The sequence below is a fragment of the Rana temporaria genome, chromosome 6 (assembly GCF_905171775.1).
Source record: "Rana temporaria chromosome 6, aRanTem1.1, whole genome shotgun sequence".
NCBI classification, from domain to species: domain Eukaryota; kingdom Metazoa; phylum Chordata; class Amphibia; order Anura; family Ranidae; genus Rana; species Rana temporaria.
Window position 1 is genome coordinate 44,148,719 of NC_053494.1, and position 72,089 is coordinate 44,220,807.

Consider the following 72,089-nt stretch of genomic DNA (forward strand, 5'->3'; position numbering starts at 1 on the left):
GGATTCGACTTCCATTCAAATCATTGGGCTGAAAGTCGGATCAGGGGATGATTATTTAGTGACCGGGGCTTTGACAAACATTCAGAGAGCTTTAACAAAGCCTGTCCGAAGCCTTGTTTTGAAGCAATTGTAAACTAGCCATTAATGTGTGTTGAAGCCAAAAAAAGTGTAAATGAGCTTTTACATTCCTGTCAAACCATCAAATGCAGACATCTCAAGTCTCCTGCGACTTGCGGGAGTCTCCTGCATTTGACGGCGTGCTCATGAACACCCGTGATTGCGGCACAATCTCTCCGACTTCACTGCCCGGTTCCCTACGGTGCATGCGCGAGTCGTGCTGCGCCGTGCTGACTGGCTCCCGCTGTGTTCTGGCAGCCGAGTGTTTCCCAGAACACAATGGGGGGATCTGACGTCCTGCCAGCAGACTGTGTGGCCGGAAGTGGGTGCAAATAGGTATCTGCACCCCCCTCCCCCCTGAAAGGTGTCAAATGTGACACCGGAGGGGGAAGGGTTCCGATTCGCGGGAGTGGAGGTGGATGGAGGAGCTCCGCTTTAAGGTGAAAAACACCTTGCAGTGACCGCCCCCCCCCCTGTTCTAATTACCTTAACCCCCGAATTTCCCTTTGCGATGATGCAACATCCCTCTCTCTACAGGGTCCCTGCTCTTGATTGACTAGATTGATAGCAGCGCAGCTATTGGCTCCCGCTGCTGTCAAGCAAAACCTATGATGCAGGCGCCAGGGGGCAGGGCCAATTCATACATTCGGTGGCTATGGACGCCGAATGAATGACTCGGGAGTGCGCCCTCAAGTTAACCTCTCCGGGAGAGCAATTTTTCTTTAAGTGGGGGGGGTTATCTGATGTGGCGAGAGCCACCGAGGGACCCCAGAATTTGGTGTTCGGGGCCACTCTGTGCAAAACGAACTGCACAGTGGAGGTAAGTATGATATGTTTGTTATTTAAAATAAAGAAAAACGATCCTTTACAACCACTTTAAGCAGGGCTTTTTTTCTCAAACCAAAGGTGCTGGAACTCAACCACGATGGAAGATCACTCCACCATGGAAGGCAAGGAGATAAGCAGGCAGGCGGCTGGCCGTGACTTGAGCCAAGGCAGAAGAACATGCGAGTGGAGCAGAATGGGCATGCAACCGAAACTGAAGAAAGATTTCCTCCACTCCGACCAGCACACGATCATCAGAAAGGGGCACAGATAATGGAAAAAGGTATACCCCCAAGCTAGGAGGACAGGTGGTATGTAATTCAGATTTTTTTTTTATTATGCACTGACTGTCTTTGAAATTGCCCGAGCCACTGTTCAAATCCAATCCGGGGGCAACACCGGGGACAGACTTGGTCCAGGGACAGTGCCCTCAATCTGGGGACTGTCCCCGGAAACCGGGGATGTCTGGTCACCCTATGCAAAAGGGGCCAGCCTGAAGTCATCTAGTCACGGGACTTAATTTTCTGACTAAAGTTCCACTTTAAAGAGGGCACTTTATGCTAGCACTTGGCTATATATATATATATATATATATACACATATTGCAAGTGTGTAAATTAAGTCTAAATAAAAGGGGGGAATAAATGGTCATAAAAACAAATGATGCACCAATATGCGCCTAAAAGGTATCTATATGCAAGTATTCATTACGCAGGAACTTTCCTCCTAGCTGGAAAACACTTGTAATAAAATCAGTGAAATGTTTATGGTTGTGTTATTGAGGAAGCAGACACTGCTAGGTTGTAATATAAATCAGATTTATTTCTGTTCAGTTGTGAGCTTTCTGTGAAAGAACCAATCAGAGGTCCCCTCATGTCCATCTATCCTAGGCGCCTTCCTTTGTTTACTTCCGCTGGGTGCATCACTGAGCACAGTCCCCCGGATCGGAAACTTCCGGCGAGTGGCCAGGAAGACCCCCGAGCCTGTAGAAGGGGGAGGTTATTAAAACGCGCACACTTCCGAGGCTGTCAGTAGTTGCGGGGGAGTGAGGGACATGGCGGAGGAAGGCTGTGAACCGGCTCCGGGGGAGAGAGGTGGGGTGTCTAAGTGGGTCCGGCTCAATGTGGGGGGGACGTGCTTTTTGGCAACCCGACAGACCCTGTGCAGGGACTCCAAATCCTTCCTGTACCGGCTGTGCCAGGCGGACCCGGACCTGGACTCTGATAAGGTAAGCTCGGGGATACCGGTGTAGCAGTAAGATCGGCATCCCAAGAAAATTGGCATCCCTTGTAGCAACTGAGCATGTGCCGATTTCAGTCCATTGAAATCGAGCGCAGAGCTGCTGCACTACAACACAGCTGAGTCAGATTAACTCTGCACGCGCCGAGAGCTATTGCCGAGGAACACTGCATCAGGATGACCACGGGGGACACAGACTTGTATAGGCTACCTGCTACCTACGGGGGGGGGGGGGCAGTCTGTATTTCACAAGGGGGGGGTCAGTCTTACAGGCCATGAAAATCTGCATCCCCCTCTTATAATATTACAGGCCATGAAAATCTGCATCCCCTCTTATAATATTACAGGCCATGAAAATCTGCATCCCCCTCTTATAATATTACAGGCCATGAAAATCTGCATCTCCCTCTTATAATATTACAGGCCATGAAAATCTGCATCTCCCTCTTATAATATTACAGGCCATGAAAATCTGCATCTCCTCTTATAATATTACAGGCCATGAAAATCTGCATCTCCTCTTATAATATTACAGGCCATGAAAATCTGCATCCCCTCTTATAATATTACAGGCCATGAAAATCTGCATCTCCCTCTTATAATATTACAGGCCATGAAAATCTGCATCCCCCTCTTATAATATTACAGGCCATGAAAATCTGCATCCCCCTCTTATAATATTACAGGCCATGAAAATCTGCATCCCCCTCTTATAATATTACAGGCCATGAAAATCTGCATCTCCCTCTTATAATATTACAGGCCATGAAAATCTGCATCCCCCTCTTATAATATTACAGGCCATGAAAATCTGCATCCCCTCTTATAATATTACAGGCCATGAAAATCTGCATCCCCCTCTTATAATATTACAGGCCATGAAAATCTGCATCTCCCTCTTATAATATTACAGGCCATGAAAATCTGCATCCCCCTCTTATAATATTACAGGCCATGAAAATCTGCATCCCCTCTTATAATATTACAGGCCATGAAAATCTGCATCCCCCTCTTATAACATTACAGGCCATGAAAATCTGCATCTCCTCTTATAATATTACAGGCCATGAAAATCTGCATCCCCCTCTTATAATATTACAGGCCATGAAAATCTGCATCCCCCTCTTATAATATTACAGGCCATGAAAATCTGCATCCCCTCTTATAATATTACAGGCCATGAAAATCTGCATCCCCCTCTTATAACATTACAGGCCATGAAAATCTGCATCTCCTCTTATAATATTACAGGCCATGAAAATCTGCATCCCCCTCTTATAATATTACAGGCCATGAAAATCTGCATCCCCTCTTATAATATTACAGGCCATGAAAATCTGCATCCCCCTCTTATAATATTACAGGCCATGAAAATCTGCATCCCCTCTTATAATATTACAGGCCATGAAAATCTGCATCTCCTCTTTAAAATACTGAAATACCCCCATTCCCCAACAAGAGAGCGACACCTCTGATAGATTGTCACCTCTCAACTTATGACCCCTGGGCTCCAGCCACCACCCCGAGACATGCAGTCTGGTCGTGACATGCTGACTGTGGCCCCCCCTGTGAAATACAAACTGACCCCCGTGACAGACAGACTGACCCCCCCCCTCCGTGACATACAGACTGCCCCCCCCATGACATACAGACTGACCCCCCCCCCCCTCCGTGACATACAGACTGCCCCCCCCATGACATACAGACTGACCCCCCCCCTCCGTGACATACAGACTGACCCCCCCCCCTCCGTGACATACAGACTGCCCCCCCATGACATACAGACTGACCCCCCCCCTCCGTGACATACAGACTGACCCCCCCCCCCTCCGTGACATACAGACTGCCCCCCCATGACATACAGACTGACCCCCCCCCCTCCGTGACATACAGACTGATCGGCTCCAGCCACCACCCCGTGACATGCAGTCTGCCCCCCCCGGGACATGTGGTCTGGTCGTGACATGCTGACTGTGGCCCCCCCTGTGAAATACAAACTGACCCCCGTGACAGACAGACTGGCCCCCCCCCTCCGTGACATACAGACTGATCCCCCTTGCGACAGACTGACCCCCCCCTTGTGACATACAGACTGACCCCCCCTCCGTGACATACAGACTGATCCCCCTTGCGACAGACTGACCCCCCCCTTGTGAAATACAGACTGCCCCCCCCCCCCCGTAGGTAGCAGGTAGCCTATACAAGTCTGTGTCCCCCGTGGTCATCCTGATGCAGTGTTCCTCGGCAATAGCTCTCGGCGCGTGCAGAGTTAATCTGACTCAGCTGTGTTGTAGTGCAGCAGCTCTGCGCTCGATTTCAATGGACTGAAATCGGCACATGCTCAGTTGCTACAAGGGATGCCAATTTTCTTGGGATGCCGATCTTACTGCTACACCGGGCTGTGGGGACATGGGGGGCTGTGCTAATAGTGCTTTCTATAGTGACTGGGAAGGGCTGCCTGTCACAGAGCCTGGGCTACTATTGTCCTAGCAGAAACGCAGATTTGAATTCTTGATGTGAATGTACATTGTAATGTATATGTAAAGCGCTGCGTAAATTGACAGCGCTATATAAGTACCAAAAAAATAAAAAATTCTTACTCTGTGTGGGTTTTTTTGTTTTGTTTTTTGTTCATGTTTTTAATTGTTTTGTGAACATTTTCCGTATATGCACTGTATGTAAGTGTACACTATGTAAATATGTATGGATTTGTTTTGGATAATATCGTTGAGTGTCCCTATAAATGTAGAAAAGCCATTAATAGTATTATTTAATCCTATCATAGTATGATCAATTATAAAGGGCATTGAAAAGGTCTACACGTGTATGCAGCTTGTATGACTGAGACCGGATCCTTGGATAGAGGGCTGGACCTTTTTAATAATCCGCCTGTCCTCCCATTCATTGATCACGTTTTGCATATAAGTGTAATTTCTGTAACCAATGGCAGGCACTTTAAGGCACCATTCATTGAAACATTTTCCTTATGGATAGTCACCCATAAGGCAAATGTTTTAATACATGGTGCCTTAAAGTGCCTGCCATTGGTTACAGAAATTGTCAAAATTGTGCAGCCTTTAGGTGGCCATAGACTGTTCGAATCTCAGCAGGGACCAGATGAGTTGAACCATGTATGGTGGGCCAGCTGAATGTACCCAAGTTGATCAACTTGGTCCAAGCAACCTGTTTTTTTTTTTTTTTTTTTTTTTGACTATCCCTAGCTGCTATAGTTCCTAGCAATAATCATTCCGTGTTCTCCCGGCTGGGACAGCTCTCACAATGGCTCGATGGCACAATAGCTCCGCTGGCGGGATTCCCCCATCAACACGTGACTGCGACATTATGGCGGACACTTTGGACAATTTTGACACATTTTTGGGACGATTGTCCCGCCGTGTCATGCATTGTTTACTGTGAAAATGACAATTGCAGTTTGGGAGTTAACCACAAGGGGGCGATGGGGTTATGTGTGACCTCATGTGTGTTTACAACTGTAGGGGGTGTGACTTCATCGATTGTGTCTCCCTATACAAGGGATCACACGATCGATGACGCCGCCACAGTGAAGAAGGGGAAGCTGTGTTTACACACAGCTCTCCCCGTTCTTCAGCTCCGGGGACCGATTGCGGGACTCCAGTGGCGATTGGGTCCCCGGGTCCCGCAGCTTCAGACCGGGGCGCGCGCCCGCGACCCACGGCTGGGTACTAGCACAGGACGTACTTATACGTGCATGTGCCCAGCCGTGCCATTCTGCCGACGTAAATGTGCAGGGAGGCGGTCCTTAAGTGGTTAAAGGGGTTGTAAAGGTACCATTTTTTTATTTTTTTTCCAAATAGCTTCCTTTACAGTCCTCCTTCGATTTTGCTTTTAAATGTCCTTATTTCTTCTGAGAAATCCTCACTTCCTGTTCTTCTGTCTGTAACTCCACACAGTAATGTAAGGCTTTCTCCCTGGTGTGGAGTGTCGTGCTCGCTCGCTCCCTCCCTTGGACTACAGGAGAGTCAGGACGCCCACTAACACACAACTCCTTCTTCTATCTGCAACATAGAACGTCCTGACTCTCCTGTAGTCCAAGGGAGGGGGCGAGCACGACACTCCACACCAGGGAGAAAGCCTTGCATTACTGTGTGGAGTTACACACAGAACAGGAAGTGAGGATTTCTCAGAAGAAATAAGGACATTTAAAAGCAAAATGAAAGGATGAGGTAAGTGAAGGAGGACTGCACTAAGGTAAAGGAAGCTATTTAGGAGAAAAAAAAATTGTACCATTACAATCCCAACATCACTACAGGGCACAAGAGTAATGGGCCACCTGACCAATAAATGAAGCTCCTCCACAGCTGGAGACTTGTACTGTAGCATGGAATTAACTTTACTGTAGTGGAGCAGTTAAAGCCATTTTACAGATGTAATTGCAGGTGTCTGTATTGGAGAATACTTGTTTGAATGGGTAAAGGCTTCTTGATTTTGCATCTTTCCAGATGTATTAGAACTTACCTGTTGGGTTTATTTGGGTTTCCCTGCTTGATTTGCATTCACACAGAAGAGAATTTGCCTATTTACAGCCTTCTGGGAGGAAACATCCTTACAAGTGCCTTAAAGTATATGTCAACACTTGCCTTGTAAAATAGAAATGCAAGGCAGGCAACATTGTGTACAGTATATGACAAGCTGTTCAATAACCTGTCCATGGAAATACATGTAAAGTTTTTTTTTTTTTTTTTTTCAAGCACAGGTTTCTCTGCATATGTAGTTTTAGTTAAAGTGATTAGAAACATGTTGTACTTGCCTCCTTCTGTGCAAGGGTTTTGCACAGTGGCCCCAATCCTCCTCTTCTGGGGTGCTCCTGGCTCCTCCTAATAGAGTGCCCCCACGGAGAGCTGCATTCCATGAGGGCACTCACACAGACTCGGCCCTGACTCCCATGCCACTAGATTTGATTGATAGCAGGAGCCATTGGCTATTTTATTAATAACTGGTTGTAAAAAAAAAACATGTCACTGCTTTTTGAAGTAAAAGGGTAGGGGTATGCTGTACCCGATACCCATTCACATAGGGGTGGGCCGAGATCTAAATCTGATAAACCCCAGCCAGGGTTGTCGGGGAAGAGGCCCTTTTACCCATCAACATGGGGGCAAGGTGCTTTGGGGGGGGGGGGGGGACAAAGCACTCGCCTCCCAATGTTGAGGGCATGTGGCCTGGTATGGTTGGGGGGGGGGGGGGGGTGGTCTCCTGACCTGACGGGCAGCATGCTCGAATACGGGTCTGATATTGACTTTGGGGGGAACCCACGCCATTTTAGTTTTTTGTTGTTTTTTACATTTTGATGAGGATGGGGTCATTATATATATATATATATATATATATATATATATATATATATATATATATATATATACTCAGCTGTATACAGTGTGTTTTTTAAAGAGGAAAGGGGGGGGGAGGAAACACATGAACACTGCATGCAAAAAACGCGAGTTGCAAAATCCTAGACTTATCCTAGACTAGACTTAAAGCCCATAAAATTGTATCCACATTTGCAAGTGTCTAAAGTTCGACAAGGGAAATGATTTGTGTCTTGGGAATTCTAGATTTATTTAGCTGCTCTTCAGCAATGTGTTAGCAGCAAGTACGTGATAATAATTACATGAATACATCTATTCCCCAGATGTTACTTCCCTGTACATACACGAGTATTAATGAATTTGCTGCTTTACTATCTGGTTTTGAGCATTTTTTGTGTGTGTGTGTGTGTGTGTGTGTCCTTCTTTTTTTTTTTCTTTTTTTTTCTTTTTTTTTTTTTTTCCTGTAGTCGCAGGCAGCAGGGCTTAGGATTGAGTCTGCAAAAGTTCCCTCATAGGAAGCTTCTTCCTATAGGTACACTTGCAGAAGAGGTGGTGCTAGATGTGCCAACAGGGGACCCCAGAAGAAAAGGATCTGGGCTACTCCCTGCAAAACATTGCACAGAGCAGGCAAGTATAATGAAAAAAAACCCCACAAAGGTTTACAATCTCTTGCGTATTTTGTCTCTGGCAGTGGACTGTCCCTCAGTGTCATCATGTCCATTATACTCACCTGCTCTGTGCAGTGGTTTTGCACAGAGCAGTGCTGATCTGCCAATTCTTGGGTGCCCTGTCGGCACTTCTGGCTCCACCCTCGAGTGCCCCAATTGCAAGCTATATTAAATTACCCGAGGACAAAACTAAATCCTTGGTTTATTTAATGTTCTTTTCAGCATTTAAGTTTCTATGCTAATTCTTTGTTGTGGAGCTGCCTTGTGCATAAAAGAACAAGCTTAGGGTTCATGCACAGAGAACCTTTTGCCAACTCTTCCTAGAAGTGTTTCCTCCTGGCAGCAGCGTTTTGCCTGAAACGACTGGTGCTTGTAAACGTGTGTAACAAATTTAGGCACATTTCCAGGCATCAAGTGCTTGGCCATTTTTTTTTTTCATTTGGCCAAAAATGTATTCTGGTCGATTTAAAATTAATACTGAAGTGCTAAACGTGCCCAGCGTTAACACACGTTTCCACGCATTTAAACATCAAGTGCGTGTTTTTTTTGTTTTTTTTTGCCAAACCTCTGCTGCTCTTGGATGTACTGTTTTTTTCCTGCACTAAACCGCTCTTCCTCTAAAAGCTTTTGTGTGCATTTACACATAGGCTAACATGCCGGGGCGTTTAGAGGCAGGAAACCTCAGAAGCCTCTAGGAGGATCTGAAAAAACATCCAGTGTACATTATAGAAGAGTTTTTATCTAGTGCGATTTAAAATTGCAGTTATGTGTATGCAAGCATTTTACTAACGACAAGGAAAATTGGCTGCACATATCTTGGAAGTTGTTTGGAGTTTATGTAGCCTTTTGACTGTGTACAGGATGCAGTGTCAACCTAATAACTGTCTGATCCATCTACATTTCTTGTTTGCAGGATGAAACCGGTGCCTATATAATAGACCGGGACCCCACATACTTTGGGCCAGTGTTGAACTATTTGAGACACGGGAAGCTGGTGATAAACAAAAACCTAGCAGAAGAAGGTAAGCTATTAAAGTATCCCCCATCCTTTTTTAAGTGTGTGTGTGTGTGTGTGTGTGTGTGTGTGTGTGTGTGTGTGTGTGTGTGTATTAGAGCTGCACGATTAATCGCGGAGAGAATCGCAATCTCGATTCTCCCCGCCCGCGATCTCCCCGCGGGATGACCCGCGATTCTTCTGTTTCACGGCCGGTTCCACGTAACCAGCGTGGACCGCAAATGGCGCCAATATCGGAACCGACATCAGCAGCCTGCGCCGCTAGATGGATGCCTGGGAGTCTCTTGCAGATCTGTACAACTGTAGTGTGTATCCTTGCGCCACCCAATGGTTGCTGGCGGTACTGCTTCTGATGTATAAAAAAACAGACCAGTGATAGGTCTATAATGTTAAAGACCATATAACTCCTCTGAAAAAAGCAGAATCAAAGTTTGATTCTGCTTTTTTCAGAGGAGTTATATGGTCTTTAACATTATAGACATATCGCTGGTCTGTTTTTTATATATTCATATTTTCAGATAAATCACAGGTTTATTTATTTATTTGGGGGGGGGGGGGTTTCTGGCATTCAGTTTTTGAGAATCGTGATCTTTAGTCTAAGCAAAAGAATCGCGATTCTCATTTTGACCAGAATCGTGCGTGTGTGTGTGTGTGTGTGTGTGTGTATATGTGTGTGTGTGTGTGTGTATATATGTGTTCACACCACTTTCTACGTTACCATTGGCCAGCTGAACTTTCAGTTTAAAGCGGGGGTTCACCCTATAAAAAAAAATATATATATATTTTTTTTCTTCTAGCATAAAATTAAGCATAGTAGCGCGAGCTACAGTATGCATGTATTTATTTTTTTTGCCCCGTACTCACTGTGCAATCCTGTATTGAAGATTCCGACTCCCCGCGGGGAATGGGCGTTCCTATCCAGAGGGAAGGTGATTGACGGCCGGCTATGGCACGTCACGCTTCTCCGGAAATAGCCGAAATAGGACTTGGCGCCTGCGCATAGTCTGTGCGCAGGCGCCGTGAAGAGCCGAGACCTACTCCGGCTATCTTCGGGGAGCGTGACGTGCCATAGCCGGCCGTCAATCATCCTCCCTCTGGATAGGAACGCCCATTCCCCGCGGGGAGTCGGAATCTTATCTATACGATTGCACAGTGAGTACAGGGCTAACAAAATAAACACAGGCATATTGTAGCTTGCACTACTATGCCTAATTTAATGCTAAAATGTTAATAATGAGGGTGAACCATCCGCTTTAAGTGTGCTAAATACTTTTTCCGGTACATCAAAACAAAATGTTCTGGGTGAACCCTCTGCACACTGCTATATACACACCATATCCTTCTAGCAAACCTTGCACAAAAACAGGGATTTTTAGTTTGCATACATTGCAATACATGTTTATGGTGGCCAGGTGCATCAAAGCAATTCCTCTCTGGCCAGTTCATACTCTATGCTTTGAAAACTGCAAATGCTCTAGTGAATATAGTGCCAATATGGGGCAAATGGACTTGACACAAGCTGTAGGAGTGGTACAGGTCTGGTAACGGACCTGGACTATGCAATAGTCATGTATTGCAATGTTACATAGGTTAAAAAGTCCATCTTTAGTTCCTCCAAAAAAAACTACAATCCCTTATACACAATCCTTCCCCTACAGTTGATCCAGAGGAAGGCGAAAAATCCAAGCAAAGCAAGATTTAATTTGCTACTGAGCTTGACAGCGGGAGTCTACTCCACATTTTCACAGCTCTTACTGTGAATAAACTTTTCCGTATTTGGAGATAAAAATATTTTTTACTCCTAGACATAACGAGTGCTCCCTTGTCCTCTGTGATGACTTTAAAGTGAATAACTCTACCCCAAGTACACGATATGGACCGCATATGTTGGTAATGTTGATCATATCCCCCTTAATCTCCTTCTTTTTTCAAGAGCGAATAAATTCAGTTCCTCTAATCTTTCATCATAGCTGAGCTCCTCCATGCCTCATATCAGTTTGGTTGCTCTTCTCTGCACTCCAGTTCCCCGATATCCTCTTTGAGAACTGGTGCCCAAAACCTAAACTGCATATTCCAGATGAGGTCTTACTAATGATTTGTACAGGGGCAAAATGATATCTCTCTCTGGAGTCCATACCTCTCTTAATACAAGATAGGACTTTGCTTGCCTTGTAAACCGCAGCTTGGCATTGCTTGTGATCTACCAAAACCCCCAGATCCTTCTTCACCATTGATTCCCCTAGTTGTTCCCTAGTGTGTATGATACATGCATATTCGCAGCCCCCAAGTGCATAACTTTACATTTATCAACACTGAACCTCATTTACAACTTGGTTGCCAAATTAGACAGAGCATTGAGGTCGTCTTCTAAATTGGAGACATCCTAGCCACTATTCTGAATTCTGTCTTTTAGCCAGTTTTCTATCCATTTACAAATTGTTCTTTCCAGGTCTGTAGACTTTACCTTACACATGAGCCGTGTGGGGAACTGTGTCAAACGCTTTTGCAGAATCCAAGTATACCACGTCCACAGCCACCCCTCTGTCCAAGGTTTTACTTGCCTCATAAAAAGAAATCGGGTTTGTTTGACATTTGCTGTCTTTCATAAATCCATGCTGGTTTTAATTTTTTCTCTCCTCACCTTCCAGGATGGCGTGAGAGATGAGACCCCTCCCTGCAGGAAACGCAATCCGTTCACAGCTGTTTAAAAGGCCCCAGCTTACCCCCTGTCACAACTTTTTTCCTCTGACCAGAAGAAGTTGGATGGTACCCCTGTGAGCCAGTTGTAGGAATGCCAGTGAGGGCTGCACTTATCTTCTGCTTCGGAGCTTCGCACAGGTTGAATGAATGACTTGTATAGCGCAACTCATGCGAACTGAATCGCCTCTGGGCGCTTTTTCCAGCCAGAGTCTGCTTGGCTGGTGCGGTCATTTTACCATGTAGGATCATGACACGCTTGGGACACACAGTCATACACACAGATAAACATATATATACTGGGCCAATTTGGACAAGATCCAATTTACCTACCAGCATGTCTTTGGAGTGTGGGAGGAAACCCACGCATGCACAGGGAGAACATGCAAACTCCAGGCAGATGGTGTCATGGTCGGGATACGAACCAGCGACCCTTTTGCTGCTAGGCGAAAGTGCTACTCACTGCACCACTGTGCTGCCCACAGTGGTTGTCCCCAAAAATGGTATTTGTGTGGGCATATTCAAACCCCCGCTGTTGCATGCAGCTCGGGTCTCCTCCCTGGTCTTCCCTTGGTGCAGCGGGTGCCTTTTTGCCGGAGTCCAAATGATCAAAGCACCAAGGGAGGACTTGGCACGCTCCAAGCCTCAATCTCAGACTGAAACTACCTGTCGCAGCACGAAGAGTGTGGAGAGCAACCCAGCAGTGGGCTTAAAGCGTGGAGGAGACTCGGACCCGTGTGGCTGTGGAGACTGAACCTGTTTCACCAGGGCTCGGCTAGCTGCGAGAAGCTGAAAGTCTGTCTATGCCCACCTCATGAAGGAGGATGGAAAGATGGCACAGGTGGCTGCAGGCAAGCCGGAGCTGGGTAAGTGCCGTTTACCTACTATGGGGGGTGACACCATAGTAAGTAATGCCTGGTAAACCCCCATGCTCTCACCTCTGGGGATGAGGACCTGCAGCCATGATACAGGGGGCCACCCCCCCCCCCCCGCCCTCATTTTGAAAGAAGTTTGGATCCCAGAAGAGGTGTGTGTGGACATGCTTCTAGTACAGTGCACACAGCCTAACTTGGCAGCTCCCTATTTGGGACAGCAACTTGGAAGGGGGTGATTTTTGGCCGCTATCCTCTTCTCATGTGACCGTAAGGAGAGAAAAGCAAGCACTGTGGCTGTGGCAAAAGGAAAGACAACAGGGTGAGTACTTCCTATTGGCAACAAAATCCCTACTAGAAGACATGTGGTTTCTTGGCATTGGGATAGGACTCCCTCCCCCAATTCAGGATGCTGCTATCCTTGCTCTTGGATCTGGCAACAAATAGCCCAGAAGCTTTAGCTAGACCAATGTCCACAGCTCCCTTTTTCCTCAGGGAATGCTGTGGTTATTACAACATTTTGGTTGCTAGCCTCTCATTAGAAATCCATCAGTAAGAATAAATATGGTGAAGAGTTGTTAGACACAAAGGGTCTCTTAAAAGGCTATTTCTGCCACTAAACAACTTGCACATCCCTAAAGGGTTATTTGGAAGGGATGTGAAGTGGTCCGCAGGTACCTGGTGATTCCAGGAGTAATGGTACAGATTCAATGCACACCAGGTAATCTGAATATATTAGGCCAGCTGCTATGAATCTGGCATGTAGCTTCAAGAGGGTTCATTTAGAGGTTGTTGGCTTTTAAAAGTGAGCCTCCTAGTTTTCCTCAAATGGGGAAGGCAAGGGGTACCCTTGTGAACATTTTCTCTTTTGGAGGTAGCTTGCTATTTGTAACATCTTAACACGCTCCAACCTATTTTTTTTCATCCTCACACTGTTATACCTGTGGTGTGTAAGAGTTAATTGGGACCTCTTGTGGTTTGGGTTACAGCTCACCCTTTGGATGAATTGGAAGCATAAAATGTTATCCTGCAACCCTTAACAAAGCTGAAGAAGGTATTTAATACATTTGCCCTCTTTGTCCCCATTTACCCACTCTAGATTATTTTGTAAAGGGCCTACATGCTGCTGCTCCTGGGAGCAAATTTGTAGTGCAGCCACCTGGTCCAGCCAAGACACCTTCCTGAAGCACTACTGCGTGGAAGGCTTTTTGCAGCAAGACCTAGCCTTTGGTCAAAGTGCTACAGGCAGTGGTCTTACCCTAAGGTAGACCTGCGGATTACTGACTATCCTCATGAGTTGCTGTCCTGGAAGGTGAGATGAGAAAAACAAAGGTTGGGCTTGCTGGTAACGGTGTTTCTACGAAACCTTCCAGGACGGCTGGCCTACTTCCAGCCCTGTTAAGGGTGGAGAAAAATGTATACAATAGGTAGTAAGTGCCAAAGTGTTTGAAGAACTCTTGTGAATTGGTTGGGAGAATTTCTTTACAACAACTGAGGGACAAGGGGTAAGGGGCGGCTTTTTAAACAGCTGTGAACTGATTGTGTTTCCTGTAGGGAGGAGTCTATCATCTCTCATGTGTTGCTGTCCTGGAAGGTTCATAGAAACAGTTACCGGTATGTATAAGCATCGGTTTTCTACAAATGTTGTAAATGGAGTTGCAGTTCAGTGAGTAAAATAAGTATTTCATCCCCCTACCAACTAACATTAATTCTGGCTCCCACAGACTGGCTACAGTATGTGTTCATGTGGTACAATGATTAGTCCTGTAAAGGTTCTCCTAAGGACAACCCACTCTGTGTTTATAAAAGACACCTGTCCACAGAATCTTTCTTCATTCAAATCTCAACATCATGGGCAAGACCAAAGAGCTGTCAAAGGCCGTCTGGGCAAGATTGTAGACTTGCACAAGGCTGGAATGGGCTACAAGACCATCAGCAAAAGCTTGGTGAGAAGGACACAACTGTTGGAGCGATTATTCACAAAAAACGAAATCCCAAAAAATCAATCAACCTCGGTCTGAAGCTCCATGCAAGATTTTCCTTAATGGGGTAAAATTATGAGAAAAGTGAGGGATCAGCCAAGAACTATATTGGAGGAGCTTGTAAATCTCAAGGAAGTTGGGTCCACAGTCACCAAACAAAACCATTGATAACACAATATGCCCCTGTGGCTCGAAATCCTTTAGTCCCCGCAAGGTCCCTCTCTTCAAGAAGGCACATGCATAGGCCAGTCTCAAGTTTGCCAATGAACATCTAAATGATTCAGAGGAGGATTGTGACAACGTGCTGTGGTCAGATAAGACCCCAATTTAGCTCTTTGGCATTAACTCAACTCACTGTGTTTGGAGGAAGAAAATGCAAACTGACTCTAAGCACCATCCCTACAGTCAAGCACAGAGGTGGGAACCTTATGCTTTGGGGCTGTTTCTCTGCTAAAGGTAAAGGCCAACTTTGCCGCATTGAGGGGTCAATGGACTGAGCCATGTATTGTAAAATCTTGAACGAGTACCTTCTTCCTCAGCCAAAAAACTGAAGGATGGGTCTTCCAGCATGACAATGACCCAAAACATACTGCCAAGGAAATGTGTGCAAAACTGTTATTTACCAACTACAAGAAATGTCTTGCATCTCCGCTTGCCAACAAGGGTTTCTCCACAGTCATGTTTCGCTTGGGGGTCAAATATTTATTTTGCTTGCTGAATTGCAACTCAATTTATAACCTTTGTATCGTGTTTTTTTTTGGTGTCCCTATCATTTTAAAATACACCTATGATTGTTAACCCTTAATTTCTTTGAAAGTGGGCAAACTTACAAAATCTGCGGGGGATCAAATTTTCCCACTGTGAATTTGACAGCCCAGTAAAAGCTTACTTGAATATTCTTCTTTTATGTTGAGTGCTCCCTGTCTGCTGGTCACCTTTCCACATTTTCCTGGATTACCTTCATGCAGTTTCTCCACTGCAGTTTATGTTAAATTTCTAAGGACTATATAGCCCATGGTACCTTACAGCCAGCAAGCAGCGATCCCTGTACTGACTCTGCCTCCTAAAGCTCTTCCACTCAGCATGTCTGCAGTTAAGAAGGCAGGCTCTGTGTATTCTGTGACATAGCAGTGCCTATCATTGTGAATGTGGAGATCTTCAGAGAGTAAGTTTACAACTTCTAGATCATTCAGATTATTAGGAGTAGACTAAAGCGTGAAATACAATGTGGAAATTTAATGCGTTTACATTTTTGACCATAGATGTACTTTTACTACTAGTGGCTACTGTAATCACACTATCATTGTGTTTTCTGCTTTAATAATCCCAGAGATGTTGCATTTCCCTAAGGATGCCTTGGTATTCTGGGCTAGCTTCATATACAATGTATTCTACTTATGGCTGCCTAAGAATGTTGGTCCAGTATATTGTGTGTGTGTGTGTGTGTGTATGTATGTATGTATGTATGTATGTATGTATATGTGTGTATGTGTGTGTATGTATATATATGTATATATATATATATATATATATATATATTAAGCTTCTGGATGGTCATGAAACCCAAAAGCCAGTTTCCAGTGACTTCTGAGTCAAGATAGGTGAGGTTTACTTTAAATTCCACTGACCTTTACTACTCTCATCTTTTAAACAGGTGTTTTGGAAGAAGCCGAGTTCTACAATATCACATCATTAATTAAGCTTATAAAGGACAGAATAAGAGAGAGGGACAGTAAAACATCACAGGTGAGGCTTTGTGACATATTGGTTAATGGGGGATGGTCCAGGAAGACTCAAAAGGGATTGATATGCTAAAACAAACTAGAGTGCAAAATCTGGTGCAGCTGTGCATGGAAGCCAATTTTTAATTTCAGCTTGTTCAATTAAGCTTTGACAAAAAAAAAAAAACCTACAAGCTGATTGGTTTCTATGCAGAGCTACACCAGAATTTACACTCTTCACCTTTTAGTAAGTCAACCCCATAGAGTCCCATTTGTGTTTACACTTTCTACGATTATATCCATGTTGTATAGAGAGCCTGACAACTGTACCAGATACCTGTGGTGATGTAGACTATTATAGTTGCTGTTTCGCTTTAAACTATATTGTACGCTGTACCCATGTCTGTTACTTTGGGCTTAGGTTTAGCCTCTCCACATTCAAGGTAAAAAAAGCCCCATTACCTGTCCTAACCAACCCTCATCCCTAAACTTACCTGACTCCTGTCACCACTTCAGCGCCGTCTTGGCTGCAGCAAAACTTCCCTCGATTACTGCTTTCACAGGAGACACGAAGACCAGCGAGAGCCATAGGTTCCTGCTGCTGTCTGTCAAATTTCTGCTAGGAGGGAGCGGGGCAAAAATTGCCAGTTTTATGTGCAGATATGGATGCCACTTAGCCTAGCTTGGGCGTGCACAGGTGTCTCCTTGGCACCTGGAGGAGTGAGGAGCAGACAACGCTGGAAGGAAACTTCGGGAAGAGTAAGGGAAATTTTTGTGCAATATTGTTGAACAGAACAGGTAAATATAACGGCCTTTAAGTGTAAGGTCAAACAAGGATATGGGTCAGGCTGAACTACTCATGCTTCTATTTTCAGCTAGGTAAAAAGGGTTGAAATTGAAACGCAACACCATTGCTAAGAGGTCTAGTTATTCCATTGAAGGTCAGGGGTACAATTCAAAGGTAGCCAACATGTTTGGGGAGTCAAAGTGCTCCCTTCATCAGGGCTTGACTGGCAACAAAGTAAACAAAGCAGAAGCAGCCTGGCGGCTGAATAGGTCTGTGCTTTGAATGTACACCAGGAAAGAATAACATTGTAGGTCCAGGCTGCTTCTAGTTCACTTTGTTGCAAGTCAAGCCGTCATGAAGGGGGCCCTTGGACACCCCCCCCCCCCCCCCAAACACACATTTGCTACCTTTTTTGAATTGGACCCCTGATCTTTAATGGAATAAAGTTGTATCTGGACCAAGAGAGACTTTGGAGATCCTCTGGGGTGTAGAAGCTACCTGTCCAGGAACCAGATTGTTTACACCAACAGTATTGCCTTAAAGGGGAGTTCCAGCCATTTGTATGTTTATTAAAAGTCAGCAGCAACCAAAAGTGTTGCTGCTGGCTTTTAATAAACAGGCACTTACCTGCTCCAGCGCTCCAGCGACGCGCCGGCCGGGGCTCCGCTCCTCTCCCCCCCTCCCCGGCCGGCGTCTTCATCTTCAGTGTGGGCACCCGGCCGTGACAGCTTTCGGCTTCACGGCCGGGCACCCACTGCGCATGCGCGAGCAGCGCGGCACTGCGCATGCGCGAGCGGCGCGGCCCGGCGCCGCGCCCTGTAATTGGCCAGGAGATCGCCTAGGACCTGTGACGTGTCCTAGGCGATCGCCTACAGCAGCCACTTCCTGAAGGCGACTAAGCTTAGTCGCCTACAGGAAGGAGGAAGTGGGACAGGAAGTCCCACTCGTGCTGAAGCCCCCACTCCCCCCCCCAAAAAAATTACATGCCAAATGTGGCATGTAAGGGGGAGAGGAGTGGGATAAGAGGAAGTTCCAAATTTGGGTGGAACTCCTCTTTAAGATGACAATACAATAAAACCTTGGATTGCGCGCCTAATTCTTTTCCGAAAACATGCTTGTAATCCAAAGCACTTTGTATATCAAAGCAAATTTTCCCATAAGAAATTATGGAAACTCAGATGATTCGTTCCACAACCATTTATTCGTTGGTCTTTCAGTTTATAGTCCATATAAAAAGATTATAGCAATATGATTGTTGTGCATAAAATATCCATCTACAAATGGAAGCCTCCACAAGGGGATTAGAAGCAAAATCTAGCAAGAGCTACAGTGTAGAGAAGAGAATCACCTATGAGGCTGCATTCACACCTGAGCGTAGCGTTTTGACACGATATTTGCGGCGTTTTTTACCACAATTTCGGACAGGTCTAGGGTCACCAATGTTAAAAACAGAAAAACGCCCAAATACGCTCAATTCGAGTGACAAAAAAGGGTCCAGAACTTGTTTGAGCTTCAGGCGTTCGGCGTCAGGTGTTTTGGAGTGTAGATGTGAACCATCTCCATTGAGAATAATGTATTTTTTCCCCTCTAGCGTTTTGGAGCTTCAGGCGACAAAACGCTCAGGTGTGAATGCAGCCTGAGTGTAGCAATATAGTTACATTTTATGAAGGTACAATATTTAGCAACTCACATGGTTGATGATTAAAACGGGCACGTCTAAGTATGCATCTGGGGTAAAGCTGTCCACATAGACCATCCCCCGCACCGCCGGCTCTCACTGCTGTCAGTCTGCAATCGTGACCGGGAAGACTACCCTGCAGTAGAGCGATCAAAAAGCGAGGCTTGAAGTGCTCGTGGAGGGCAGTGTAGATCAGAAGACATCGATGGCAGTGCAGAGGCTGGTCTATGTGGACAGCTTTACCTCTGATGCCTGCATACGTAGATGTGCCTGTTTTAATCAACTATGTGAGTTGCTAAATGTTGTACCTTCATTAAATGTAATCATATTGCTACACTTAGTGGCGCCACTCTACTTTTTTATACTAAGTTGTGACATGACGCTACTTGTATATTAAGACATCGCTTGTAAATGATGTCAAAATTTCTTAAACTTTTTTTACTTGGCTTGCAAAATGCTCTCAAACCAAGTTACTCTTAAACCAAGGTTTTACCTGACCCATAAAATAAGCCTACGGGTGCCATCTTTCCACTTTTCCCCTCTATTTTCAGCCATGACATTTTCTGACCAACATGTCAAAAGGCAGTTTTTTCAGTTAAGTGTTGTACACTAGTTTTTAACTAGGTATCAGTGTAGTTATATTCCCTGTGCAAAACCTATAAAAAGTCTGCGCTCAGATTGTGTATTCTATGAATAAACTAGCTGCTGGCACAAAGGTGTTTTTTATGCATTAAAAAAATTGAATACACAAAATTATAAAATCAAATGGTGTAGTGCTAAATACTAATAAAACCTAATAAACATGATTTGGCATTGCTGGCAGATTGGTCAAAGCAGTTCAGTTCAATATTTCTAAATGTAAAATAATGCACCTAGGGAAAAATATTCCCGAGTACAACATTGGGGGTCTGGTAACGGAGCCGGCTTCTTCCTTCTCCATGGGTGTCCTGTGATCAGGAGACCCCCTCCCCTGGCGCCCACTGGATATCTGGCCACGATCCTGGGCATTTACACCTGGATAGATGTCCATAGGCACCTCCGGATCCCTGGGGTGCCCGCAGAATCAAATTTCTGACTGCATTGGAGATGGGACAGCCATCCATCCCTTTTGGCTTCCTGAGTGAGTGTCACAGCCACAGGGCAGATTTATTTAATGTTTGGTTGACTACTATTTTTGCCTTTTTTCAGCTCTATCTTCTGTTTTAGACTTTTATTTTTTATTTGCCCATAAACTATATTTCTCTTATCGTCCATGGACGGACACAGCTCCTTAAATCTTGACAAGTGGGTTATGTTCCCTGTTTACAGGAGAGGACTAGGCAGAAACATGTTAAATAGTTAAATACATGTTACATTAACAGAGTTGAACAGCCCCGCCCAGGGGGCGGTCCCTCCAGACATAACCCTCCTCACTGCAGCATGCAGCCTCAGTTTCGTTCTGCCTAGCAAAGGAGAAGGACGTATGGCTCCCTTTGGGCCCAGCGCCCTGAGGAGAAATTTTATTTTACTTTACTTTACTTTTTCTTGAAGAATCTTCTTTCAACTGTCGGCTGAGAGACAGGCTGGATAATATAGATCCTTGTAGTCTACTCAGTCCGACCAGCAAGCGTGGGCACACCTTTGCAAAGAGGCTTGGTCTGCCACGCTATACCCCATGACTCCTGGGGTGGCCGGTGAGCTTTGCTCCGAGGTCCACATATGACTGGGCTGTGGTGTTGTCTCACTCACAGTGGACCGGGCCGACAGCTACCTCCATTGCGGTTGTAGTTCTGTCAGGAATGCGTCAGCGAGTCCTCGCTTGGACGGGTAAGTACAGTCCCTCCTGCTTCGGTGGGTTGGTACGGCTGGGCATTCCTGGGGTTCGGGGGTCCCTTCCCCTTACTTCCCTGCTCCTTTCCCTTGCTGCATTGCTAACATTGCCGCTGTCAGGGGGGAGGGGGCCTTCCTGAGGGGACTGTGTTATCTGGTCTGTGTTTTTTCTTTTTTGTATTGGGCTTTCCTGTGAGGTAAAAAGCCCTGTGATGAGCACAGATGTTTATGATTATACTTCAGCAGACGCTGACTGATTGGTGACACCTGTAACGGTTTTGCTTTTTATGCTGTATCTGTGTCTTATCCTTAAATAAAACAGCCCTAGGAGGCTTTTCCTGTTTAAACACAGGTCCCTGCAAAAGTTACCTCACGGTTCTTTTCCTCACAGGCAGCGCTGGGCAGTCTCCTCCTGAGGGAGTCCCCTGGTTACCCCTGGTCAGCGCAGCAAGTGGGTGAGAGGCCCTGAATAGGGCTCTAGGAGCTTTTGTCTATTTGTATGGACAGGTGTGCATATTATAATACACACTATGTAAATATTGGAGTCAGTATCTGGGTCCTTCCCCACATGCTGGTGGTGGCAGCAGGTGTTAGCACCTGGGATTCCCACAGAGTTTTTATTGTTAGTCCTGGACACAGTTTGTGCCAGGGTGGGGGTGGACTGCGGGCGGGCGGTAAAAGAGTGCCCCCTTCCCCCGTTATCCCCTGGGGAATGCTCTGTTTGGAGCCATGGACCAGGTACCTAGTTAAAAAAAAAAAAAAGGCAGAATAAGGCATTTATGGGTGCGCTTTTTACTGCTGCAAGGGACTCTCCTAAGCTGCATAGTGCAGCTGGGTTTCCGCCGAGGGCTCGGTCTTTTTTGGATCGCACAAATCAGACCGCTGTGTAGGTTTTTTCCTTCTGTGCCCTTCTTTGATAATTTCTGAGATGCGGAATGAGAAAAGCCGCTGAGGGCTTTTGTAGTCCCTCACCGCCGGGCGGGAACCCCTACTTGTATGGATCTGACTGATAGAAGATCCGAAGTACTGACCCGTTCCATGTTTACCATGCTGGGGTCTGGCTTGCGGGCCTATTGTGGCCACTACACTGGGGTCTCAGTCGACGCTGGCGCCATTTTTTGGGAGGTTTTTCAATTACATTGAAGACTCCCATTGGCGCCCATTTTGTCGTAGCCGCGCTATGGCGTAGCTTACATTGTGCCAGCCATTTTCCTGTGGCCGCGTTCTGAACGCTCGGCGGCCATCCTGGAGTAGTCCTGACCCCTAGTGCTGTATACAACTCACAGAGTGAGCATTTTGCACCAGACAGTGGAGGAGCACCGACTCTCTCCTGAGGTTATTAGCCTAGCGGACCAGCTGGTCCAGGGCCTCATATAGGTCTGTGATGCTTCATTGAATGCTGCGCCCTTGTTATCCAGGGTGTCTGTTTCAGCCCTGGTTCACACTGGGTACGATTTGGGACGATTTGAGATGCGATTTGACATGTCAAATCGCATCTCAAATCGGTGGCAATTGTCGGCAATGGCACTGTCCTAATCAGTGCGACGCCGCATCTGCGATTTCAAGGAGTAGTTCCTGTACTACTTTTTGCGATTTCGGGCCGCGATTTACATTAAATTGCGTTTTACCGCGATTTTGAATTCGCAGCAGTGTGAATCTAGGCTCAGAATGGTTTTATGCACACGGTGGTGTAGTGCTTAACTCCATTACTTGGCAGCAAAAGAGTCATTGGTTCGAATCCGCACACTGACTCCAATCTGCCTGGAGCTTGCATTGTCGCTCCCTGTGTCTGCGTGGGTTTCCTCCGGGTACTCCGGTTTCCTCCAAAGACATGTGTGTGTATACACCTACATAATATACATACACACTATGTGTGTGTATTATTTAGGGGCAACCCTCCCAGGCCGTCAAAGGCCCAGCTGGGGGACTAATCTGTCCCTGGGTGCATAAGCCGATCACGCCGGCACCCAAATCCTGCCAATGTATATAGCCTTCCCTCCCTGTCTCTAGGTGGGAGGGGCGGCTTGCAGGTTCACAATTCAGTGAAACCTCCCTGCTCTCCGACTAGTGGGTCTGCGAGGTGGTCTCTTCGGAGTACTAGATAGGGTTTCCTCCTATCCACAGAACAAAGTTCTGTCCTTGTGTCTTCCTCTCCCGGCCCGTCGGTCTGCCTTGGGCAGCGTGGGATTTGCTAAGCTGCGAGGTAATTTTACCTTTCCTGCAGTACGAGAGTTTTGGGGTTTTCTATGGGCCTCAGGCCCTAAATACCTTTGTGAACGTTGGGTAGTTCCGCATGGAATCCATTTGTTCGGTGGTAGCTGCGCTTCATCTGGGGGATGTCCTGACGTCCTCGGACATCAGGGACGCATACATGCATGTCCCATTTTGCACATGTCACAGTGTTTTTTTCTGTGCTTCGTGATGAGAGAAGGGTCTCTGTCAGCCTGTGGCCCTCCCTTTTGATCTGGCGTCAGCACCATGGGTTTTCAGCTAGGAGCTTGCACTTATTTGAATTTTGTTGGGACAGCGAGGCTTTGCCTCATTGGCTACTTGGACGACTTTCTTCTGAGAGCAGCTTCTGTCTCCGACCTAGTGGATGGGTTATTCCCATTCAGACCCTCCGAAGATTCGGGTGGATGTTAAACGTTTAGGCCAGAAAGTGTAGCTCAGTGGCAGCAAGCATGCCCTCCATGTGTGCAACCCAGGGTTCAAATCATGGGCATGCTAGGTTCCGACTCAGCGTTGGAGTATCTAGTGTTGATCCAGACTCCTCAGTGGCAAAGGTCCTTCTTCCCCTGGAGAAATTGCAGACTCTTCAGTCTGCGGTGAAGGTATTGGCATCACGCAATCGGTCTTCTCTCCGGGCGCCTGCTGGTTCGGGGTCTGTGGGTAGCCTCCTTCAAGGTGGTACTGTATGCCCAGTTCCACACCCTGGTTTTCCAGGGGAACTACTGTCCAGGTTGTGTCTGAAATCATTAGATTCCTGTGCGCCACCTAGTCAGAGTCTCTCTGAGTTGGTGACAGAGATTCCCGACTCTTCGGTCCGGGAAGTTGTTCCTTCCTTCCAGTGGTCGGTGTTTACGACGGATGCCAGCTCACGGGTTGTGAACCTGGAGGTTCACAAAACTGGGGGGTCCAGTCGGCCCTGAGTCGCTGGACTTGTGTGGACCTATGACCACACCTCCTTGAATGTGTCTGGTCTCGGTAGCTACCCAGGGTCGGGCCTGGCTAGTGCCTGGTGGGAGACCACCTGGGAATACCAGGTGCTGTCTACTGTTCATTGTCCTACTATTTTAGGCGATCAGGCTATGCTTCTCCTTGTGGTCGACCGATCTGGTTTCAGCCGGACAACGCCACGGCCGTGGCTTCAGTCTACCATCAGGTATGCCGGCAGGCGGACTACTGGAGTCGCCAGATGCTGGACCAGGGCGACTGGTCTTTGTGCTTGGGGTGTTTCGGCTCCCTTGCAGGAGGTGAGCCTCACATGGCATGGATCTCCTGGCAGCTTGTCTCCGCCGCAAGGGTGTCAAAGTTAGTGGCCAGGTCTAGTGATCTTGTACAGACGCGTCAGTCGCACTGGTGGCCCTGTGTTGTCTGTATCGGTAATTTTTTGCCATTCCTCCATGGTAGTTGCTTCCTCGGCCACTCCACAGAGTGGATGCTGAGGAGATCCCGATGATTCTAATCGCTCCAGATTGACCTCGGCGTCCTTGGTACGCTGATATCGGGCGCCTGGTAGCGGAGGCACCCTGGCGATTGCCAGGGCAGGAGGTTCCTGTCTCAAGGTCCCATACTTCCTCCTGTTGTACAGTCACTGACTTGCTCAACATGGTTATTGGAAGCCAGACTTTAGGTGACCAGGGTCTGTCTGACTCGGTCATCTCAACAGGGCACCGTAGTCTTCTTCCGGAGGATCTACCGTCGTACCTCTCTTGGTGCGAAGGGATGGAGTGACGTCCACGGGCGTACTCTCGGTGTCCAGGGTCCTGCTGTTTTTAAAGCTTGGATTGGATCTAAAAAATGCTTAAAGCACCGTTTGGGGGCAGATTTCAGCCTTGGCTGTGTTCTTTTAGTGGCCTTTTTGCAGCCCGTTCCCTGGTGGGTCCCCTTTTTTTGTGTGCAAGGGGTTTGTCATATACTTTCCCCTCTTGGCCCATCTCTTCCCCCATGAGTTTTGACTCTGGTGCTCTCGGTTCTTCAGGAACCTTCCTTTTGGAAACATCAGAGAGATTTTCTCTTGACACTATCTCAGAAGGTGGCCCCATTAGTGGCCTTTACCTCTGTTAGAGGGGTTTCTGAGTTGGCGGTCTTGTCTTGCAAGCCGCCATGCTTGATCCCCCATAAGGATTAGGTGATGGTGCGCCCGCGACCTTCCCTTCTTCCGAGGGAGGTTTCGGCCTTTCATACTTTAGGCGTGGTACGCGCTTTGCAGGTATACCAGCCTACTACAGCTCCATTTCGGAGCTTCCGACTCTCTTTTGTGTCGGTGTCTGGTCCACAAAAGGGCCTGGCGGTCTCGTCGACCACCATTTCTCGGTGGATCAGGCAGGCCGTCATACAGGCCTATGCTCCTAAGGGTCGGGCCCCCCTTTCCGGTCACGGCACTTTCAACCAGGGCAATTGGTGCTTCCTGGGTTTTTTTGGGTTTTTTTTCGACATCATGCGTCGGTCTCACAGGTGTGCGAGGCGGCGATTTGCTCGTCCGTTCACGCTTTTTCCAGAATTTACATGGTTGCTGTGAGGGCATCTTATGATGTTTTTTTCAGCCGCTAGTTTTTGCCGGCGGCTGTTTAAAGTTGCACCTCCTCCGTTGAGGAGCTCTGCTTGTTTTGGGGTGAAGTTAAAAATGGTTTTTACTGATATATTTCCCACCCCTCGTTTTTTGACACTGCTTGGGGACGTCCCACTTGTCAAGATTTAAGGAGCTGTGTCCGTCCATGGACGATAAGAGAAAATAGGATTTTTTGTACTCACCGTAAAATCCTTTTCTCTGAAGTCCATGGACGGACACAGCTCCCACCCCTCCTTTTTAGGTTTGTACTGCTTGTTACGAACTGAGGCTGCATGCTGCAGTGAGGAGGGTTATGTCTGGAGGGACCGCCCCCTGGGCGGGGCTGTTCAACTCTGTTAATGTAACATGTATTTAACTATTTAACATGTTTCTGCCTAGTCCTCTCCTGTAAACAGGGAACATAACCCACTTGTCAAGATTTAAGGAGCTGTGTCCGTCCATGGACTTCAGAGAAAAGGATTTTACGGTGAGTACAAAAAATCCTATTATGGTGAACACAGTGGTTGTTTTTTTGACATTTTACCACTCTTTGAATCGGCGCTCCCGAGTTGTTTTTATTTGGTCTTTTGAGTCTGGGCGTTTGCTATTTTTCAAGGCTTCTTGGGTTTCCATTTTTGCACCTGGCTCTGTGGAATTGTTTAGGAGGTTGTGCTTGGCTGAGAACCCCCTCACACCCCCTCCCGAAGCCTACTGGGATGTATGACTAGGAAGTAAATGAAGAAATGTAAACGGTTTAAAACCAGTAAATATGATCGACCCTCCTATCCATTTACTAATGCAAGCAGCATAAGGATTCAAAATGGTCAATGTTGATTGAGAGAAATTCTGGGTTTTCAATGGTGGGGAGTAATCTTGCAAAAGTCAGAGGAAATTCCCATGTCGATAGAATAGGAAGTGATGTGCAAAAGAAGCGTTTTAAAATTTGCTCTGATGTAAAACTACTTTTGATCAAGGTTTTCTTAAGCAACTTGTAAAGTCTTGTTTAATTATATATATATATATATATATATATATATATATATATACACACGCTGCACAATTGTTAAAAAAATGTTGATTTCGATTTAACCCCCCTGATGATCTCCAAGTGGAGAGACTTATCTGCTCACTCCAAATCTGTATGGCAAAACGTATCCATTGACTTTCATTTATTAATTTAGGTCCCCAAGTGCATCCGATTTGATCCGCATACAATTTGATACGATTTAAAATCGCATCAAAAAACGTGTTTGACCACGTTTTTTGGTCCTGATTTGAAATTGTATTAAAATCGTGTCCGATTTTGTATTAAAATCGTGTCCGATTTTTTTATTTTTTTTTTTATTTTATATTGTGGTCAATCTAAATCGTATGTAATCGGATGACTGATCCGATTACATACGATTTTGTCAGATACGATTCCATCCGATTTAACGGTCCGTTTATCGGATGTTAAAATCGTGATGTGAACCTAGCCTTAGCTGTCAAAAGAAAATATCCGATCAGTCTGCCAAGTTTTTAACAGGAAACATTGTAACTAACGCTTCCTTCTTGGATCAAAGGGATAAACTTCTGTGTGTGTGTGTGTGTGTAAAGAAAAAAATCTGGATGGTCTGTCAAGTTTGTAACAACATGAAACACTGTAACTTCTTCCTTAGAGCAACTTCTGTGTGTAAATGCAGGAAGTTTAACCACTTAAAGTCCATGGGCCAGATTCAGAAAGAATCGCAGCGGCGTAACGTATCGTCTTTACGTTACACCGCCGCAAGTTTTCAGCGCAACTGCCTGATTCACCAAACACTTGCGTGTAAACTTACGGCGGTGTAATGTAAAGCCGTCCGGCGCAAGCCCGCCTAATTCAAATGGGGCGTGTACCATTTAAATTAGGCGCGCTCCCACGCTGAACGTTCTGCGCATGCTCCGTTAGTAAATTTTCCGACGTAAATTTTCCGACGTGCTTTGCGCCAAACTATGGCGCCCCGACGTGTTTGTGAATGGCGACGTGCGTAACGTACTTACGCCGAATGTTTTTTTTTTTTTTTTTAATTCGACGCGGGAACGACGGCTATACTTTAACATGGCTGGTGTAAAGTTAAGCCATGAAAAAGCAGGCTTAACTTTGCGACAGGAAAAAACGTCTTGCGACGATGTAACGCACACGAGTAGCTTCGTGGATTGCCGTAAAAGCTAATTTGCATACCCGACGCTGGAAAACTATGCAAACTCCACCCAGCGGCGGCCGAAGTATTGCAGCCTAAGATCCGATGGTGTAAGTCAATTACACCTGTCGGATCTTAGGGCTATCTATGCGTAACTGATTCTGATTCTATGAATCAGCCGCATAGATACTCTCAGAGATACGACGGCGTATCTCTTTTGTGAATCTGGCCCCAAATCTTTTTCTGACACTTGTTTAAGTTAAAATATTTTTTTGCTAGAAAATTACTTGGAACCCCCAAACATTATACAGTTGAACCTCAGATTACGAGCATAGTCTGTTCCAGGAATATGCTCGTAATCCAAAGTACTCGCATATCAAAGCAAGTTTTCCCATTTGAAGTCAATGAAAACTAAAATAATTCGTTCCACATTGACTTCAATGGGATGCAATGCCGAAGAGGTGGCGGGGCGCCAGAGCGCTGAAAAGGTCCAAAAAAGACCAGAGGACAGCTCTGTTTCTGCACCCCCGTACCTCAGCACAAATGAGGTACTGCAAGCCAATGTTCGGCTCCTGCGCCCCCGTACCACAGGTCAAATGAGGTACTGCAGGCCTATTTTTGGCTCTGCTCGGGTCCTGTGCCCCTGTACCTCAGGCAAATGAGGTACTGCAGGCCTATCTAGTGTAAATTCTGCTCGTCGTGAGAGCAAACCGAGTCAGAATAAAAAAAAAAAAAAAGTTGCTTGCAAATCAAAACGCTCTCAAACCAAGTTACTCTTAAACCGAGGTTCCACTGTATATATATTTTAGCAGAGACCCTAGTGAATAAAATGGCAATTGCTGCAATATTTTATGTTGCACTGTATTTGGCCAGCAGTCTTTCAAATGCAATTTTTTGGGAAAAAATACAATTCGATGAATAAAAAAACGAAACGGTAAAGTTGGCCCAATTTTGTTTATTTGTTTTAATGTGAAAGATGTTGCGCTGCGAGAATCGTGATCTATCTTCTAGGCAAAAAAGTGATTTTTCGATTTTTTTTTTTTTTTTTTGCCAGAATCGTGTGTGTGTGTGTGTGTGTATATATATATATATATATATATATATATATATATATATATATATATATATATATATATATATATATATACACATACACATACACATACACATACACATACACATACACATACACATACACATACACATACACACATATATATATATATATATATATATATATATATATATATATATATATATATAATGTGTGTGTGTATGTATATATATATATATTCTCCCTCTCATTTTTTTTTTTTTTTCCCTCTCAAGCCATGTCATACCACCTCTGTGAAGTTTGTTTTGCACAGAGCAGCCCAGATCCTCCTTGTCGGGTCCCTGCCTTTACAACCACTTTAGGGCTACATTCACTCAGGTGATACAAGACCAGTGCAAATTGTAGCTTGCAGTGAGAATTGCAGCATCCGGCAGGAATCACCATAGGTAATCACTAGCTGTGCAGATAGCCATGAATACCTGCAGCCACAGGCTACCTGTAATTTTTTGTGACCAGGACTTGGCCTCTGAGGGCCACAACAGAAATCCAATTCCTGCTGCTACAATTTACACCGGCCTTGATAGCTGGTCCTGTAGCCTTAAAGGATCAGAATCAGTGACAAGTTGTATTGCTTGCAAACACCTTCATACTCTAGAAACAATTAATGTTCTGCTGGATTTCACTGAATTTTCATAATGAAAGCTTCTACTTTACACTGTGCCATGTACAGGAACAGTCTTTTTTTACTTTAAGTCCGTTTTAAACCACTGGCTATACTGGCAATGTCGGCATGAATATGCAAAGTGAAAAATGTAACGTCTGCCTACACTTTAGAAGCATTTCAAATTTTTTGGGGATTCTGTTACCCAGTAATGTGTTTTTTTTTTGTTGTTTTTGTTTTGCTCTGATTTTATTTTTGAGCATCTTGAAAAGCACGCTATATTCTGCTTTGACTCTTGGCATAAACAGTTTGTTCTGTGCTTGCTGGCATTTTGGTAAACTGAGAGAATGAAAATACACAAAATGTTCCATAAAAGGAAGTCCTCTGCAGCAGATCCAGGACAACATTAACAAAGTGCCCTCAGTATATATTTTATCTGTACCAGAACAGACAAAACATTAATTGAGCTGAGATTATTTACGTCACCCAGATAATGAATCTCGTATAGCTGTGGCAGTTAAACGAAGCATAGTCTTCCCTGATGCAGAGGTCTGTAGCACACAACCCAAGAAGGAGAGTCATTTACTTTATGGGATCAGTGAAAGGGTTTGTTTTAATGGATTGTGTTATGCAAGGGCTGTTGTCGGAAACGGTGAGTGTAAAGTAAGCTAAGGGAATTTCTGGCTGGAACCTCTCCTAAGCTAATGGCACTATTTGAGGCCAAAAATCTAAGAAAAATATGATGGCTGCGTTTTTATTATACAAGGTACACTTGCTGTTTCATTCCAAATGAGCGCCATATAGCATCTGGAAATGTTGTGGACAGTTTGTAAACTTTCCATCTACTGTCGATGGTAAAACAAAAGCACTGTATGAAAGGAACCCTCCAATAATCTGCCATCCACAGTTCAACCACTTGATCTCTAGAACATTTACCCCCTTTCATGACAGGCCAATTTTTGCAATCCGGCACTGTTATTTTAACTGAAAATTGCGTGGTCATGCAACGCTGTACCCAAATAAAATGTATGTCCCTTTTCCCCACAAATAGGTTTCTTTTGGTGGTATTTGATCACCTTTTGCGCGTTTTATTTTTTTGGGGGGTTCGTTTTTTGCACTGTAAACAAATCCAACGGTATTGAAGAAAAAGCTTATTTTTTTATTTCTGCTTTAAAACGTACACAGGAAAAAATATAATTTCTTCATCAATTTAGGCCAATATGTATTCTGCTACATAATTTTGTAAAAATAAACCTACCCAATAAGCGTATATTGATTGGTTTGCACAAAGGTTATAGCGTCTACAAAATATGGGACTTTTTTTTTTCTTTTACTAGTAATGGCGGTGATCAGCAACTTATAGCGGGACTGTGATATTGTGGTGGACTGTCTGACACTTTTTGGGGGCCAGTGACACTAATCCTGATGTCTGGTTTCTGCTCTTGCACTCCCCAGCTTTACTTTTTTTTTTTTTTTTGCTGATGGCATAAGTCACAGGGTCTTGCCCGCTTTCTGTAGCTTGTGTGCTTTTTGTGCTATTGTCTCTGGCTGCGCCCCCAAGAGGGTTAGTACCCTGTGCTCCAGCTGCAACACTAAGGGCTCTTTCACATGTCCGTTCCATTCGTCCGTTTTTTGGACGTCCGTTAACGGACCGCAATGCTTCCCTATGGGTTAACGTCCGTTAGCGGATGAGCATCCGCTAACGTCCGTTAGCATCCGTCTGCGTTAAGTTCCGTTTTTTTGGACGGAAGAAAACCCTATTTTTCTTCCGTCAAAAAAACGGAACGGACGAAAAACGGACGTTAGCGGATGATCCGTTTACCATCCGATCCGCTAACATCAGTTTTTCATCAAAATATGTAAAAAGCCCAAAAAAAAAAAAAAACGGATGGAAAAACGGAACCTCTCCGATTTACCTGCAGCTGTCTGTGTGCTTGAGGAAGAGGAGTGCACACTATCCATTTTGGACAAGTTTGTGCCTGAGGACCCCCAGTCTGCTGACATTATGCCTAGGCTTAAGGATACACATCACAGTACAGTACAGTACACACGTTTCACTTTCAATACATTTTTATTTAAGTATTTCAAAGTACAAGGGAAAATGCATGTAGATACAAGCAATGCACTATTAGTTGCCATACCTGTAACCCCCAACAATAGAAGTCCATGTTAGAGCCTAAATAAAGTCTGTAAATACTGTATGTAGAATAGGAAGTTAGTAATACAGAGGTGATCAATGGCTATCTTGACAGGATTAAGGCAGTTGGCAAAACACTTACCAGAATGTGTACAGTATACACCTTTCTAGAGCTTGGGGAAGCCAAGCTTGGTGGTTTTGCATGCTTGGAAGCCTTTCAGAATCGGGTGCATTGTATTCATACTGACACGTGACCGATCATGTGGCACTTTGATTGCATAAGGTGCACCTGTGTGCAATCAAATTACAGTACAGTATGCGATTTCTGAGGTTAATTGTCTTGACCACTTCTTATTTAGGATTTTCATAGAAAATAGAGTGATTACTTATGCACACAACATTATTTATTTATTTTTTTACTTAATTTGTTGAAGGTGCAAGTTTTTTAAGCGAGTTGTGTACATTGATGTACCTCAAAGTCCATTTTTAATTCAAAGTTGTAATGCAACAAAACTAGATAAACACATTGGGGTGAATGTTTTCACAAGGCACTAGAGGTGCACAATTCGATCTCGCTTTAACCCCCCCTCACGATCTTAATCCGGCATTTCCACGATTTGTCTCTCTTGTAGAAGCAACGTTTTTTTTAAGCCTGTGTGCATGGAGCCAAGTGTTGAAGTTGGCAAACAATTGTTCTTATCAATATATTGTGTATTTGCGCTGAATTTCTCTTTCGGTTAAACAGTAAATTTTTTTTTTTTTGTATAATGTGAAAGATTATACGCTGAGAATCGCGATCTTTATTCGAAGCGACAAAATAATTTATCCAGAATTGTGCAGCTCTACAAGGCACTGTAAATTACTTAATGCAAGCCACACATGTGCAAAAAAATACTGTGCATTAAGATCATTTCTATTCCAAAAAATGTTGGACGTTCAGAATGTGAAAGTAGAATCTATGTATATCAATTTAACCTTGATCCACTGCCAAATCAATGCAGAAATGTACGTCACCCAATGCCACTGATGTTTTGGTGCCAAAAGTAGTTTACAATATATTTTCGAACCCTAAAACTAGGAAGGTCAAATTTGCTTGGCTATATTCAAAAGAAGATCCCACTTCACTTGTATTGACAGTTTCACACCCTTGGGTCATAACCGTGTGTTCTAAGGTTGAAGTAGTTATACCGGATCATGGCTGCAGCTGCGTTCCAGTATCAAAATTTGAAGCCACCGATCTACTTTCCTGTAGAAGTTATCCGAGTGGCTCTACAGCCAGCTGATTTCTTCTACAGGGCGTGAAAAGGACTGCTATTCCTGGGCTCTCTGGTGCGATTGCGAAGCCTGGAACCGCGGCAAACTGTCAGCTGCCCTTCCTGCCTCTATGACAAATGAAACCTGAAGCTGCAAGGATTCAAGCTGCGAAGTCATTTTCAGTTTGTTTACAAGCCGATATTGGCTTGTAAAGCATCTGATCATAGATTTTTGGTTTGATCAGATACTTTTGAGGACAGAGGTAAGATCTGGGCTCTAATAGACCCTGGATCTCTTGGTAGAGAATACCTGCAACTGCCCATGCTATCATGTATATGTATTGTATGTTCTCTATCCCTTGTGAACTGTATAGATACAACCTTTTTGTGGAATTTTTCTTTTTTTTAGGGCATGAAGTACAAGATTAAAAGTTCCTACAATAAACTTTATTAATACATAGAAAAGAAGCGTTCATGCACAGATGAAATGCCAATGCATTTACAGAAGGTAGTAATGGTGGATATACAGAAGTAATCAAATTTGTCTGTCAAAGGATTCATAGAGACAAAGAACTCAAATATACAAATCTTTTCTACAATAAAAAAGAAGGTACAGTTGGACATCTTATGCCGCGTACACACGATCAGTCAAACCGATGAGAACGGTCTGATGGACCGTTTTCAACAGACCAAACCGATCATGTGTAGGCCCCATCGGTTATTTATCCATCGGTTAAAAAAAATTCAATCTTGTTTTAAATTTAACCGATGGATACCTAACCGATAGAAAAAAAACGATCGTTTGTAGGCAAGTTCATCGGTTAAAAATCCACGCATGCTCAGAATCAAGTCGACGCATGCTTGGAAGCATTGAACACCTCCAAACACCACCACTGCCTTGCTAAAGCAAGGTCTGTAACATCCACCAGCTTCGTGATGTTTTCCTGGAGGAGTGGATGAGGACTCCAGTGGCAACCTGTGAAGCTCTGGTGAACTCCATGCCCAAGAGGGTTAAGGCATTGCTGGAAAATAAAGGTAGCCACACAATATTGACACTTTGTGTGTTATTTTAAGGTGACAGCAAATTTACACTGTTATACAAGCTGTACACTCACTACTTTGTAGCAAAGTGTAATTTCTTCAGTGTTGTCACATTAAAAGATATAATAAAATCTTTACAAAAATGTCAGGGGTGTACTCACTTTTATGAGATACTGTGACGTCTCGTACACACGCTCGGTTTTCTCGGCAAGAACCAGCAAGAAAACTGCTGGTAGAGCTTTCTTGCCGAGTAAACCGAGCGTGTGTACACGTCTTTGAGGTTTCTCGACGGGAAATCTGCCCAGAATCTCAACAAGAAAAATGGAGATACTGCTCTCTATTTTCTCGCCGTGAAAACCTGCGCATGGTCGAAATGACTGACGCATGCACGGTTGCTTCCTGAGCATAGGTAGGGTGCAGCAAGATGGCGGCGACAGCATCGAATGTGATGAGTGCATGCTCGTCGTACGCGATGACGTCACCGCGTTCTTGCCTTCCAAAAGAACCACAGTTCTTTTGAAAGGAGCGTCTGTACACTCGGGCGGCAAGAGATACAATACATTTTTTATACTTTATTTATATTTAAAAAATAAATTAAATAATATAAATATATATTCTCCCTCGTCTGCATCTTAAATAAGGGAGGTGTTATGAGCGTTTCAATAACTATTCCATTTTTTTTTCTCTGTCCACTGCAAGGTGCCAGTTAAACATGTTTACAGAGTGCTGCAGTGTCAGGAGGAAGAGCTCACTCAGATGGTCTCCACAATGTCTGATGGCTGGAAGTTTGAGCAGGTAAGCAATGAGAGTAGCGTTTTTTAATTATGTTTAATTTTGTTTTTATAATTTACTCTTTTTGAAAGTAAATGCAGTGACCTATGATATACCCCAAAGTTTCCTTACAAAGTCGCGCTGTAAGTCGGGTTGCCCCTGTGTATACCGGCACTAATTGTCTGTTAATAGTTGAATCTTATATTTTAAGATGACTGCTCAGAAAAATGTTCAGAGTACAGGTGCCCACATCCTAAGTATTATAAAGAAGCACAATTGGTGGACAGTAGGATTTTTTTGGTACAGTCAGACATTACTATTTATTTATATATATATATATATATATATATATATATATATATATATATATATATATATATATATATATATATATATATATATATATATATATATATATATATATATATTCAAAATACAGTGGGTCCCTCTTGATGGTAACTACACCTGCTAGGTCACTTCTACCTAAGGATACCACCCAAAGAAAGTGAGGGTGCAGACCATCCAGGCTCTCAACAGTTTCGCGGTCACCTGCTTCTTCAGGGGAAAAACAAGTGGGAGTAGACATTCGGACTGATTTAAGTTAGTTGGCAATCAAGAGGCACCAAGGCACATACTTCTGGGTGAGCATGGGAGTAGGTTTACAAGGGCCTCTGTAAGCACACCATGGATGGCATTGCCCTCAGTCCAAAAAGGTCAAAAGCGTTATAGGCAATGTGGTAGATGAAACCCGACTGGATCGCCAAATCGAAGGTAGTGTCATACCCGAGCTGAATAAACTTCAAAGTTGTTTCTATCAATATTGATGACACAGTAGTATATTGTGTCCAACGGGAGATTAGTGGTATAGTTACAAAGAAAAGTTGTGATCCCACCCTGGGGCAAGTCCTGGGAGGGGGAAGATCTGTTGTCGTGCATCCACCGCCATGTGTCAATATCTGCCCTCATTCCACAAATAAATTCCATGTGTTGGAAGCCCACAATAGAACTTGGGAGCTGTGTGCGTGTTTCTGACACATCAACTGGTATTTTTCTGTACTTCAAACATTGAGGAATGTGTATATTGCAATAATATACAGTTTTTTGGGGCGGGGGTTGCGTGCTGTGATGCACTTTAAGCCACATCTTCTGGCTAGACTGTTGCTACTTTTTATGAAGCGCAACATGTGTATCAAAATTCAGTTTATGGCAAAAAGGAAATTCTGATTACTTATCAGCTTTTTTTTTGTACAACAGTCGAGTGATGATCAGGAAAAAGTGGAATTGTGACCATTAATAAAAATTCGGTCATTGAAATACTGGCATTCCTTCTCCATGATGTGTTGTATAGTCACCCCATTAATGCGGAAAAATACTACAGGAAATTGTAAGTGGACAACTATGCTTGCCTGTGTAGAGTGCTCAGTTTTAACCGATCTGCCTCCAGAATGGTGACCTAAAAACCTGATTGGGGAAATGTTGAGTATCATTCTCAAACGTAGTTTCCTGATGTTGGTAATGGAGGCTAGAGGTAATGGTAATGGTAATGGAGGCTAGCCATCTCAAATTGGTTCCTGAATGAAATAATGGCTTTTTTCAATCAAGGCAGAAACTAGGTGGAGGCTGAAGCAAACTTCAGATGAACAAAGTACGGTATAATATTGAACAGGTGGTATAGCTCCGACTGCCTTTTTGTATTCAGTCACCAGAAAGGTTCTGGGTGTGTCCTTCTTTTTTTTTTTCTTTTTTTGTTCCTCCCTTTTCCCTCTTACCTCCCAACCACTTGGCTAGATTATGGTGGATTAGTCATTCATAGCAGTGTGTTTGCATTTGGTACCGATTTTATTCCCCTGGAAAGTAGGTTTTGAACCCTCAGAGATGGTGTGTGTGTGTGTGTGTGTGTGTGTGTGTGTGTGTGTGTGTAAAATGAATATAAATTGTCATCTTGTGGAAATGCATTCTCCTTGTTATGCCTTTTTTACTAGGGTAAAATTTGGAGATGGAATTGATGCCTTTTTATACAGGTGTTTGAAGACCGCGGTAACATTTCAGCAGAACAAGTGCAAGGAATACAGTCAATGTAAATGCTCCGTTTGTTAAATGTTGCTTTTTCTTATGCTATTTTACGTCATACTGTATGTGTATATTTGATAATACTGCATTTCTAGCAAGTATAATTCAGGATCATTTCATTAATGATTTCAGCTGGTCAACATTGGTTCTTCCTATAATTATGGAAACGAAGACCAGGCAGAATTTTTGTGTGTGGTCTCCAAAGAGTTGCACAATACCCCATACGGCACATCTAGTGAACCTAGTGAAAAGGCAAAGGTATGTATGTTCTGTTTTTTTATCTACCCTAAAATTTTGTTTTTTTGTTTTGCTTTGTTTTGTTTTTATTGGAATGAATGTAACAAGGGGACCAGGGCTTGTTTTAAGTGAACTAATGCGTTTGCGTAAAGTCATGGTGGGTGCTTTATGCTTTGCTGAAACAAAGTACAACTATCTTTTTTCCTAGCCTTTTTATTTTCTTTAAGGACATCATTCTAAACTTCTGTTGTACCACTGATTTAAAATGGTTTTTCTCATACATTTTTTTTTCAAGTATGCTTGGGCTGATCTTGACATGGCAGCCATCTACATGGGAATATACTCGGCAACAGCTTTGTAGCCTGTACTCAAACTGGAAGATTGTAAAGCTAAACTGGAATGTGACCTTTGGCTCTGCATTGTGGCGCTTTCTAGACCTCTGTTTACTGTTGGCAGCAGAGCTCTTTTTATGGTCTAAAGCCCTTGCACAGCCTCTGTTGTGACCCTGTCTTTGAAGACTCTCATAGTAAGGCCAGTTGGGCTAAAGCACTGGAAAGCTACCTCGCATTTGATACGATTGAGCACCTTTTGTCAAGTTTGCAAACATAACTTCCCACGGTAAGGATTGCACCTGAGTGCTGAATACTCTGTGCAGTGTTGCATGCACTCATGCCCTGCACACTTTCTCCTGCCATTTCAGCCTAGAAGAAACGCCATCCTTTTGCTCCTGCTCCCAAAGCACCACAGGGGTCTTCCAGTCTCCAGGTCTCATTCCACTGCCTGCCTACAATGGCTTGGTCACCTCTGGCCAACTGCAACTCCCATCAGCACTTTGGTTTAAGTATATGATGCCTTGGCTTGTTTTGAGTTTTATTGTTTTCCACTACTTGGTGCAACATTTCTTATCAAAGACACGGACAAGGCGGTCCCTCTGAACTGGGTGATCTTAAATCATACTTTCCTACTGGTTCTGGGGTTGTTTATCCAGTATCCCTAGAATGAACACACCTGTAATCTTGAAGCTGTGATCCGTATTATTGGTTCATTCTCATGGGAAGCATCTTCAGCTCTGTTGGGCATGGCTGAGGCCTCCCTTCATCTCCAATTTAGACTTTTTTTTTTTTTTCTGTGTGTGCCTAACAGCTAGAGAAACCTGCTCAGAAGCTTTAAGCATGCTCTGGTGCCAATCTGAGTCTAGCTCTGACCCTCTTTGGCCTTTAATTTGGGGTGTACCTAGGGTCCCATTAACCATCTCTGACTCCGTATACTCCAGAAAAAGCCTTGTTTGTTTTACTGATGGATTTAAATAGTTCAACACGCCAGCATTGGGGCTCATGTCACCCTCCCTTGAAGCTTCAGATTCACAAAGCAGGCCTTCTGCTGCTTGTTCTGCTCTGTTCTTTTTGCACAGTATTGTGCATTTTCTTGGGTTTGTTTAGCCACTTCATATCCTGTGTGTTTTTTTTTATTTATTTTTTTATTCCTTCCTTGGTAGGAATCCATCCTTATGATTGGTACTCCAACTGGACTGCTCCTTTTCTGGGTAAGGACCTTGCACCCCAGTCCTGCTCAAATCTTCTTGGAGAGTCCACTCCCTGTGGACCCTCTACTTCCCTACATGTTGTAGACCATTTCCTGAAGCTCAGCTACAGATTTCTGACTAATTTCACCTTTTTTCATTTTTCTATTAACCAATCTGGTGCAAGTTCCCAGGAGTAACGCTGGGATTTCTGCTCCTCTCTCCTCGGAGGATGTTGCTACCCTCAAAAATAGCTTACTCAATCCTTTAAAAATGATTGGTTACTGGTAAGGCAGGTTATAGTTTGATCTTTTTAAGGGTAAAAGTTTGTCACCATTCCATGAGCGGGCGCAACTTTGAAGCATGACATATTGGGTATCGATTTACTCGGCGTAATATCTTTCACAATGTAAAAAAAAATTGGGCTAACTTTACTGCTGTCTTATTTTTTCATAAAAGTTTTTTGTTTGTTTTTTTCACAAAAAGTGCGTCTGTAAGACCGCTGAGCAAATACAGTGTGACAAAAAGTATCACAAGACCATCGTTTTATTCTCTAGGGTGTTGGAACCCCCAAACATTATATATATTTTTTGTAAGTAAATTTCTAGCAAAAATAAATGTTAACTTGTAAACACCAAATCTCAGAGGCTCGGTCCTTAAGTGGTTAAAGAGCAGTTGTCATCTCTGACCCACCGTTGACTCACCGACAGTCCCATTAACTTTAATAGGATAGCTGGTGATGTGGCAGTGATATGACAAGGTGAGGGGCGTGGCGACAGCAGGTAAGCGGATTTGCGATAACAGGTGCTGCCATGATGGATATAAAATGACAGGTGCTCTTTAAAGGGGAGTTCCACCCACAATTTCACTTTTTAAATATAAATACCCCTGTAATACACAAGCTTAATGTATTCTAGTAAAGTTAGTCTGTAAACTAAGGTCCGTTTTGTTAGGTTGTTACAGCATTTAAATAGTTTATATTCTAGAAATAGACCGTGGCCATCTTAAGTGTGGGCATCATGAAGCCAGACTGTATGACTTCCTGGATTTCAGCTTTGCATATCTCGCACATGCTCAGTGCACAAGCAATGTAATAGGTTTCAGTCAGGTTTGCAAGGACTACTGGGAAAGATGATGCCTATCCCAGAAACCCTTGCAAATAAGGAGGAGGAAGTAATGAAGGACTACAAAATAAAGGTATTTACAAGCAACAAATTAAATAAAAATTGTCCATTCTGAACACTATGAGATTAGAGCATGCAGCACAGACAAACATAAAAAAATGGGTGGAACTCCACTTTAAATTTAAGGACTTATTCTTGCGGTAGAATCTTTAATATTTACAAACAAAATGAAGGTTTCCTATTTAGAAGAATAATCTGTCAGGTTAGTAAAACCACGCTATCAGAACCGATTTAATCATACAGTTTGAAGTGTACATAGATTTGCAAAACAATGGGATAAAGAAATATTCCTGAACTTCATCTCATGGTTACTATGAAATTGTGTGACGATACATTTTTACTCCAAAAGCATTTTGATAAAAAAAAAAAAAATTGATAGACATCCAAAACTATTTTAAATAAAAAAAAAAAAAAATCAGTTGATTTAATTTTTTTTATCCACTCTTGGATTAACAGCCACTAGGGGTGCACGCCGCCATTACTAGTGTTAAAAAAAAAAAAAAAAAAATGCCATAAAACTATCCCCTATTTTGTAGATGCTATAACTTTTGCGCAAACCAATCAACCCTGTTTGCGATTTTTTTTTTTTTGTTTTTTTTTTGTTTGTTTTTTTTTTAGAAGAATATGCATCGGCCTAAACTGAGGAAAAAAATCGTTTTTTTTATATATTTTTGGGGGATATTTATTATAGCAAAATATAATATAATTTTTTTTTTTTTTCAAAATTGACGTTTTTTTAATTTATAGCGCAAAAAATAAAAACCACAGAGGTGATCAAATACCACCAAAATAAAGCTCTATTTGTGGGGGAAAAAAGGACGGCAATTTTGTTTGGGAGCCATGTCGCACGACCGCGCAATTGTCAGTTAAAGCGACGCAGTGCCGAATCGCAAAAAGTGGCCTGGTCATTGACCAGCAAAATGGTCCGGGGCTCAAGTGTTTAACAAATTGGTCTGTGGCTTGTTGTGTTCCCTTTGTGCTCTCCTTTGTCTTCCTTTCCTCTTCTTTTATTTTTTTTATTTTTTTTTCCCCTGCGTAATCATACATTGATTAATGGAGTCAAGGGTCTTCAGTTAATATATTGTTGTATAGAGCACTGATGGGTTTTAGCCCATAAACTCCACTCAAATTGGTTTACAAATGAGCCCAGACTAAATATCCAATTAGTTTAACTGCTACATTCATTTTCCAGCAAAGATGCTGAATGGTTGCTAGGAGACTGACAGGTTTTCTAGTCATAAATTGGTAACAATTGAAAAAAAGGCACTCTGGCCATAATACATTTCCACCTCTGACACGGTCCCCTTGTGGACTTGACAATCTGCAGGTCAATAACCTCCTTTTACTGGTTAAATGATGTCCATCCAACCCACTTTCCCTGAGCCCAAAATGTCAGACACACCACCTTGGGCTTCATCATCCTGCTAGCATGGACTCACAGTATTCTTTGACAGCCCACCATCACTGCTGGTGGAGAAAACTAAGAACCTATTAATGAAATGTGGAACAGTGGTAATTTCTATACTAAAATCATAAAACAAACACTGGGTGCCTCAGCCTAGTGCACTTATGGCAAATTTTGGCACCCAGACTAGATTTCCCATGATAATGCACTCTGCAGTGTAGTTGAGTATAATGGAAATATAGTTCCAAAACTTCTGGGGTGCCAAGATTCGGCATCACTGGCCTAGTGTATTATCTTAAGCCATTTTTTTTGTCAAATAGGTAATATACTCACAAACAAGCATATGTACACGTGTGTAAGTATAAATCTTATTCCGGACAATCATTGTCCAAAACAAATACATTTTACAAATATATCTTGTTACAATGCAACATACACAGTGCTAAATGCAGATGGGGGGAAAAAAAGTGCATGTTCTTTAAATTCATAAATAAAATATTTCAAAGGCTTGTGTTTTTTTTTTTTAAATAGTGTTAAAAAAATATTCCTTCATAAGACGCCAAATCTGATATCGCCTATGAGCGGCTTACTTCAGTGCACCACCAAAGTGATCACCGCCATTTTCTCCAAAAAACTAACCGGATCAACTTGCAATAAAGCGGATGTATTCACAAATGGCCTCTCCTGCGCCTCTTCTCCCCTCACAGCTGAATTAGACATGCAATCGGCAGTCAGCATAACAATCGGAGGAAGAACCAGCATAGTGTAAAACCAACATTACACCTGTCTGTTCCAGCCGCTACACTGTGGCTGCGAGCTCGGACGCGGCCAAGCGTACTGAAAACGCATGGACTAGCCCAGCCTTCCATTGACGTATGAGTGCTGGTTCCATGGCTATTAAATAATTCAGTTGTGAGGGGAGAATAGGAGCAGGAAAAGCCATTTGTAAATACATGTGATTTATTGCTGGTTTTAAAGGGTTACCAGCAACTTCCGGTGAGTTTTTTTGAGCAAATGATGATCAATTTGGTGCACTGAAGTAAGAACTTCATTAGAGATGTTCTCTGTGATTTGACCTCTTATGAAGGAATATTTTTTTGGACACTTGTTTTCTAAAGGATTTTGGATACAATATTTTATTTATGAACTTTGCTAATGCGTCAGATTAAATTTTTTCATCTGCATTTTTTATATATTGCTTGAATTGACGGAATACACTTGTTATAACAGTTTTGTAGATATTGGTGTATCGTTTTAAACTATTGTAGGATTAGTATAGAAACTAGCACTGTTCCAATTTGCATTTAATCTTTTTGGGTTTGTTTTTGTTTTTTTTCCCCACTAGCAATAGTTGCTGGACCAGTTTGGGGTTCTGTGACACAGTTCATTTATTTTCCATAAAGTAACCTGTCTGGTGATGATTTTGGATTAAAAAGTGGTGTGGAGCAGAAAATTTACTCGGGCTTCCTGAATTTCAATTTAATACAGCAAGTTGAAACACACGTTTTTAAATGACTGGTAATTGATGATGTTGGAGAAATGAAGGGAGTACCCACCCAAAAAGTCGCTTGTCTGCCGTTGCTTTGTGTAGTCTTCTCTATGTAATGTCCAGTTGATATCGGTCTGCTACCACACACTTCAGCAAGAGGCTCACCAATGACTATGTTCTGACATAGTTACATAGTAGGTGAGGTTGAAGAAAGATACAAGTCCAAGTCCAACCTATGTGTGTGATTATATGTCAGTGGTGTGGTCGTTCAGGTGCTTATCTAATGTTTTTTTTTTTTTTTTAACTATTGATGCCCCCCTGCTGAGGCCACCACCTGTGGAAAGGAATTCACATCCTTGCTGTTCTTGCAGTAAAGAACCCTCTACGTAGTTTAAGGTTAAAACTCTTCTTCTAATTTTAATGTCTTGTTGCAACTTTTTCACAGAAAAGAGTTTATCCTTATTGTGGGGTCACCAGTACAGTATTTGTAAATTGAAATCGTATACCCTCTTAAGCGTCTCTTCTCCAGAGAGAATAAGTTCAGTGCTCGCAACCTTTCTTAACTAATATCCTCCAGACCCTTTATTAGCTTTGTTGCCCTTCTTTGTACTCACTCCATTTTCAGTACATCCTTCCTGAGGACTGATGCCCAGAACTGGACAGCATACTCTAGGTGTGGCTGGACCAGAGTCTTGTACAGTGGGGAAATTATTGCTTTATCCCTGGCGCTAATCCCTTTTTAAATGCATGCCAATATTCAGTTTGGTTTGTTAGCAGCAGCTTGGCATTGCTGAGCCTGTCATCTACTAGGACTCTTGGGTCATTTTCCATCCTAGATTCCCCCAGAGGTTCTCCCCCTAGTGAGTAGATTGTATTCATATTTTTGCCACCCAAATGCATTTTTACATTTTTCTACATTAAACCTCATTTAACATGTAGTTGCCCATCCCATTATTTTGTTCAGATCTTCTTGCAAGGTTTCCACATCCTGCAATGAAATTATTGCCCTGCTTGGCATCGTCCGCAAATACAGTGATTAAACTGTTTACCCCATCCTCTAGGTCATTTATGAACAAATTAAATAGGATTGGTCCCAGCACAGATCCCTGTGGGAGCCTACTACCCACCTCTGACCATTCCGGGTACTCCCCATTTATCACTATCCTCTGAACTCGCTCTTGTAGCCAGTTTTCCTTCCATGTACTCACCCTATGGTCCATGCCAACGGACCTTATTTTGTACAGTAAACGTTTATGGGGAACTGTGTCAAATGCTTTTGCAAAATCCAGATACACCACGTCTACGGGCCTTCCTTTATCTAGATGGCAACTTTTTTTTTATCATTATATACAGATCTTAGTGGACAATGCACACTGCTGTAGTGATGCATTCAGCGCCATTAATTGTTTTTGTTTTACAGTCTCATGTAGAAATGTACACATATGCAGGTATATGATGTACACATGTAAATTTGAAACCCTGGCAACTAAAGGCGGATAAGGAGTTCTATGCATGTGTACACGTGCGCATGTTTATGCACCCCTGCATATGTATGTAAGGGGACTTTGCGGAACATAACTTGTGTTTTTTACTCCGGATCTTGCTGCCACAATCTCCTATGTATGGACATCCATTAACAGAACTATTACATCCAAGTGCAAGGGCCTAATAAAGACTGGTCACTGCTGCTGTCTCTCTAAAGTAGTGTGGCTGGTTTATTTGCCCCCTTTCTGCAGGCATCCTGTAATGGTTGGACCTGCTGGGATCCCTCCACAGATGCGCTCTCCGTACAGCCTATATCTAGTACAGTGATATCACTGCTTGCTTTTTACTTTGTGGCTATTGAGGAATATATTTAACCAACTTTTTGCCCAGAGTTTAGCTGTAAGGCTACATACGCACAGCAGTTTAGCGGTGAGCAGAGACAGCTGCCAGCAAAAATCGGCATATTCTTGCTGCAAGTTGTAAATGCTGCTTGCACTCAGCTGCAGGTGGTAGGGTTCAATGGCCAGTTCCACTGCTGTGTGCATGAGAGTTGCATCATCCTGGCCAGCCCAATCTTGCCGCCGAAAAATTCAAACCCAAAAGGAATACCAGAAAATGGATGTGCATTCGATGACCGGGAGTGTTACGAGTAAGCATCAAATGATGTGAAACATGTCAGCCACCTTTTTCCTGTTCACTTCATTTTGACTGCATCGCTTTGGTTGTTTTTTGGATTTTATTTGTATAATAAAGACATTGGGGTAGATTCAGAGAGAATTTATGCCAGCGTATCCATAGATACGCTGCGTAAATTCAAATCTGCGCCGGCGTATCTACTTTCTGTATTCAGAAAGCTAGATACGCCGACATTAGCCTAAGATACGACTGGCATAAGTCTCTTACGCTGTCGTATCTTAGGGTGCATTCTGACGCTGTCCGCTAGGTGGCGCTCCCGTAGTTTTCAGCGTAGAATATGCAAATTGGCTACTTACGCCGATTCACAAACGTACGTGCGCCCGGTGGAAGTTTTTTACGGCGTTTGCGTAAGTCGTTTTTGTCGTAACGTTGCTCCTGCTATTAGGAGGGGCAGCCAATGTTAAGTATGGACATCGTTCCCGCGCTGAGTTTTGAATTTTTACGTCGTTTGCGTAAGTCGTTCGCGAATACGGATGGACGTAATTTACGTTCACGCCGAAACCAATGACGTCCTAGCGACGTCATTTGGAGCAATGCACATTGGGGAAATTTAGCCGGCGGTGCATGCGAATTTAAATCGGCGCAGGGACGCGCCTGATTTAAATACTACACTCCCCCCTAGCCGCGGAATTTGAATTCCGCCAGGGGATTTACGATACGCCGCAAGTTTTGAGGTAAGTGCTTTCTGAATACAGCACTTGCCTCACAAAATTGCGGCGGCGTAACGTAAATCAGATAGGTTAGCGGATCTAAAGATCCGCTAACCTATCTGAATCTACCCCACTGTTTTAAGGAGTGCGGCAGTCCAGGACCTTCTTCTATCCAATGCACCTGTGCATAGCCAGCACCTTTTTGGTTTAATGGGACGGAAGCAAAGCCAAGGGATCAGCAGTTTCTAGAGCGATATCATTTCTCACGTCGATGACCGGGAGTGCTGACACCACAGCCCTGGAGGGGATCACTTGGCAGATGTACGAATATGCTATGCATACTGGCACATGTGGATTAAAGCTCTCGAAGGCCCATTTATTTTTTATTTATTTTTAGGTTTAAGTCACCTGAAGAAGTCTCGCTGAATACTACAGGGGTTCATGTCTTCACATAGCTAGACTAATACATCCGTAACACTTTCTATTACGTTGTATACTAGTAATCTCCCCATATCAGTGTTTTTCCTACCTTGCATGTTTTATCTTTTCACTTACTATTTTTTTTTCTTTTTTTATTATTCCTTCTCTTTGCACATGCATGCTGCATGCTGATACAGAGTGAGGACGAAGAGACGGATTACGATATGAATGACTCAGATTAAGTTTTATTATGCTGGTGAGCACTGGCTTTCCTTGAACCCCCATAATTTCCCCAGAGATGACCCTAACCTGTGTCCATCCCATTGTTTTGTCACTAGCTCTGTCTAGAGTATAATGTATTCCTGACTTTCCCTGTACAAGATTCTAGACTTTAATTCCACCAGCATACATTATGTAATATATTTTTCTGTCTGAATTTCATGTTGAAATGTTTGATCTGGTAATACAAAAAAAGATCCTTTCACTAATAGGATGTGGTTCTTCTGTAGCCAATGAAATGCTCAACCGTCTTCAATCATCTGCCTTCCTGATTCCTTTTGTTGATGTCACAGATCTAAACCTAACCCCTTCCGGCCCACTGGTTTTGAACTATGCTTTATATTCCAGTGTTGTGGTTGTAGTAAGTTTTGTTCTGCCAGATGAACCCAGTTTTTATGTGTGTTCAATAAGACAAGAGTAAATGCCCTATTGTCTTTGCTTTTGTGTTAATTATTGCATTTGTGTGTCTTGGCATATTCAATAAAGGGTCCATTAGAGATTGGCGGGTAAGTGTTTCTTTTCCCTACCCTGGGGAGTACAGAAAAAAAAAAACATCATAATTCCTTGTGAACTGTGCCACTGTGTGGCTTGTGTCAATGGCATCAGTGCATTCAACCTGTTGTAGATCATTTGCTTTAGGCTGGGTTCACACCGCAGCAGGAGTCCGGTGCATCTTCATTCACTGTTACAGGTCTTAGCCAGCCTGAATTTTGGGCTGAATTCGGACCTGAAATGGACCAAAAGACACAGGGCAACGGTGCAATTTGCATCAGAGCAGCTGCGGAGATGTGTGAACGGACTACATAGAGGGCCAGTCACAATCTCCTGCTATGCGAATTGGATGCAGAGAAATCTGCATCCAATCCACAATAGCGTGAACCCAGCCTAAAGCTGGATCCATCCCATAGACTTGTAAAAAAAAAAAAAGGAAACCCATCTGACACAATCAAAAGGCTATTAATACAGGCCCTAGTAGCACTCTCAGTATAACAGATACTGTATGTGTGCCATAGATCAGTGGGGTATCTGTCTCCTCCTCTTCACCCAGGGAATCACAAATGGGAAAGGGGGACAGGAGTTAACGCCTCACCACAAACCTTGCGTTCCTCTACAGAACTGCTCAGTTTTCATTTCCTTTATTCAGAAGAGACTCATTGCTTGGAACCCGGTGGAAGAATTGACCTAGGGCTCTCATCTGCAGTCCTCCATCCACCCCCTCTTTCCTCACCCTGCTTGATGGTTGGGTGGGGGGAGTCTCCTATGCAATTTTACACACGCCTAATTTTCCCCAGTGTCCTTCCTCTTTAGGCCCACGTAACTTCCTGGCTCTTCTCCGGTTTTAGTTCCACAGAACGACCGTTTTTATGAGGTGACTTACCCCTTGGTTTGACTGCTCTTGTTTGGAGCATTCTGTAAGCAGTGCTGGGGCAGTGACTGTAAACATCAATGCCTTGGGATGAGCCAGGCTAATTCAATTTGACCAGCAGTCCTGGGTGTCTCTTCTGGCTGGGATTAGGTCACTTCCTGGGCTACCTTGGTTCCTGGTTCTTAAGCTGCACAAGGAGTGACTGGAGCATGCTGGTACCTTTTCTGGCCAGTCTGTCTGACAGCGGTGCCTTGAATGCCGGAACACCTTTTTTGGAATTCTGCTCCGCTGTGCGTCCTGCTATATTTAGGGGGCACACAACAGCTGTGGTGATGACGAGCTCCTGCAGCGTCTATGAAATGCAGGCAATCTGCAATCGCTATGTATTTTTTTTTTTTTTTTTAGTCTATTGCTGCACGCTTTACCCTCTAGAGTTGGGGCTGTCTGACATGAAAGGTCTTGTTGGTGGCCTTCAGATGTCCTGCCACAGTTGGCTCTGTTTTATCCTTGACATGTGCTGCTCTGGGCTTAAAAGGTTATGTTGCATGGAAACCCTGTTTGGTCACTCTTTTTTTTACAGACCAAGGCTTATTGGTGGCATGCCAACGGGGATGTGGACTCGCTGGGAGTTCTGCAGCCGCTTGACTTTTTTTTTTTTGTGTTGCGCTGCAGCTCAAGGCGCTGCAACACAGAAATTTTAGGCAGCCTCTGCACACCTGGTGCTTTGCTTCAGTGACAGCAGTGTTTCTTTCATATGTAGCTTTTATGGCTCAATAAAAATTTGGAGCCAAGTGATGTCACCTGTGTGTGGCCTCTTTTTCAGTCAGTGCATCTTCAGGTGCTGGTCAGAAGGGCTCTTCCTCACTCTGATCTGCTTTGCGGCAGCTTGGGAGCGCTGACTCACTCACTGGCCCAGTTATGCTTGGAAATTGGTGGGGGGATATTTACACTGCTCTGCACATCAATCCTTTGCTTAAACAATCTGCTAAGGTTTTAGTTGGCTTTTAGCCAGCTTCTGTACTGCCTGAAAGCATGTGTAATTCTGCTAGCAGCTTATTTAACAAGACCATAAGCACTCCCATAATGAGATGTTTAACATCCCAAATAAGAACAGAAGTTTGTTTTTTAAAGGCTTTAAGAACGCTTAAAGCTTTGCTGTACAGACTACATGTATACAAGCTGTGTGTACAAAGACAGATCTTTGCACACACAGCTGTTGGAAATATAATGCATGTCCAAAAAATGATCTATACGCTGGTAGGAGTCATTTTCTTCTAGAAGTGTAGAGGTTGGTGAGCGGCGTTGTGGTGGCTTTTTCCGAAACACGGGTTGCCGTAAAAGTAAGATTATTCATGATGTCTTCATGGGTAACCTGTTGAGTTAAAATGATCCTCTGGTGACCAGGTCGTTTTAATAGGCGTCTGATAAGGAAGAAGTATGCAGATTGGGCGTTCTGACTTCACCAGCAAATAATGTTTTTTTCACGACTTGATAGAATATATTGTGGAGAAATAGCTGTAGACATGAAGATTGGACATGTCACTAGATACTTTGGGCAGCTGCCTGATTAGGGCAGTTTGTGGTAGCTTAACCATATGACTTGATATACAAAATTCAAGTTTTTTTACATGGGTGGCTACTACCAGTCATCTTACTAACATTGAGTTGTATTGTCTTTCAGATTTTGCAAGAACGAGGCTCCCGCATATGAAGAATTTTGAAAGAAACTTTTTTTTTTCCCCCTCCTATACAGTTTTGTTACAAGCAAAGAAATAAGCGTTGGGGATCTACCACAAGATGCCTGCTTTAGGTCCTGGAATTTGTTGGCCAGTTTTTGTTTTTACTTTGAAAGTTGTTTTTTGGATGGAAGCTTCAGTATTTAATGTGTATTGAACAGGAACCTCCATTAAGTGGGGGTCTATTGCCTATTTTTCTACCAGCCCCTAAATTGTTTTCTTCTCTGTACAATATTTTTTGTACAGCATTGATACTGAAAATTGGTAAACTGACAGTCCTGTACATTTAATTCTGCTGTTTGTTGTAACATAATGTACGTACTGTGATGGTATACATGAAACAGTTTGCAAAAATTCAGTCTGGTCACCATGGGGGATGTTGCTGCTCTACACTGGACCTCTAGTTGGCAACCATACCCTGCAAACCGATAAAACGTAAAGCAGTTTCAACTAAGGTGGATCCCCAAAACATATCGGCAAAGGGAATGCGGACCCTGTCTATGTAATCTGCATTGGTCAATTGTTTCTTCCAGAGAAACGCTTCTTCCTTGACAAACTGAAACAATTTTTTTTATATATATATTTTTTTTTTAAAGAAACTGTTTTTGTGATGTAAAAGTATGCTATTCTCTTCTAACAGGTCAATATAAATGTCACAAATTGCATGTACGGTGGACAGATTATCTGCCTATAGGCTGAACTTGCTAATCGGTTTCTTTCTAATGTTTTCCAAAAGAGCAAGTCTGAAAAACTTTTTAGGCTTAGATGATGCTGTGCCAAATGCAGTAACCCATAGCAACCCAATTTAAATTTACTGAAATGGATTTTTTTTTTAAGGGCCACTGCAGTCCAACACATCAGTTTTTGACTTATTTGATGGGTCTCCTTGCTGTAACAAATCAAGTCATCTCAAACCTCCCTCGTTACCCAACATGAAACCTGGAGCAGAGTATACATTATAAAAGGAACTCCTTTATTAAGTGCATCAGCTAAAGTAACCCCAAAAGAGAACAGTATAATTAACCGGTCCATTCATACCAGTGCACTATGACGTGTGTTGCTGCACCATACAGTTACGAGTATCAGTTCTCTTGGAAAGAGAGCCCAAAGCATCTGCTTTGCAGTGTCCACACACTACATTTCGGTACACTGTTGGTCTGTTGTGGTACGTTGGCAGCTGATTCAAATGATGGATTCACTGGGGCTTCAAGGGATTGCATTATGTTCAGGCAGAATGAATGACATTTTATATGTGGTGTAGAAACACAAATTGGCCTAACGCAAAAGGAAAGATGCACATAGTAACCAGACTTTAATGCAATTTGCCCACTAGAAATCTGTTGCACATCTGCTCTTACATCTGAGGAGCCATGTTTTTTTTTTTTCTGCTGGACAAATGGCCTGTTTATGCTGTATTCACACAGGCAGCAATTGCTATTTTTTTAAGCCTCATTCACACGGGCGGTAATAAAAAGCAGTTCAGCCGCTTTTTACTGGCCACCTAAACCCTAGCAAAGCAGTGCAGAGAGTTTGAAGCTACAACAAATTTATCTTGGCTTGACAAATTTAATAGGCAGCACTGCCTGTCAGACTGGGCCACTGAAGTCATTGGGGTAAATTTACTAAACCTGGTGCACTCAATCTGGGGCAGCTGTGCATAGTAACCAATCGTCTTCAAACCTCCAGCTTGTTTTTAATTAAGCTTTGGCTAAAAATAAAAAAATCGGAAACTGTCTGGTTTCTATGCAGAAGTGAGCCTGATCTTGCGCACTTCAGATTTAGTAAATAAACCTCAGGGAGACTGCTCTGCAACCATAAGTAAGACAAAAAACACTAATGGTGCTCTGTTCCTTTTTAAATTGGTAAACTCATGTAGTAATGTGCTAAAATCGCAAATACTGTAATGAGAGTAAATTGATTGGACACAATCACTCCTATAACTTGTGCTCAAACCTTCAAATGTATATACTCTTATCATACATTCATCACTGGTGATTCAAAAAATTGTCACAAATACATTATTCAAAAGATTTTCATTGTGCCAAAAAAATTATATTGAAGCCAGAAACTCAAGTCCATAAAATCTGTCCACCCACTTGATGGATAATGTATATAACAAACCAGTGTGTAAATATAATAATCCTCTCCGTGTCCGACAATGCTCAAAGAAAACGAAAAAGTGCTCCGTTCACAAGAAGAGAGGATGGCCTCTTACCAGATCTGATGGATCCCTCTTACAGAGATCAAAGGAGCTTGTCCAGGAATGATTACAAGTGTGGAAGTTTCAAACCACATATCCTGATATGCTTACAGGGATAAACTCTTGGCCTGTCACTGTGGCATGTTGGTTCAATGGAAAAATAACCATTTGGCAAAAAAAGGCAATTCAGCAAGCACAGGATTGCTGGGAAGCTGGAAGCAACAAGCTGTTTAGCTGGTCAAGTCTCTTGACACCAATTAAATTGATTACAGCTTTGCAGGTTTTCTTAAAGAGACCTATCATGAGAAAACATGCAGGCTGCTATTTTTAACCTCCTAGAAAATGCTATTTTCCATGCAGTCATTCTGATTCTCTTTAAAATATTATACCAGAACAAGTATGCTCTGAAAGATTGTTGACTTTCCTGTATTTGTTTCAGATCAGTGATTTAGAAAGTATTTACTTGTATTATCAGGAGGAGGACAGCACTAGCAGCCCTCATTTTCTGTCATCACATGTACTTTAAAAGTGCTGTCCTTAATCTCCCAGATTTCCATATAGTCTCCCTAAAATGCTTTTTTTTTTTTTTTTTTGTACCCAGAAGATTAAAAGAATATACGCCTGAAGATCAAACCCAGTTGGGCATTAATATAAATAAATATATATATATATATATATATATATATATATAAAAAATCATATTTTTTATATAAGTGTGGCAGGTTTAAAAAGTGTGCTGATTCTCAGTGCATCTGGAAAGTATTCACAGGGCTTCACTTTTTCCAAATTTTTGTTTTGTTGCAACTTTATTCCAGAATTAAATTCATTATTTCCCTCAAAATTCAACCCCCTATACTTCATAAGGACCATGTGAAAGAAGTTTGATTAAAAACTGCAAATTTATTAAAAAAAAAAAAAAATTAGCTTGGTTGCATCCCGTTTTTACTGATCATCCTTGATGTTTCTACAACTTGGAGACCACCTGTTGTAAATTGTTTTATTGGGCATTATTTGGAAAGGCACACACCTGTCTATATACGGTCTTACAGTTAACAGTACATGTCAGAACACAAACCAAGCCATAAAGTCCAAGGAATTGTCTGTAGACAGCCGAGACAGGATTGTATTGAGGCACAGATCTGGGGATGGGTACAGAAACCTTTCTGCAGAATTGAAGGTCCCAATGAGCACAGTGGCCTCCATCATTCATAAATGGAAGTAGTTTTGGAACCCCATGACTCTTGCTAGAGCTGGCCGCCTGGCCAAACTAAGCAATCAGGGGAGAAGGGCCTTAGTCAGTGAGGTGACCAAGAACCCACTGATCACTCTGACAGAGCTCCAGCATTTCTCTGTGGAGAGAGGAAAACATTCCAGAAGAACAACCATCTCTGCAACACACTCCACCAATCAGGCCTGTATGGTAGTGTGGCTAGACAGAAGCCACTCCTCCAGTAAAAGGCACATGACAGCCCACCTGGAGTTTGGCAGGCATAATTTCTGGTGGAAACCAGGCACCACTCATCACCTGGCCAATACCATTCCTACAGTGAAGCATTGTGATGGGAGCATGCTGTGGGGATGGTTTTTCAGCGGCAGGAACTGGGAGACTAGTCTGGATCGAGGGAAAGACAAATGCAGCAACGTACAGCCTTAATGAAAACCTGTTCCAGAGTGGTCTGGACCTCAAACTGGGGCAAAGGTTCATCTTCCAACAGGACAATGACCCTAAGCACACAGCCAAGATAACAAAGAAGTGGTTATGGGGCAATTCTGTGAATGTCCTTGAGTGGCCCAGATTTTAACCCGATTGAACATCTCTGGAGAGACCTGAAAATGGCTGTGCACCGACGCTCCCCATCAAACCTGATGGAGCTTGAGGGATCCTGCAAAGAAGAATATAAGAAACTGCCCAAAAATAGATGTGCCAAGTTTGTAGCATCATACTCAAAAATATTTGAGGCTGGAATTGGTATTGAGCAAATGCTGTGAATACTTATGTACATGTATTATTTTTTTTTTTTATTATTATTATAAATTTGCAAAGATTTTAAACTTCTTTCACAATGTCATTATGACAAAATAATGAATTTAATCCATTTTTGGAATAAGGCTGTAACAAAACAAAATGTGGAAAGTGAAGCACCGAATTCTTCCTGGAGAAAAACGTTGTGGTGGCCTTGGCTGTGTGGCAGTGACTGGTGTGCTTTTTAGCGATGTTTGAGAATAATGCATGCTTGTTTGGCTGGGTTCTTGAAGCCTAAAGTAAAAGGGAAAAGACTTTGCCCTTACTTACTGCCTGCTCATTTGGCCAAATGTAGACATTTTTTCATTAAATATATCGATTTGAATTTTGGTCCAAATAAAACTTCCCCCTTATTTTATATATATATATATATATATATATATATATATATATATATATATATATATATATATATATATATATATATATATATATATATATATATATTCACTTTTAGAAAGCATTGTTTTTTTTAACCAGAGACAGAAAAATCTAGCAAATTTGAACTCCTTATTTCAATGCTTCTTCCGTCCTGAAAAAAATGTATTTGAATCCTTTTAATGTGCTGGTCTGCATGTATTTTTATATATAATTCAATGCTATGTGTGAAAACCTATAATTAACCTTAATTAATTATAAAAAAAAAAATTTAGTCTCTCAAACCAATTTTTTTTTTTAAGTGAATTATTTATTTGGGCCCTCATAACTCGCATGCTGCTCTGATAAATCAAATCTGAACATTTTAACAGCTTGGATGCGATCATTAAACAGCAGGTAAACGTGTTTATAATACAGATCTGATATGAAGTTCAAGTTCGGTTACAGAATTTGTTTGGACTCTTAACATTCCTGACTTTTGTGTGTGATTAAATTTCTCTACATGCCCGTGTATTGGTAGTGTGGCCTAATGTTGTTCTGTTTTGATTGCATGCAATTGCTCTACAGTTTGACATTTTTTTGTGACCTGTATTTTACAAATTATTTAAATAAAAGGGCTATACAATCTGTGAATTACTATACTAAAACTTTAATGCCGTACGAAAAAGGGCTAATCTGTGTATAAACATACTTCATTTTGGTTAGGGATGAACATCGCAAAGAAAAAGTGTTTAATCACAAAGCACTAGTAATAGCGAAGTAGATTATAGTCTTTGTGAATATTTGTGCTTCTACCTTGCAGAGTTTGGCTGAGCATGTAATCGGTACTATGTATTGTAATTACTAGGGGTGCACCGAATGGGAAATTTTGGTACCGAACATGCAGTATGCACTTTGCTGAAAACAGAAAATTACTTTTTTATAAAAAAATAAAAAAATTATATTTTTATTTATAATTGTATTCAACTAATTGATATCATCAATTTGAATTAATATGAATTTGTTGCCCATTATTGGCACCTTTAGTGCAAGAAAATGCAGTCTCTAACCATCGCTTGTATTATTTCTGCAGTCTCTGACCATCTCTTGTATCATATCTGCAGTCTCTTATTTGAACACCCTGCTAATAGTGAGACAAGTGATGGCACCAGAGAATAAGTGAATATATATGAATGAGTAAAGCTGCCCCTTAGGCCCCGTACACACGATAGAATCCATCCGCAGATAAATCCCAGCAAATGGGTTTCTGCGGATAGATCCTATGGTGTGTACACGCCAGCGGATCTGTTTCTGCGGAGAAATCTCCTCTGGGATGGATTTCAGCAGATCGAATATTTGCTGTGCTGCACAACAAATCCATCTGCTTGAATCCATTCCAACGGATGGATCCGCTTGTCTGTACAGACTTACCGGATCCATTCGTCCAAAGGGATTCCCCGCACGCGTCGTAATGATTTGACGCATGCGTGGAATTCCTTATATGACAGCGTCGCGCCCGTCGCCGCGTCATAATCGCGGCGACACGTCATCGGCAGAGGATTTCCGCGCGGATTTCAATGCGATGGTGTGTACACTCCATCGCATAGAAATCTGCGGAAATCTTTGAGAGGATTTATCCGTGGAAACGGTCCGCTGGACCGTATCTGCGGATAAATCCTCTCGTGTGTACGGGGCCTAAGAGTGGATATACCACTCCAATAAGTGAATGTATTGCAACTCATATTGTACCTTTTTTAATATGACAATTCAAATTAACCCAACAGAAATTGAATAATTGGAATAGTGATTCGGTGACTAAGACTGTATCAAATATAACTGAAAAATCTGTTGGGGAAAAAAAAACAGTTCAACTGGATAGCTTCACACAAAATAAAGACAAAATTACAATCACCGTGATTCAGAACAAAAAAAAACCTCCGGTGAGTGCTCCACCATAGATTATGCATACTAGATGCATACTCACCAGAACAGAACTTTAAATCAAAGCCTGGGTCAATATGATAGATCCCATTCAGCAATACAGATGGAAAACTATTTCTTTCATTTTGATGGAAATCAAGCATCCACTCAGAAAAATAAAAAAAAGGACTGTATATCATCACGCAGACATTTTTTGAAAACAAGCAAACGTCAAGATAATGCAGACTTGCATTAAAATGTGCTATACGTTGGCACCGACATGTATGGCTCTGGAGTAGATAGGCACACTGTATGTTCAGCTGCTGTGTGCGGTCCAAAGCAGCAGGGTAAGCAACCAGCAAAACCAGATATAACCTCAGCGGAGAGCAGACATGCCACCTCTATGCATTTCGTGTTGCACGCGTCTTCAGGAAGCTTGTGAAGCAGCCACAGAGATTGCGGAGTGGAGGACAGGGTGCGCCAGGATGACACTCCCTCAATGGGCATCACCTGGGTGGACCCCGCCCCTTTCAGGATCGTGTGGTTTATTTTTTTCTTTCGCCCAATGCATGAAAACATTTTTTTGCCTGTTTCAGTGAAACAGAATTCAGTTTGTTTGGGACCCCTACACCACCGAGGACACCTCTGGACACTAAACACATTGGGTTTTACCTGAGCTCTGGTCTATAATTTACAGCTTTTACTTTTGGTAACCACTAAATATTTTATGATCTGTCCACCAAGCATTGCAATTCCGTTGCCAGTCTTGCAGAAGTAAGCCCCTCTTATTCTTTACAGCCAAAGAAGCTGCCATATTAACTTATGGCTTCACAATTCCGTTGAGGGTACTAGGGACAGTGACAGTTCATTCATGGCATGCCTTGAATGTAAGTGTGTTAGGAAACTGCTATATTGATGGGTTTGGTTCCACTTTACCTGTAAATAAACCCAGACAGTAGTGGCATTTAAAGTAGTCAGTCCTAGGCTGCACAGTAGAGCAACTAATTTAGGCTGGGTTCATGCCATCTGCGCATGCGGCTCCCAGCAGTGGTCTGGTGTAACCTGGTTTGGTTTTCAGCACAAATTTTTTACTGAATTTGGACCTGAAACAAACTAAGATGCACAGGGCTTCTGTACAAATTTGCCCTGGAGCCACAGCAGAAATATGTGAACCGGCTCCATAAAGAGCCTGTCAAAATCTTCTGCTATTGCGAATTTGATGTGGGGGACCCGCATCCATTTTACAATGGTGTGAACGCAGCCCTAAGGTTTACGTCTTCCAGCCCTGAGAGTCTGTTACTTTTGAGATTTAGCCTCTTCAACCATGCTACAGCCAAATATATTGAAAGAACTATCAAACCCCTATGCCTCATGGATGTATGTTATTGGAACCACTCATTTCCCCAAAAAGGCTCAAGAAATATTGCCATTATATTGGTGCCCCACATTTATGAATACGGAGCATGTGATCTCTGTATCAATTTCAATCATTCATCAAGTTGTGACCGCACAATTGGGTACATGCAGCACATGGATCTACATCTTCACATTCTTAAGTGTGGCTCTAAATGAGGGCCTCTTATGAAACCTTTCCACAAGGAAAATTGTTAGTGCACTTTCACACTGATGCAATGTTTTTTTTTTTTTCAATCCACATGTGCAGCACAGTGTACCCATGGGTTTCATGTGAGTTACCTGCACTTTGCCATAGACTTCTATTGCATTAGGTGGTTTTGGAGCACTTTCAGAAAATTTCTGCATGCAGAAAAAACTGCGCAGCATCAGTATGAGGCCCGGTTCACACTGCTGCGAATTGGAGCCGTTGCGATTTCTCAAATTCGCAAGTCATTAAAATAACATGGTTTTCCATTAGTGCAGTTCACATCAGTGCGGTGGGAATCTAAGCTGTGGGAAAAATTGTCCTGTGCGAGTTTGATCCTTGTGCGATGCAAATTCAGCTCTGTAGACTGGCATTCCGTAAAATCGCACAATTTTGATTCGTAGCAGTGTGAGCCTAGCCTTAAAGAGGCCTACATCTCCTGGCATTTTCCACTGTAACTGCTGCAACTATTGTAGAACATTTTAGACAGATCAGTGATGGCATGCATAAATTGCTTTATTGCCTGTGTATAGTGCTGAATTTAGTTTATTAAAGTGGACCTGCTGTGCAAACAAAAAGCAGAATATCTTTGCAGAGAAGTTGTATAACCTGTGTCATTAGCAAAGCATACCAATAGTATGCCTCATAAACAAATTGGCTGCAGTCTCAAATCTCAGGCTGGTTTCACATGGGCTTGTCCGATCAGGTCTGCCTGTCTGTTTTTTTCAGAGGGCCCTGATCGCATCATCCATAACTTTCTATGGAGCGGTGAATGTCAGCGGACATGTGTCCGCTAACCCCTGACTGCATCTGATCCGCGGTTTTTGGCGGACAGGATCAGATGACCAATGGACGGAAACAGACAGGCAGTCTGTTTCCATCTGACAACCTCATAGAGACACGGACCTGTCACCTGCCTGGTCAGTGGGGAGATTGCCTGCGTGAAAGCAGCCTTAAGCTCATAACAGGCTGCTTATCTTGTATGTGTTAATAGGTCTTCTCTAGTTCTCTAAAAGTGCTCTGTGAAAATGTATAATTTTTGTTTTAATTTCCAGCCCCATAGACAAAATGTATACAGCAGTTAATGTTCTAGTTATTGTCATCCATTGACACATTTGGTGAAGTCTTAAAAAGGCTTTTTTTCATTTTTCCATTTTACAAAATAAAGCCAATGTACTATAGTCGAGTTGGTTAACACTATTCTGTGAGTGTATGTTTTCAGCCATGTTCTAGAAAGCCTCTTGCTGTGAACTAATCATGTCTGAAAAGCTAGTGCACTTTAGACTCCTCAATAATTTAATGACTACTTCAGTGTTGTTGCATTCATCTGTTTGCAAGTGGCTCTATATCTTAAAGTAATATGGGAGTTATCCAGGACCATTTAAAAGGAAGCCTTGTGTATGGTTGATTATGTATTCTGAGGAAAGATTTCAGTTTTTAGGAGATGCCTGCAAGTTGAATCAGCCACTGAGCGTTAACTCTTCTCTGCCCTACACCAATGAAATTTCCCCCGTGTGTAGCAGGTGATTTTTGTTGAGGGGGAAATTGGCCCACTCATGAGATAGCACCATTCTCGGCATTCAGCTCAATTCCCGGATATTCGTTTGGGTGGAAGTGTCGCGGTCGCGTTTCAGCCAATCATAGGGCAAGCATCTCTAATTCCACCATATTGGATGAGGGCATTTATACCCTTACATTGAATCTTGTGATTTTGATTATGTTAATCAGCTGCTAAATACTAGGTATTCGACCTGCCAGAAATCTTGAAGTTTTTAGATGAGTTTGTTTTTTAGTGAAGATGAGCACCAGAGTGTTTTTGCTTTACATCAGCTTTTTTCAACGAGGGCGCCTTGGCAAAATGCCTAACATTTGCCCAAAAATTGTATACAAGCCGGTGGGTAGATAAACCATCTCGACCATTGGGTTACATCGCCTCTGCAGGAGTAGGACTAGGCAGAACAAAAACACCTGGCTATGCCCATGGGCTGTCCTCAGTCAGTATATAACCCCCTGCCTGCTGTAGGTATTCAGGTTATTTCTGTCTAGTCAGGAGTAAGGGCCTAGCTTCTTCCTGGGATCTTTTGGTCCTAGCTTATTTTACTTTTTGTGTTTCTTCCATGCATTTTCTCCTGGAAGATCTGCAATCAACTGACGGGCTAGATAATCTAGATCCAGTGGTCTCCCCGGTCCAGCCAGCGAGTGCATGCAGACCGCAGCTACATGCTAGGTCAGCCGTGACCTTGCCTCAACGGGCAGAGGCTGGCCCGCGAGTTAAATGTCTCGCAGGGTCGCATACTAACGGGCTCTAGTCCAAGTCGAGCAGTCCTTTGGCCGACATCCTCCGACTTCGGTGGCAAAGAGTTCTGTCTGGAGGGTCAACCCGCACCATGAATCGGTAAATACAGTCACCCCTTTGTGTGGTTTGGGATGGATGTGGGTACCCTCCAGGGATGGTTGGACCTGCCTTCAGGATTCCTCCTCCCATCCTAAAGTCCCTTGGTTAAACTGGGCTTCCCCCTCCCCCCACAGATTGGTGGGAGTCCCAGGGCAGGCAGCAGTTCACCCTGCCTGGTGGAGTACAGTACCTTTTTGGAAGTGGGTCCCCTTGCAGAGATTGCAGCGATGTTGAAGGCACAGAGAAGATCCTGGCAGCATGTCAAATGGCCGGAAGCCATGTTTGGGTGTTATGATGACACCACGGTGGCCATTTTCCCTTTGGCTGTTTTTTAGGGATATATGAAATGGACGATGACATTGGTGTTGCTGGGTCCGAATTGCGGCGCTCCTCTGGTAAGGTGAGTCTTTGGGGGTCCTTGTGCATCTCCCTTACTGCTGATTGGTACCCTAGCCATTGGGGTGTCCCTTAGTGGTGCCAAAGTTCCTTTTGTACTACAGGATCTTCAGCCCTATGGAGCCTCAGGGTCACATCTTACCCACCGATCCCCTCATGGAGGTGGCAGGTTCCTCGGAACCCCAGCTTCCCATGATGGAGGTCCTTGAGTCATTGGTATCCCAGGTGGAAGTAGCGTGTGGGCAAAGACCCAGGAGGAAGCATCATCTGATCAGTGTTTACTATGGCTGGGTCGGCATTGCGTCCAGTCTTGGCCTCGGCCCTGGTGTCGCAGACCATAATTGAATGGGCCAAGCTTTTGCGCCAGGGTCTGGGTAGGGAGCAGGTTCTCGCTGCTTAGGTTGATTTAGCGGACCAGTTCCATTGGGCTGCAGTATATTTGTGATGCAGCCTAGGATGCAACTCCTGTGCTGTCCACGCTTTCTGTTTCAGCGGTGGTGATTAGACATGCGCTGTGGCTTAAGGATTGGTCGGCAGACCAAACCTCTAAAAAAGCTCTCATTGATCTGCCCTTTCAAGGCGACTGCCTGTTTGGGGCTACCCTGGATGACATCATTAAGGGTGCCACAGGGGGAAAGAGTACTGCCTCAATCTAGGAAAGGGAAGGAGCCTCGTGGCAGACAGGGTCCTTCCTTCTCAGCCCATAAGAAATTATTCCGGGCTCCAGGGATTGCAGATAAAGGCAACGGATCTCAAGTCTTCCCCGGGAAGTTCCAAGCAATCTTGGTCTGGTAAGCTTAGAGCAGGCTTCTCCGGATCCACTAACGAGACTCCTTCAGCAGGAAGGTCTGCCCTCACCCATTGCTGGGGTGGGGGGGGGACATCTTTGCTGGTTTCCAGATTCATGGACCTCCTTCGTGAGCGTCTAGGGGGTCCACAAAGTTACCCTTTTGGGGGGTACAAAGGAAGGGAGACATAATTTGTCCACTCCGGGGGGCCCTGTGTCTCCTTAGGTGGGTCAAATTCCTGTAATGGTTCAGGTAAAATTTGGACTACCCAAGGTCCCCTCTAGCCCTGTCCAGGAAATTGGGCTACCTGGGTCTGAATGAATGCTGACCTGGTTAGTAGTTCTTCTCAAAACGTTGGCCCCTTCAGCAGGTTCAGTTCAACGGGAAGTAACTGAGGCTCGTGAAAATCTCTGGTAGATGCTGCAGTCGTCCTAGTGCCACTGAGGGGCCAACACCTTCCTCTTCTGCAGTGCCTGCAAAGGACTAGGGGGCAAAAGTCTTCTGGTGGCCGTAAATGTCCCTTGAAAGCTACCTCTCAAAGAGGACCAGTTGTACTGAGGGCTAAGCTTCCATCCTGCTTTACGGTAACTGGTTTTAGGAGATAGAGGTCTGTCGGGATCAGTGATCCCTACTATGAGAGAAAGACCATCGTATGAGGAAAGCGTACATTTCATGGATGTGCAAATGCCCACCCATAGGCGTGCAGAGCCTATTGCAAGAGGGTGTGCACCTCAAATCTCCAAGACTTATGTGTGTGTGACGTATTTATCGGCCTCTTCTCCACTATCCACCCTGAAACAATGGGGGGCGGCAAGGGGGACCCCGGGCAGCAGAAAGATTAACAGGGACAGGAGGGGTGGCAGTATATATTGGCATCGCTCCCCTGTATGCAATATGTGGCAGCTGAATGTCGGGGAGAGGAGGAGAAGCCCAGCAGGAACACCTATCAGTATCTCATCAGTGCCACCTGTCAGTGCCCATCACAGCCGCCTATCGGTGCCCATCAGTGCTGCATATCAATCCCCATCAATTCTACATATCGGTGCCAACTCGGTGAAGGGGAAAACTACATTTTATGACAAACTAAGAAAACATTTTTTTTCAAAAATGTTGGCCTTTTTAGTTTGTTTAGAAAAAAAAATGAAAACCTTAGAGGTGATCAAATACCACCAAAAGAAAGCTCTATTCGTAGGAAGAAAATGTATACAATTTTTGTTTGGGTACAGTGTTGCATGACCGCGCAATTGTCATTCAAAGTGTGACAGCGCTTAAAATTGTCCTGGACAGGAAAGGGTTAAAGTGCCTGGTATTGAAGTGGTTAATGAAGCGCTGTGTCTGTCAAACTCTGAGAAATGGATTTTACAGTGAGTACAAAAATCCCATTATCCAGTGTCTTCAAACCCAAACAAACAAGTATAGCAAGTGCCTGTTGGGCTCATATGAAGGGTAAAATAAACCAAAAGAGGGGAGATGGAGAATAGACAGACAGGGCTCGTCACTCTTGGGTCTAGTGAGTCTATGCCCCAGATGTGGGAGGGGCCCTGGAGCCCCACGGAGGATCTTCTCTAAGATGCCAAGGTTTCCAAACCACACGGTGGCGATTTACCTTATCTGCCAATCGTGCCGTCAGGGACTCCATGATCTCTACATCCTTAATTCTAGCAGAGAGTTCAGTTGGTGGCGGTGGTGTTTGTCTCTTCTGGCTGCCGTCAAAATGTGTGTGGTTAGTTTTTTTTTTGTTTTTTTTTTAGCTAATCCTGGTAGCTAGGGGGGGGGGGGGCAGTAGTCCCAAGAGGTAGATTTTTGGTTAAAGGGGAACATCCACTTTGAATAACTGATAGAGGTCCTGGACCGAATGCCAATAGGACTGCAAAGATGGGCATTGCCAGTAGATATGCAGTAAAGTGCCTCTTCAGTATCTTTACGGGACACCTCCAGCAGCGATCCAAGGTCGATGGGTGTATGTAGGTGGGAGGGGGTCATGTACCAAAAGTACTTTTGTAGATATTTTTTCTTGTAGAGGGTGAAAAATAGAGCTTTTGGCCGCTGGGGACCATAACATTTTCCACTGCTCAGTGGAGAGTTCAAGAGCTTGTTCCCAGTTAAGCATGTAGCCATGTTTACCTTGGGAGTCCATAGTGTATGAGTTTAGTAGTATATGTCTGAGGCAAAGCCTTTCTGTGAGGGGCTAGAAAGAATTGGCCATTCAAATAGGAACAGCTTGAAAAACTGAAGGTTGGGTGCAAAGGTTAGAGTGTCGAATCTGGAAGTAAGGCTGGGTTCACACTGATACTACACGACAGTGATACGACTTTCATCCTACTTTGCTCTGCGACATCAGTCCTACATTGGTCCGACATCCATCCAACTTTCATGAACAGGATACTACTTTGATCCGACTTTGTGATAGTCTGACTCGTTCTTTGACCAATCAAAACAAACCCAGTGTGAGATAAATTCCTTTTACTGCTGCTGTAATCACCATGTCGGGGATGCCACAAGTCGGATGGTTAAAACAAGGATCCTACTTTGATCCGACTTCAATGATATTCAATGGGCTGAAGTAGGATCAAAGTCGGACCAAAGTAGTGCAGGAACTTTTTTCAAAGTCGGACCGACTTGTGTCGGACCAGTTAAGACGGCTCCCATAGGGAAACATTGATTTTCACATGTCATGCAACATTAGCTTCTAATGTCGGAGCGTTTGTCGTTCCAGTGTGAACCCGGCCTCACAAAAAAGGCACTTTGGGTCCTAAAAAGGGAGTAACACACATCACAGGGTTCACTTAATGGCCATAGTGGAAGAGGTTCCTCTGTAACCAAGGAGATATCATACGGTAGGTAAGGCTGTCCAGCAGCCTAGGATTGTAGAGGAAAGGTGTCAGTAAGGAGGGAGAGGGTGTGCCTTAGCTTTCTCCAAATATTGCGCAGTAGGGCCATAGTGTGTAGCAGGGAGGAAGAGGGTATGTCCGCAGCAGTATTCCACAGTAGGTTATTCGAGTGAGTTGGGGCTAGCCGTAATTAATCTATTTCGATATACACCGGGAGGGTAGCCCATGAGACTGGGGTCCCACCGAGGGCCCTGGGCCTCCAATTGGCTATTATAGTGATCGGTCACTGTGAAGCCCGCCCCCCGTGTTTTCGCCTTTTGAATGGAGGAGAGCAAAAACACAGGGGTGGGCTTCACAGTGACTGATCACTATGATGGTTAATCGGAGGCCAAAAATCAAAAGTTACAGGGCCCAGGGCTCTCGTAGGACCCCTGGCTCTGTCCTTGCGGAGAGCCAGTAAAAAAACTTAGATCAAGGTGTGATCTAGATCCATGCCAGGGTTAGTGTTTGGGTCAAGGTTAGTATTTTTTTGGGCAGGATTTTTTTTTATTTTTTTTATTCGTGTCAAAAATAAAAAAAAGCAAAATGCGCACTATTTTTTCTGGGCTGAACTACAAGTACAAAACAACAAACATGCACATATGTGGTATCGCTGCGATTGTCGGACGCAGGAATTTTTTACTATTTTGGACCACTTTTCCTTTTAATTAATAAAATAAAAAAAATCAGCAGATATCCATTACAAATGCCAAAAAGCAAGGTATAATCCACCTGGATGCATAAAGTAGTTGTTTTTGATTATGTATGGTTTTACTAACACATGTCAAAGTTGCAAAATTGTGCTTGGGCATTAACATTTGTTTGCATTACCATTGGGAGCGGGAAGGTGTTAAATTTACCATTTTGTATTTTCTAGTCCTAAAGAGTCATAAAAAAAAAAAAATATCTATATGAAATTAATTCTACCTAGCTCCCCAAAATGGCATGTATTCATATGGCCAAGTGTTAACCCGTTAAATTGAATATGTTTAACCGGTTCCCAACCATGTCACACAGATATACTGCAGCACAATGGCTCTCTTGGGCGAAATCCCGTACGGATACATCCTTCCCTCTATTGGCCACCAGAGGGTGCGCCCGCTGCATGGTAAAACACACAAATCCCTGTGCTGTCAGAGGAAAAGAGCCATATCGTCTGTTCCTACCAAGTAGGAAAAACGATATGTCTGATCTCCTAGTCAATCCTATCCCCATACCGTTAGAACACACTGAGGAAACACAATTAACCCCTTGATCCCCCCCCCCTATTTTTAACCCCTTCCCTGCCAGTGACATTTACACAGTAATCAGTGCATTTTTATAGCACTGATCAGTGTATAAATGCCATAGGTCCCAAAAAAGTGTCAAATCTTCAATCTGTCCGTCGCAGTACCGCAAAAAAAAAATAAAAAATCACAAATGATCGCCATTACTAGTAAAAAAAAAAAAAAAAAAGCCATAAATCCTTCCCATAGTTTTCAGACACTATAACTTTTGCTCAAACCAATCAATATACGCGTATTATTTTTATTTTTTTGCCAAAAATATGTAGAATATATATTGGCCTAAACTGATGATTTTTTTTTTAAACAAAATAAGTTGGGGATATTTATTATAGCAAAAAGTAATAAAAGTGTGTGTGTGTGTGTATATATATATATATATATATTTTTTTTTTTTTTAATTTACGCTTTTTTTGTTTTTATAGTGCAAAAAATAAAAACGGCAGAGGTGATCAAATGGCACCAAAAGAAAGCTCTATTTGTGGAGAAAAAAAAGGACATTTAGTTTGGGTGCAGTGTTGAACGAACGTGCAATTGTCCATTAGCGGCTTCCTGTGGAGGCACTGGACAGAGAAGGAGCATCAGCCGGGCACCCAAGAAGAGGTTTGGGGCCCCTATTTGCTATACTTACCTGCTCTGTGCAATTAAATTGCAATGTTTTGTCTCTAAAAAAAAAAAAAAAAAAAAAAATCCTTTACAAATCAATTTAATGCTGGCTAAAATGAGTATCTGGGCTATAAAGAGGCTGGAAGCTGAACGGCAGACAGACATCACACAGCTGGTAATCTGATGTATCCTGTTTTGAGGAGAAAATGGTCATCTGATATCATACTGGGAATACTTTTCTAGGAGCATTCTATTGATGATTAAGACCGAATGAGGGCAGGTTGCCATAACAGGTTAAAAAAAAAAAAAAAAAGTATTTAAAGGTTAGTGGTGAATTAGAGTGAAAGTGATGCTACAAATTTTTAGGTGAATGCGGTAAAATATATATACACACAATGCAGTTATGTACTGCGCTAACAAAAAATAAATAAAAATGTCCTACAGTAGAAAAACTTTTTTTTCCAATGAGCCTCTTTGAGATTTGGTGTTTACAAATTAAAAAAATATATATTTTTGCTGGAAAATTACTTGGAACCCCCAAACATTATATATTTTTTTTCTAACACCCTAGAGTTAATGGTGGTTGTTGCAATACTTTGTCACACCGTAAAAAAAAAAAAAAAATGAATTAAAAAAAATAAGACAACAGTAGTTAACCCATTTTTTTTTTATATTGTGAAAGATACATTTTACACTGAGCAAATTTATACCCAACATGTCACGCTTCAAAGTTGTGCCTGCTCATGGAATTGGGACAAACTTTTCTCCTTAAAAAGCTCCATAGGCGACGTTGAAAAAATTCTAGAGGTTGCAGGTTTGAGTTAGAAGAGGTCTAGGGATAGAATTATTGCTCTCGCTCTATCGATCGTGGCGATATTTCACATGTGTGGTTTGAACACAGTTTTCATATGCGGGCGCTGCTTACTTATGCATTCGCTTCTGCACGTGAGCTCGGCAGGACAGGGAATTTTTAAAATGTTTTTTTATTTTATTTTCTTATTTATTTTACATTTATACTGTTCTTTTAACCACTTCAATACTGGGCACTTTCGCCCCCCTCCTTCCCAGACAAGTTTTCAACTTTCAGTGCTGTCACACCTTGAATGAGAATTGCGCGGTCATACAACACTGTACCTAAATGACTTTTTTTTCTTTTTTTTTTTACACAAATAGAGCTTTCTTTTGGTGGTATGTAATCATCGTTGGGGTTTTTTAATTTTTTATGCTACAAATAAAATAAAAAAATATTACAAAAAAATGCATCTCTTAGTTTCTGTAATAAAATTTAGCAAATAAGTAATTTATCATGATACATTTTTACCAAAAATTATGCTGCTACATTTCTTTGGCAAAAATAACCCAAATTGGTGTTCATCAGTGATGGGGGACAGACAGATGTTTTATGGGGACACTGACATCCGTGGTGGTTGGTGTACCGTTTGTGGTGTGATCTGTAACAGGGTCACTTTTATTCCTAATACAAGGAATTTAAACATCCCTTGTAATATAAAAAAAGCATGACAGGTCCTCCTAAATATGAGATCTGGGGGTCAAAAAGACCTCAGATCTCATATTTACACTAAAATGCAATAAAAACAAAAAAAGTCTCTTTAAGAGCATTGAGCGGAAATGACGTTTTGACGTTGCTTCCGCCCTGTAATGATATGGAGATGGGTGAGGGCCATTTTCCCCCTCACTTGTCTCCATGTCAGCCTAGGGAGAGGACGCGGTTGCCTCAGCCGCCGGCTCCGGTAACAGCAGTTGATTTGCTTTTGAAGTGTCCATCATAGCTAGCGGCTCTGATAGGCTTCCTGATTACAGACTGAGGGCTGAAATCGGCTTCCAAATAGTTAACCAGGGGACGCAGGGGGTGTGCGTTTACTGGTTAACACTGATTGGCTGAAGTGTCATCGAGGGACAGTGGAGGGAGGATGGCTGACCCGAGAAAGGCAAGTGCTGGGCGGCAATCTGGCAGCATTTTACAGGACAAACTGGCGGATTTTGAGGGTGCAAACTGGCGGCAATTGATGGGCACAGTGGCGACAATTGATGGCATGGCACAGCGGCTGCAATTGATGGGCACAGTGAGGCTTCAATTGTTTTTTTTTTGCTTGTTTGCGCCCCCCCAAAAAGTTTGAGCACCAGCCGCCACTGGTATGCATACGTACATAAGTCCAAGCTGGACCAATGTAAATATGCAATAAGGATCATAGCCAGCCCTCAGCTTTAGGATCTAACTTCAAAGGAATTGTACTAAAAGAAATATGGAGGCTGCCATTGCTGACCCCTTTCTCTGAAAATACTATCCGATTGGCTATCTTGGGCTTATTACTTTCTGAGACACTTTCCCAGCACAAGCAAAGGCATTGTGCATCAGGAGTCCTTGTGTTCATTCTTCTTGGTTGGTGAGAAAGTATTGTAGCCATTGGATCAGCAGGATAACCAGGCAACTAACATTTTCGGAATGAGAGGCGACAAGGGCAGCCTGTAAATTATTTCACTACAGGTTTATTTTAATCTAGTACCACACACACACACACTAAAAATAAATGCATCCTACACACTGTGTAAAACACCTTTTGGTTAGTATAGAAAAACAAATATTTCTGAAAGAATAGTTTACAGGGAAAATCCTCAGCATGGAGCACTGAAAATAGGCACAAATAGCAAGTATATTGCATTGAGTGACATTTGGTGGGGTGACATGGTGCCCTCTAGTGTTCAAATAGCTGAATTCTTTCTCTAATAAAGATACAGTAAAACCTTGTTTGAGAGCGTTTTGCAAGACCAGCAATATTTTTAAATATATTTTGACTTGATATATGTAGCCAGGAGCTGGCTATTATGCCTGCAATTCAGAGACATTTTGCCCTGTTTTTAACCGCTTAAGGACAGCCCACGGCATATATACGTCGAGAACGGCGTTTCTGCTGTGAAAAAAGTGCAGGGACGCCGTTCCCACAGGACTTGAGCCCTGGTTTGAACCATTAACTTTGCCTTTCAGAAATTGAGTTATATAGTGTTTAAAAAGGGGTTGTAAAGATTCATTTTTTTATTTTCTAAATAGGTTCCTTTAAGCTAGTGCATTGTTGGTTCACTTACCTTTTCCTTAGATTTCCCTTCTAAATGTTTTTTTTTTCTTTGTCTGAATTTCTCACTTCCCGTTTCTCCCCCGTAAGCTTCTCCCCCACCCTATCATCCGAGCCATTCTGGCTGGGGGTTAGACTACATCCCTGCGGGGAGAGGGGGCGAGCATGCCGACTAACCCCCAGACAGAACGACTCGGATGATGGGAGGCAAGCTTACTGAGATTAAAAGGAACCTTTTTAGAAAATAAACAAACTTTTACAACCCCTTTAAATAAAAATACCTTTTACAATTTGCAGTGTGTATGTGCAGTAATACAGTAAATTTGAACCGTTTCACAGATAGTGTGCGAGTCTTATTAATACAGTTGTAAGATGCCTGAACCCAGGATGTCAGAGGTGATGGAGGACTTGCAGATTCGGGGGCAACCAGTGGGGTACATAGTCAATTAGCAGCCCTTACGAGGGTACCGCTACACATACAAGTAGTGTCATGTCACAACTGTGTATAAAAGAGAAGACACGTGTCTCCAGGTGTAGCAATATGGTTACATTTAATGAAGGTACAGAAACTCACATGGTTGATAAATAAAAATAAATAAAAAAAAGGCACATCTAAGTATGCAGGCATTTAGGGTAAAGCTGTCTACATAGACCATCCTCTAATTGCCCCCCTGAGAGTCAAACGCAGTCCCAACCCACAACTTATAAAAAATTCAAACTGAAATCATGTGAATTCCCTTATCTATTGATCTGTCCTGCCATTTTGGCATCTCTTTATCAGTCCAACCTCAACATAAAACAAACCCAAGCGGTTAAATTACAGAGACAAATGGATTATAAAATTTATTATAAAAAAACATCCGACAAAGGCGGTAATATTGTCCTGATGTCAAGCACTGACTCCCAATAGGCCCGAATAACCGGTACTTGCCAAACCATGTCGAAAAAGGCTCCAGTAGAGGACAAGCATCCTGTACAGACTGAACTCACTGGCAGGTAAATGGCTGATAATCTTTGTGGGGTGTAGAAAGCCCTATGAAGAAACTTCGACTGAATGAATCTCTCTGGCTGAAATCATATTTGTAATGCAAGATCCCGTACAGTCCTCCCAATCATCAGTAGTGAGGCCTGGTATGTAATTTTCCCATTTATCAAAAGATTTATTCATTCCTCAGCAAAGGTGTTCACCTTAGGAATAATCTCCAAAAGTTTTAGGTTAACCAATGGAACAAGACAAGGTTGCCCACTATTCCCTTTAAGTATACGCAACAACCCTGATATTAAAATAGGCCAATATGAACATTGGATGGGACTCTTTGCGGGTAATATTCTTTTATTATGTTATCATTGACGAATCTGGATCCCACCTTAACTGCTGTTTTTTTTTTTTTTTTTTAATTATGAGAATGTTAGGGTAATGTATCATATTACAAAGTCAATCACCATAAAAGTTATGTTTTTACCTATGAATCTTCCTACAGGTAAGTCTAATAATCTGCATACAAAATATGGATATAACTGGGATGAGACCTCTATTTCTTATTTTGGCGTAAAGCCCGTAAATACCCCATCTCCAAACTATATGAAGTTTCCTCTTCGAGCAAATCAACGAAGATTTACAACATATCCAAAAAAAAAAAAAAAACCCTTTCATGGGTTGGCAAAATAGCGGCTTTCAAAATGCAAACGTTACCTAAAATCCTCTATTTTCATACTCTCCCTATTCCGATACCTACCTTTTTTTTTTTTTACGCAGACCCAAACCAAGCTGAAAGAATGCATATGGAATGGTAAAAAACCCAGAGTGTCGTTCGATATTAACTACTATGAAAACCTCAGGTGGAATGGGTCTCCCAGATATAAAAAAAAATAAGAAGAAGAAGAAGAAGAAGAAAAAAAAAAATACTACTATACCTCACTACTAGACCAAATTAAATATTGCCTTTCCTCCCCAGAAGACAAACTATGGATTAACATAACATTAAAAGAGAGGCCACGTTAGGTTATGATATGGCTTCCCTTTCCATGGCTTACTGCATCCTAAAAGAAAAGTAAAATATAATACATAATTATACCGAACCTCTGTAGCATTAAAGCAACACTGGTAGCATGGAAACGTTTGCTATACAAAACGAAAGACAATGTTGCACACACCAAAGTTGCAATGCCAACAAGAGTTTTAGACTACTGCGAGATTCAAATGTCCATAGGAGAATCTGTTAATAAAGGTTACCATGTATAGAAGTGTCTACATACCCACGTTAAAAACATAGCGATCAGTAAAATTATCAAATGTACCCGACTGAATGCTATTGATCCTAATAAGCATGTCGACATCCCTATGAATATATGGCAGTACTTTACACTCCAGAAATACAAAAGAAAGGAATTACTTTAATCTATAACCTTAGCATCCCCTCCGACAGAATAAAAAAATCCCAAAATGACCAAGTGGGGGGGGTGGGACCTCTCTCTTAAATTCACAAAGGAAAAATGCTCTATTGACTACTAGTAAAGCTTCCTTCTGCATTTTTGCAAAAACATCCTAAAAAAAATAAAATACAAAAATAATATAAATATATCTGTCAAGAATGGCTACATAACCTGAGTACCTCCTTATTACCTTAAAAATATGTCATTAAATTGATAACAGTATTCCAATAACATGATCCAATATAGCATAAAACCCAGGTTTACCCCTTACTGGTTATAAGATCTTGAGAGTTGATCTCCACTTAGTTAGTCAATTTCTGCCCACCCTTAATGGGACCTAACAAGAATATACACAGTACCTTGTACATTTGACTTTGTTTCTTGTTCTTGTATGTTTAAATCTTAGACCTCTCAACGTTACAATGTGTTAATGAAATACCCTACGCTAGAATTGTTGGAATGTATTAAAAGAGAGAATACATTTTTTTTTAAACATTTATTCATTGTTTGGGCATATGCGACTGAGAGCCTAAGGTACAGGGAAGATAAGGGTTTGTCTAATATTCTGGAGATGAGCAAGCTTTCAATCCGATCCGGTTCCAGTGTGATCGGTTCTTGGAGCTGAGCCCGGAAAGCATGACATAATTGAAAGTTACGGAAGGACATAGATCAAGGCAGAGCGAATTTATCTCGCAACTCTGCAAAAGTAGAGATCCTCCCTTCTATAATCACATGCTTCAGTGCCACAGCTCCCTTTGCTGCCCACAGCTGAGGTTCTGGGATCCGAGTGAGATACTCTAACTGGGGGTTATCCCATAACTGGATATGGGATGAATAGATGGCATCCTTCCCAAAAATACCCCCTTGCCTGTACCCACACTCTGGAGGGCTTTACGCATGGGCACGGTGACCTGTGAGTGGGCCCTAGGACCACGATAGACCAAGTAACTCAAAGCAGCATATGATCCAAGTAGGACAGCCTCCAACATGA

General features: G+C 42.9%; 1 protein-coding gene across 2 annotated transcripts; it reads left to right on the forward strand.

Moving 5' to 3' along the window:
- The first annotated feature begins 1,879 nt into the window (after positions 1–1,879).
- Positions 1,880–50,858, forward strand: LOC120943430 (BTB/POZ domain-containing protein KCTD5). Of its 2 annotated transcripts, XM_040356722.1 has the most exons (7): positions 1,880–2,170; positions 9,108–9,216; positions 16,415–16,506; positions 34,531–34,626; positions 36,805–36,930; positions 45,955–46,013; positions 49,084–50,858. In XM_040356722.1, the coding sequence occupies exons 1-6, from the start codon at positions 1,997–1,999 to the stop codon at positions 45,997–45,999; spliced, it is 642 nt and encodes a 213-aa protein (XP_040212656.1). In that variant the 5' UTR covers positions 1,880–1,996; the 3' UTR covers positions 46,000–46,013; positions 49,084–50,858. The 2 variants fall into 2 exon arrangements, with proteins under 2 accessions (XP_040212656.1, XP_040212657.1); XM_040356723.1 differs by lacking the exon at positions 45,955–46,013 and having other exon boundaries at positions 1,882–2,170.
- The last annotated feature ends 21,231 nt before the right edge of the window (positions 50,859–72,089 follow it).

Bases quoted from the DNA above. Each gene is read 5' to 3' on its own strand.
- LOC120943430 (XM_040356722.1), top strand. From the start codon at position 1,997: ATGGCGGAGGAAGGCTGTGAACCGGCTCCGGGGGAGAGAGGTGGGGTG. The intron at 34,627-36,804 runs GTAAGCAATGAG...TAATGATTTCAG, and splicing joins ATGGCTGGAAGTTTGAGCAG to CTGGTCAACATTGGTTCTTC. The intron at 36,931-45,954 runs GTATGTATGTTC...ATGCTGATACAG, and splicing joins AACCTAGTGAAAAGGCAAAG to AGTGAGGACGAAGAGACGGA.